The sequence below is a fragment of the Eretmochelys imbricata genome, chromosome 14 (genome assembly GCF_965152235.1).
Source record: "Eretmochelys imbricata isolate rEreImb1 chromosome 14, rEreImb1.hap1, whole genome shotgun sequence".
In the NCBI taxonomy this organism is placed as follows: domain Eukaryota; kingdom Metazoa; phylum Chordata; order Testudines; family Cheloniidae; genus Eretmochelys; species Eretmochelys imbricata.
The window spans coordinates 16,145,440-16,206,387 of NC_135585.1; the positions used below are offsets into that span (position 1 = coordinate 16,145,440).

Sequence of the window (60,948 nt, forward strand, 5' to 3'; positions counted from 1 at the left end):
TGCCATGAACAGGGAGCGGCACCCCTCCCTCGGCCTGAGCTGTTGCAGTAAGAGAGGGCTGAGGGAGCCCTCTCTCCCCACCGCAGCTCCAGGGCAGCCTGCACCCCAAACTCCTCATCCCCAGCCCCAGCCTAGAGCCTGCACCCCCAGCCGGATCCCTAACCACCCCACACCCCAACCCTCTGCCCCAGCCCTGAGACCCCTCCCACACTCCAACCCCCTTGACCCTACCCCCACCACACATCACCTCCATATTGGTGCACATAACAAAATTCATTCCACACATGGAGGTAAAAAATTAGCAGGAACACTGGTTGGCAGTGGCTGTGCATCATTCCAACTCACTGAAGGGTTCCCCTACTTCACCAACATGCTGCTCTGAGGCAGCTTTCAGACACAAGGGGGTAAAGCCCAGACATTGGAGCAAGTGTGTTCTCCCAAAGGGACACTGGGACAAAGTGTCACAGGCATTTAAGGGGCCTAATGATGAACCTTGCTTAGATACATTTAAAAATCCCAACAGTTAGGTGCCTAATTCCTCATGGAAGTGCTCTTGCTAGTCCAGGAGTTAGGCACCTGACTTGCTTAGGCACTTTTGGAAATCCCAATATGTGCCTAGAATCACCTAAGCACCTTTGGAAATTTTACCCTGTGCTGTCTTCAATAATGATGCTACTTCTACCTCTGCCTTTAGGAAGATAAGAAATGCCAGACTGGATCAAACACATGGACCATCTAGTCCAGTACCTGTCTCTGACAGCGGCAAGTACCAGATGTTGCAGAGAAAGTTCCAGGAATCCCTGCAATAGAGAATTATGGAGTAATTTACCCCTGGGGGAAGTTCCTTTCTGACTCCAGGCACGTAATGACTGACCTATGCCCTGAAGCATGAGGATTTAGATCATGTATGGCTTTTTAACCCTCTCCAGTATAACTGTGGATATTCTTATTCATGTAAATTTCCAGTTCTCTTTTGAATTCTGTTAAGCTTTTGGCCTCACTAATATATTGTGGCAGTGAGTGTCACAGGTTAATTAAGCACTGTGTAATGATTCCCTCCGATCAGTTTTAAATGCTTTTTCCCCCCCCAACTGTGTTCTGGGAAAGGTTATGCCGGAAACGCTCAGTGCCTACTACCACCACATTGTGCAAAGCCAATAGGCTGCAGAGGCCCTGTGTGGGTTCAAGCAATCAGGGAGTTAACCCCGGACTAGATTTCGCACAGGTACATGTGGCTGAATAGTGAGGCACTGAAAGGCCAGTCAGGCTCTCCGAGCCAATACAGGAGAGTACAAGCAGAGTGAGATGTGATTCAGGACCATGGACAGAGTGCACGGGGCAGAATGGCCTTTGCAGAATTGGGAGAGTCTGGAAAGTTGGACATGGCAGGAAGTCTCCTGCAAAGGCATTAGAAGAGGGGCTTGTGTTTGATGCTCACAGAACTCCCAGCTATGGCAGCTCTGACTGAAATGTCAAAGCAGTGCAGGAGATTCAGGCAGCCATGCGGCTAACTTGCCTGCCCTGTTTGACCGTCTCAGCCTTTGTGTTGTTACTGTGCTCTTCATCCTCACAGAGCCCTCCATTCCTTCATTGTCCCAGCCCCCTGGGAGGTAGTAAAGTAACATTATCCCCACCTCACCAATGGAACAAGCTGAGGACCGGTGAGGCTGTCCTTCTCAGACTAGGGTAACCTCAGGTTACGCACTGAAATAAAAATGTCCTGATTTGCTGGCCCATCAAACTCAGGCAGACCCTCAGGATTACTCTGAGCGATGAACCCCACCGCTCAGCCCTTCCATCGCATCTACCATCTGAGGATCTCAAAGCACTCTCAGAGGGGCCAGTCCTCAGAGGCAGTAGCCCTCAGCCACTATGGCCACAGCCTTTTCTCCAGACATGGGGCATTCAGACAATTGCAGATACTTTCTGGTACAACCTTCTCCGATGCTCGAATCCGCACCTCAGGAGCCTTGTGCTGAAGGAAGGGCAAACCCAGCGCAAGGACTAAGACATAGAGACCCAAATGTCAAATCCCCTTTTGAAGCCTAGTAAGCTTTTGGCCTCACTAGTAGATTGTGGCAGTGATTTCCATGAGTAAGTTAAGTTCCATTGGCAACTGAAGCAAACATCTGGCCTCGGAAAGCTATAGATTAGCTAAGCCTCCATGCCCCCCTAATGCCAGCAGCATCCCAGGTGACTGGGCACTGTCAACATGACGAGTATCACCTTGCTGTAAACATCCATAGCCGAGATGCAAAAACCCAGCGAGACAGAGGGTGACATGGTCTCTGGAGTAAAACAGGAATTGTGATGCAGCTTACTGATCCTCCATCAACATCTGGGAGCAGCATTTTTACTCACTTAACAGCAAATCAAAGAGAGGTGGGAGGCAAGCCGCCAAAACTCCATGCAAAATTACAGCGCTTTCCTCAGCGGTTTAGAGCTTAATACATGGCTCTCTCCCTCAAACACGGAACGGAGTAACACGATAAGCTGCTAATCAGTGGCCCATCTGCCACTCCGTTTCACCACTCATGTCTGAATCAGAATGTGCCAGGCAAAGCATTTGCCCTAATGCAATCCATGGGCAGCTGGCACGGGCTCCTCTTCCAATCCCCGTTTATCCTCCTCACTCCATGTCCCAGAACAACAGAGTTCAAAGCCATCAGGCCCTATCTCAGGTACTTACCTGGCCCTCAGCATGTAGCATCTGTGATGAGCCCAGTTTGAGAACTTAGAATGCAGTGGATTCCAGGCAGGGCCATGCTGCTTTACAGATGAGGCACAGAGTGGCTAAGTGACTTGCCCAAGATCACACAGGAAGCCTGTGTTGGAGCAGGGAAATTGAACCCAACTCCGAGCTTAGTGCCATAACCACTGGACTATCTGTCCTCTCCTGTTGTCAGGCCTTGGAGGATGTTTAGCTGCTGCTGACTGCCCCTGGGGTTACCAAGGCTGATACCATGCTGTCAGCGTCTGCCTCCCTGCCAGATATGGAGACAAACCAGTGTAAGTGTGAGACTAAACTAAAGGACCCAATGACCCTGCAATGCTCAACTCTGTGTTGGGACACATTTCCAGTGAGCACTCTTCATGCACACGGGACCAGGCCAGGAGTCCAGCTCAAGCCCCCTGGGAGCACAAGGGAAGTGGGTGTGCTCTTATGCAGTGGAGGACAGCGTGACCCCCAAAGGAGCATGGCCTGCCAGCTGGTGGGCACACCCAGTCTTCTCAGCTGGCTAGCAGATGTTAAGGTCTGCTGCATTTCCATAGCCCTGCTGCACAACGGGGCTCTTCACCCTGCTGTGATTGGCCTGTAATTCCCCAGCCGGGAAAGAGCTGCAAGAAAATTAGTGAAGAAACATGATTATTTTCTGCTGGGGTGGGAGGCCAATGATGTACATTCCCCTGGCTCCTGGCCCTCCACTCATTCATGGAGCTCTGGAGCTACAGCTGCTCTCCCATGAGGTCAGGGGCAGGGAGGGGACATGGTACAGAGGCAGCTTCCCCCTCCCTCATGTCAGAGTTGCCAGTTCAGACAGCAGTTCCCCTCTGTCTGGGAGTCACAAATGCCCTTCCCTTCGGTTCTTACTCAGCCAGACTGAAGTCAGCCTGGTAGTTATGCTGAATGATGCCATCAGGGTCAGGCCCAGGGCATTTCTGAAGTAGACAGTCCTGTGTGACGGGGGTTAAAACGGACCCGCTGCTCTAACCTGAGATGGAGCGGTCTTTGTGAGTGGTGCTGGAGTACACCCTGCTAATTCATAAGAAATTGCTACTGCCCTTTCTGTGGCTCGGACTAATGAGCTACCTTCTCCCACTCAAAGCCTCGGGAACATTCAGCCCATGTGCACTTATTGCCATTACGCTGGCTTTCCTGCCTGAGTTCCTCAGCTCGGAAAGATGATGCTTTCCCATTAATTTCACACAAAGAGCCAGCATTAAAATACATAGTCATAGGGAATTCAATTCCTGCAGGATAAAAGGCTCAGAGCAGCCCTACTGTTTGGAGCAATATCCAGGGTGTCTCTCTCCTTTGGCTACATGCCAAGCAGATTGCAGACCAGCTCCCATGTCCATGGTCAGGCTGTCTCAGCTGGACTAAGCCAGACTGGCACGGGGCACCATGCTGGGAACAAGGCTAAGAAGGGCATGCAAGCAGACCACAGGGGAAAACTGCCACATTCCAAACAAACCATTCATCTCCATGGAAAGGTGGGGATTTTTTTCTTAGTAATGGAAAATAAATTTGCAAAGCAGAGAAGAGGGAAAAGCTATGAATGATGGACTGAGAAAATTGCTAGGTTAAAAAAAGATTTTAGGGGAGGTCGTTTTTGTTTTCTTAAAATCAGGGAAGAGAGCTATCTCTTAACTCGAGGAGCAAAGCCACTAAAGGTCACTGGACAATGCCACAGGGATTGGCAGATGCATCAGGGTATGCATCTGGTGCCAGTCTAGAGGTTGCTACTGATTTCATACCAAGGCTACACTTAGCATCAGATATAGCATCTTTCCTAGCTGCAGTGCCTTTGTGCTCTGATAATCACCAGCTGTTTTGCCATTACCTGCTGGTGAAAGTTAGAGAAGCCCTGAGGTTGCTCTAACTTGTGCCAGTGACTGAACCAGACCCCTGCAGACCTGAGGCTCAGGAGAATTGCAAAAGCAGGTATGCAGCCATTTTTGCCCCTCTCCCTTGGGGCCAGAACCATCAACATCACAACTGGCTCCCTTATTGGCTGAATGTTCAAAGAGGCCAGACACTGAACATTTAGGCTGCAGAGTGAACTCCCCAGTCAGCCTCAGCAGCAGCCCCTCCAGTCTTCAAAGGTCTGAAGCACAATGGTTAGTTAAGTGTCTGCTAGCTGTCCTGGGGATAAGGAGAGTTTTGCTTGCCAGGGCTGCCAAGCTGGCATCAGCCCTGACAAAAGATGTTGGAAAACTGTTACCATAGAAGTTACAGCTGAACCGTAACAATCTCAGCAGGGTGATGCAATTATCATTGTTCAGTTGACACCACTCATATTCAAGCATCTATCTGCTGAAGTGCGGGAACGAAGCTTGAATTCAATCAATTCAAAAAGCTTTTTTAATGAGACCCACTGAATGTTCAATCACTGTTCAATGTGGAGTTAAATAAAAGCAGATTCAACTGGAAAGAGAAAATAAACAGAACAAATTAGACTTCCATCCGACTCCACGGAAGTTCAGTCTGAGAACCGTCATTACACTGGGACCTTTCTTTACTTAGATCCTTCTAAAGGACAGAGACTTCTTATCATTAGATTATATGGGCATTGTGTATTAATAGCACCAAATTCACTCCTTGATTTCATCACATGTTTATAGTCAAGGACATTTGGGAACTGGGATTCTGAGTTCTTCGCAATTAATTAAAATATTTAGAGATAAGTCAGAACTAGAAAGTAGAGCCCAGTGAGAAGGTGTCTGGATCTGAGAAGTATCACTGGATCAGAGTCTGCCTGAATAGACTGGCTCTTTGCCAGAGTTTAAAGAAGGGGGCTCATTTCCAGTCCTTTTTTGGATGTAGCAGAAGTCTCGCCAAACCAGCCCTCTGCATGAGCAAAAGACTCACAAGATTAACGAATCTCACAGCATTTCGGTCAGTGGAGGCCAAAGTCTGATGAGAACATCTTTACAGAGCTTGGTGCCAGCCACCAAATTCCACCTCCTCCCACCACCTTCCTGGGTTTTTTTTATTTACTTTAATAACAGCAACAAATATAAGTCTCAACCTAAACGTTCTCCTGAGCTTGACTATTCCTAGGGCTTTTCCCTGCAGCACTCCTCAGTTTGTGTCCCAAGTGCCCTCAAACCCTAAAATTCTTCTGTACTCTGGGACTGTTGGAAACAGGACCTGCCTAATCTGGCTGCCAGGGTGAGTCAGCAGAAGAGCTCTACAGTTCTCTGAAGTATCCTAGAACATGACACCCTCTTACATGGTAGATTTATGACATGGACACTTTTCAGCTACAAACTGGACAGGGATCCAGTTCATTTCATGCAGACCCCAGAACACTCAGCAGCTGGTAATAACTGCCAGTCACTACCAAAGTTCTGTCAACATATAAAACATTATTTGTGATTATATTTTACCCTGCAAAGTCAGGGGGTGGGGTGGAAGTGGAGCATATAGACCTATGAAAAGTTGAGGGGGGAAACAAGGTCTGGGATGGGCAACACCCCCCCTTTTCCCCATAGCAAATGGTGCCTCTGCTTCTCCCGTGGCCCATCCATTCCTCTTTAAGGTAGGGTAGGGAGAAGTTGGATTTAGATTTTGGCCCAGAAATATCCCAGTTATGAAGAGCAGAACAGGTTTGTTGTCCCATGGGGTTCACCAGTAAAAATGTAATGGGATGTTGTTTGTCCTTATAGGATTGTAATCTGATTAAACCCAAGGAAAAAGAAAAAGCTAGACAGGGAAAATAGGGAGGGAATAATGCATTTATTTACCATAAGTTTTGCCTGTATGAAGTCAAGAAAATCTCCATTCAGATTTCTGGTCCTGTCCGTCGTCCATTCCGTTTCTAGTGCATCTCTCTGTTCAATTGTTTCAGCTGGCAGGGTTCCAGCTGCCATATTTGTGTTGCTTCCAGCGCTACAGAACATACCAAGTGCAGACCACTTGGAAAAAAAGTCTTGTTTTGAAAAAGGTGGGATGGGTGTTTCCCTGCTCAGAGCCTGGATCTTTGTCAAAGCTGGAGTCAATGACCATTGTTAATTAACACGCCTTGCCATGTCCAAAAGACATTCCTTACCATAAAAGCCAAGGAACTTGTGATGCTCTTACCCTGAACGCTGTGCACTGTTTGATCAGCCCTGAGCAATCAGGGTCAATCTGCTGCAGCCTGGAACATGAGAGTCTCTCGCCTTTGTTCCAACCCCAAATAAAGACGGGGAGACGCGAAGGAAGAGGCGCTAGTGTTCCAAAAGCGGGCGTGGCACTATACCCACTTCTAGCTGTCAGGGGGTCCAAATCAGTTTACAGTACATTCTTCCTCTCACAGGATACACGTAATGAAGCTCAGTGAAATGGCGGCTTTTTACCAGACAACCGCCAGAGCAGGTTTTTAAAGTGACAGGGATTGAACAGAGGCTAATGTCTTCCCCCTTGTGACTGCAAACAGGGAACCCTGTTCCTGGCTGTCTTTTTAACGACCTTGGTTTCTAGAAGACAGTCCCTGTCATGCGATCAGCAACATGTGAGATCAACCACATTCCACCCATATTTCCAGGGCTTTACAATGCAGCCTGTGAGCACGGTCTCAGAGCACCTTCCATTAGGAGTCGGCACAAAAAACTCTCTGTGGGCAGGAACAAGCTTCAAGTTATTGACTTCTTTAGATGTAAATAACTAATGTGATCCCTAGCCCATGTCCTGACAAACCATTAACAATACAATTAAATATGATCGGCATTAAAATGATCAGCTCAACAGGAACTCTGCCGGCAAGCTTCAGAGACTCCTTTCCACCCTGGCGTTGACAGAGGAAGCAAACCTTCAAGGCCCCCTCCAAAAACCCTGATTGCTGAGTTGTTTTAAAGATATACAGTTAGAGTTTACCCATGTGGCTGATGGGGGAACTCCAGGAAAGCTGTGTCAAAGAGACAATATCTTCTCACCCCAGAGGAGAGTCCAGCTCACGCCCCCTGACTTCGGAGCTCTCTGCCTGTCCATCAGACCCTCAGGCTTAGTTAACATTGGCCAATGAAGATGACCTTTGCTGCCCATTTGCGTAAAGGAGAGAAAGACACAGAAGTTCACTATGTCAACACGTTTTGGTCTTGCCATGGCAGGCAGGGGCGAATGCAAGAACGAAGCCTGCAGTGTGCTGAATGCCTTCATCTTCACAGTAGTGAATAGGAGCAGGATTGGGCCATGCAAACTAACTTCAGAAGGGAGGCTAAGGGCACCTAACCTGATGCAACTTAGATGTGACCCCAACAGGCTTGCTAACACGTAGCCACATGGAACATGCCCCGTCGATGACACACCATCTTGGAATCTGGCCCATCCAGTCTACGGGGGTCTGAGCTGGTGTATCATGCATGCTGAGGGAGCAGGGGAGAGAAGGGAAGGCAGAAAAGCAGCTAACAAGGTACCTGTTAAAGCAGCACACGCACCCCACTTACAATAACTTGCACTTTCTTCTAGCTGCTCAGTGTGTCAGTTACACCAGCTGACTCCTTTGCGCTCAGCACATATTGGGGCAATTTACACAGCACCTTTGGTTCTAGCCTTTAGCAAAGCCTTGGCCACTGTCTGGAGTCCTGGAAATTGATTTCTCTACCTGGAACTGCACATCATTAGTCTCTAGGGAAAGAGCACCAAAGGGGCACAGCATTGTTTATCTGCAGCCACTCAAGGCAAACAGCAGCCACCCAACCCAGGCATCAACAAGGCACTTTGTACAGAGCCATTGCATACAATAGAACCTCTGAGAACAATACATTAGCCACAAGCACCATGCCTTGCAAAACAAAAAAGAGAAGCACTGAACAAATGAAAGCAGCAGCAGCCCAAGTGGGAGGGCTGGTGTACAATAATTGGCATAACAGCTCTGCTGTTTCCCTAATAGGGGATAAGAGAGAAAATTGAAGCAAGTTCCTCTTGAATCGAACATTATCAGGCTCTGAGCAACAGAAAACAAATCGTACCTCAAGAACAAGGTACAGGAGCAGCAGGGAGCCAGCAGGCCAGGGGAGATCTTGTACATATAAGTGTAGGAGCAGTTGAATCCTGAGCCACGTCCACAGACTTCACCTTCCTGGGCTGCTCTCATGGTCCCTCTTGCCCCGCCACTGAAGCCAATTAAGTTTGGGAGCCAGTGCCCTGAGCGCTGCTCCTGACTTGGGTCTAGCTCAGATGAGACAAGAACTCATTTGGGAGTCACTGATTTAGCCACTGTTTCTGCATGCTCCACAGCTAGCAAAAAGCCGTTCGGGTTCCTGTGAGCTAGCTAGCTGCACTCAGGTCTGATTAATAGTGCGGTTTTTGCCCTGGCTGTTCCTGCCTGCCTGCAAATGGCACAGAATATTCTGAACTCTAATCTCCCTAATAAGAGAAGGTCAGAGTGTCCCAGGCTTGACATGCAGGCCCTGTCCATGGTGTAACATCCCGGCCTTTCCCTGCCAGTCAGGCTGGGATAAAACACTCATCTTCTCTCTGCTATGTTCTACAGCTAACACCTCCATTGCCTCCTGGCGTGCTGAATGGCCCTTCTGATAGCAAAGGTGTAATAATCATATCCCTATCAATCACAAAGTCCACTGAGAAACACAACCATCAAGAGGCAGATCCGAGACACAATGACTGGGGGGCAGAGAGGGAGCTTGGGTAGAAAACATCCTTGGGTAACCCCAGTCCAAGTGTCGAACCATCCAAGGATGGCCCATTAAACCCGCCAGTTCAGATCCTCCAGCCAGACACGAACTGGCACCTTACCAGACTCTGCTGAGCCCCTCTCCATTGTGGAGCCCCAATTCCTCAACATTTGGAAATGCTGAGACTCCCCTGAGACTGAAGTCCACATGTGGCCTCTGCTGGACAGTGGCAGATGTCTGGGAACACTGCCAGGAATTAAAAACACAGCAGCCTCTTGACAAATGTGGCTCCAAGGGGTCCAATAGACAGAGTTTCCTGCAAATCCCCAAAGACCTCACTTGCTTTACCTGACGGCTTCACCCACCTCTTGTTCGTTCAGCGATCGGCAGACTGCACGGGGTGGCATTTCCCCAGCTCTGGAACACCCCAGAAGCATGAGGGAGTAACACACTGAGAAGGCAGCAGATTTCTTAAGGGAAAGATCTCCCTGTGGGGCACTACAGGGGCCAGAAACTCTTTTGGCTCAACCCCTGCCCCCCTAGAGAGTCCTTCACAAAGCAGGGTTCTGCCCTTCCCCTGGACAGCAACCCCACTCCCTCTTAAGTGGGGACAAAATGACAGCTCGGTTTCAGTAAGTCCATTGGCATCGCAAAGTCATGGTGTGAGTATGGTGCCTAGCCAGGGATTCTCAGTGGTGCAGGGGCCAGATGGGTTTGACACGGTGGGTGAAACCCTGCCCTCGGCAGCCTGGGTTCACTAGGAGAGAGTAGGCAGAGAGTGCAGGGACAGCCACACCCCCAAACCCTCCACCCCCTGTGAAACAACATGATTGGAACCTACTGCTTGAGAGCTTGGGCGACTAGCTAGCCCCCCAGGTAACACCCACCCCACTTTGTGTTGGCACATCTCCAGCAGAAGGGTTCCTAAGTTAATACCCCTCCAGTACCTTTTCCTTGGCCTCACACAGCTGCCAGGCCTCATCTCTTCAAGTTCCACTCCCCGGGAGCTGCTGACAGTGGCAACCCCATTGGCAGGCAGAGCAGGGGTTGGGTACCAGATCCAACAAAGCAAAGGGGCTTCTCTCTTATGTGGGCGCTCTGCCCAGAGAGGACCCCCGAGCATCTCCCCCTAGCACACAGCGGGTATCATCGAACAACACACTCACATCAATAGCGCACAAAGGTTCCATATACAAACACTATGAACAATCAGAAACTAGTAGCTGTAGGCACAGTGCTTAACAGCCCGTCCTGCACCATGAGGGCAAAGCAAGTTTCACCACAGCTCCAAGGACATGGGGCTATAAATCCTGATACAACATGCTCCGAAGGATCTGCCTGCTTAAAGACACGATCAGGTCATTAACACCCCTGCCCCTCCAGGAACCTCTGGCTAGTTTATTATTTTAACAGTGTGAATTGTGCATTTATGAATAGTCTCAAGGCTTTTCAAGCTGGTACCTGAGTCTCATACTCAGCTCCAGGATAGGCACAGCATGAGCAGTAGCAGGGCAAATCTTCTCCTGCCGATGGGCTTCCACCTTCCTCTGGAAGATCCAAAGGGTCGAAATGTCTCCATGCTCCTTTAGTCTGGGGCTGCTCTGGTTTGTCATGACTAGGAAAAGTGGTCAAGTCTAGGTTAAGTTTAGCTTAACATGTGCTAGCTAAGCCTGACCTAAACTTGACCTTTTCCCTAGCATGGATGCAGGGTACAAATCTAGGCTACAACTCAACCAGCTAAAGATTGAGCTAAAATTAAATTAACATTTTGAAATCTCAGCCTTAATGTATAGCTTCACAGACAGACTTGTGTGTGATGTACTGGGTACACGTCTGGTGAGACAAAAAAGATCCCATGGTACATTTCATAAGGGGAGTGTCCTGAAATTCTCTCCCCAGCTTTCCCTCCCCGCACGGCTGTGTGCTTGCTGGTCACACTAGAGATGGCTGCATTTCAACCGTGCTCTCTGAGCATAGGTTCTCATCTCGCATTCCTTGCGGATGCAGACATTCACTGAAGTCAGAGGGTAGCTTGCATGTGCAAGGTGGCACCTTTGCAAAGTGCTTTGGAATCCTTTGCTGCTTTAACAACATGGATTATCACCATCACCTCGAGCCATTTAAAATGGCTGCAGTGTTTAAACGTTTTCAAGGTCTAATTGCGCAGACCTGGCCCACCAGTTGGAATTGGCCTAAATAAACAAGTACTTGAAAGTTAGCAAGAGTTGAAGAGGATATTTGTACCCCAGTCAATATTTAACTCTTCTTTTTGTGTCCACTGAGGGGTTAATGATACTTTCAGAGAGTGAATAAAAAGACCAAAAAACAAAAACCAGAGGGAGAAAGCAGCATCTAAACAAACAAGAGTCTAGGCATGGGTCTGATCATAAACATGAGACACAGAGGAATGGAGATCACTGCACTGTACTGCAAAGGGAAACAACTGGTCCCCCATGCCACACTCACAGTGGGTATTGGTTACCCTTTGTGAGTGATTATTGAAAGGTACATGAAAGCCCAGGTACATGAAAGTCCAGGAAAGTACTCACTCAGGAACAGCTGTCAGACAAAGGAAGAGGCAGATGGTCCACCGAGAAAGACAGCTCTGTATTGTCAAATGGAGAGGACGAAAATGGGGAGAAGGGCTCTGGCACCATAACCAAGGCCAAGCAGATACCCCGATGATGGGGGCCCTATAAGAATGCAGACAGCTGGCTCCCTGAGCATTCCTCACACCACTTCATGTCTGGATCACCTGGTGGAGTCCTGCGGCCTGCACTGATGCAAAAGGGCACCTTACCCAGGTAAGACTGGCTCTTCGCTTACAGCTCACTGATTGCAGGCAATAGTGGCTGGTGCTGTAGCTGGGATTTCCTGTTTAAGCTGACGCCAGGGAACAATGCGGTGCAGCTGGCAGGAGCACAGACACGGGGGCCAGGGTTCTGGGCCCTGTTCTGCCGCTGACTCACTGGAGGACCTTAGGCAAGTCATTCAGAGACAAATTTTCTAAAGTGGCTTCTAATTCTGGGTCCTTTGGTTATCCTACCTTCAATACCTATGCGCTGATGTTGAGCACCCCAACTCCCACTGACTTCAGAACCTCTGAAAATCAGGCCCCAACACCAGCATTTTCAATGTGGGGTGTCTTATGTTAGGCCACTACATCCACACTTGGGCTCTGTGACATTCTATACCTTGGGGGAGCGTACCCCCATATTCCTCATTTCCACATAATCGTGATCTTACATATAAAGCACGCCTTATAAGGTAGCAGAGGACAGGTTACGATCTGCTGAAAGTCATTTCTCTATCCGTGTGTGTGTATCCGTAATGCATATGAAGTTATGAGAGTTGTGTTGTATGGTGGTCACTAAAACATGCTGTAAGTTGGGGAATCAGCCAGATATTAGCTACCCAGGGGCAACAGCAAAGAAAGTAACAACGCCCGGGTGGGGTGTCAAACAACCCACCAACAGTCATTGTCCAGCAAGGGAGCTACAATGCAATGACTCTCCTGCATGAGGCCACACCAGGGGAATTGCTTGACCTTGCTTGGAGAGACTCAGCAATGCCCCCAGACGTGCCTGGACTTGTGCTCCCCAAGCACATGGACTGAGGGTATAAAACAGACACAGTGGACGCATACTGGGCCCTTCTCCTGCCCTCACCTTCACTGTAAGCAACTAAGATACTGAGAAGACAAGACTCCAACAGAGGAGATTGGCCCAGGTTTAAGGAACAAACCTCTATATTAAGGACTGCACTATCCAGTGGAGTGAGAAAAACTGCTTCATCTAGATGTTGCCCAGTCTAATAGGGCTGAGAGTTTAGACTGCATGCTTATATTTTCTTTTCTTTTGGTAACCACTCTGACTTTTTGCCTATCATTTAAAATGTATCTTTGTAGTTAAAAAATCCGTTTGTTTATTCTACCTGAAGCAGTGTGTATCCAGACTGGTGATCTGCTAGGTCACTCCAATCCTTGACTCTGGGAGCCAGCCTCACCCGGCTCAGCCCCCACTCCTGGGCTGTTCGCGCACAGCCTCTGGCATGTAAGCCGCTCCTTGGATTGTGCAACCAAATGACATTAGCCAGTATCTCCGGTCCCAGACACAACCCTAGGAACCTCCATCTTGCAGTGTCCAGTTATGCCCGCTGGACGCTGCAAGCTTATATGAGTTTGTCAATTTAACAAAGAAATTGATATGCACCAGGCTTGTTATCCCAAGGGGAGTCTCTGACATGCTTCAAATCAAATGCACTGCTTCAGGTAGAATAAACAAACAAATTTATTAACTACAAAGATAGAGTTTAAGTGATTACAAGTGATAGGCTCAGATATGCCTGCCCAAGAAGGAGGAGTTGTCATGGTCCATTCAAGATGCAAACCAGGCCAGTGAGGGGTTGTGTCACTACCTGCCCTGTAACCTTGGGCGCCTCACAATGCTTTACCATTGTAGCTCCCAACCTGGGCTACTCACAACCAGCCTACCAGCATGTAGGTCACACCCTGAGACTGCCTGGGTTCAGCATCTCTGACCCCAGCTGCCTGTCTACCGCTCCCACCAGCCTGGTCTACAACTTGCAGGTGACCCCAACGCACTCCCAGACCCAAATTTTCCCAACACCCGTGTACTCTGTAATGTCCAGCCCTCTCCTAGCCAGGTCAGTGAAATAATATGGTTAATTTTTTCCTCTAAAGACACAAAAACACATGCCAGCTTATGAACTAAACTGGGGGTCAATAAGCCCTTCCCTTTAAACACTGCACTGCGTTGGTTTATGGTAAAAATGAAATAAATGTATTAACAAAATGTACATAGGATTAAGTGAGTTCAAGAATAAGGAATGAAGATAGTTACAACAAAACAAAACATGCTTCTAAAGGTCTAAAGCTTAATTTAGCAAGATACAGCCTTTGTTCCAGATGGTTTCTCTCACCAGCCATTTTTCTTCCCAGCCATGGCTGACTTTCCCTCAGTCAAGACCTTCCACCAAAGTCCAAGGTGCTGGCTCCCCTTGTCTTCTTAGGTGAACGATCTTTGCCTAAGCAGGTTTCTCACCTATCTTCACTTCCAGAGACTTCAAGCCCCCCATCCCTGAGGTTGAAGGACCTATCTTTCTCAGCTTGCCCCAGTTCTGGCCTCGTGTCTGTCTAGCGGTGATGCCAAAGATGGCTTCTGTCCTTGCTTATAGCTTTCTAAGTTCAATGACCTTGTTTCAAGAGACAAGGGGATTTCATGCTCTTCTTCCCTTCCTGTGGCCTTCCCATCCCCTATACGTAAATGGGGCTTCCATTTTTTTGATTCTATCATGCTTAATTTACACAGGAACCAGGTAAATAGCTACCCCTCCCCTCATCTGGGCGGGAACTATTCCTTATTTTGTTCAGCCACACTCTTTAAAACATACTATGAATGAGTATTCGTAATTCCTCCTATAGCATTCATACAGGCATTTTACAATATCACCCACCAGCGTATTAGAGGCATTCATAAAAGACCTCACATGGTGCACAAATATTGCATTCAATTGATTGATTCAATTGCTTATTATTTGAGGCTTAGCCTCCCTGTCTTTATAGCCCAGTAAACCTTTGAACTAGATTCTTCTGAAAGTGAAACCCAGACCAAGCCTCTCTCTCCTACTGGGTACAGTCATGCTGTCTCTTCCCCCGCTTGTTAGCTTTATCTGCCATGCCAACGTGCCTGGTCTAGACATGCTGACCCCCAACCATCTTGGAGCTTAATAATTCTGTTTACTGCACATGTAAATTGCAAGCCCATTGTATCTACTCAACCCTGTGTCATTTGTATTCAAGACCTGGGCGGACCTGTTTTCCAACTCCCTATGGCATGCCTACTTTAAACACACTTTAATCATAACTGCAGACTGTATTCATAACAATGGACGTCGTGTACTTCCATCACACAAGAATATTAACAATCAGCGAGTTATTTGTTTTCAAATGATACTTCACAAGGCATATTTTGTACCAAGATTATTCCAAAAGCATGTAGGGTGGGAATACAGGGGTGCTTAGCGTCACAGGAGTGGAGAAGAGGACACAAGCAGAGGTTACACGGTGGTTGTAAGAGCCCTTGTGTCCCACACCATAGTGCAGAATGCCTAGATGGCTTCCCTTAATCTTGGCCAGCTACAGGGTCAGGAAGGCTTGACTAACGCCCACTGGTGGAATGGACTCTGGCAGCCAGGGCACCCAAGAAAATCATAGAAGCCTCATCCAGCAGCCTCTTGGCCCTTGCCACTTACAAACTGATGTGGATTCCTCTGAATTCCTCAGTCGTGGTATGACCATCAGCTGTCGTGGGACAAGAACAATTTCACTAGCGGGTGCTTAGAAGAACCTCCCATCCCATCCCCTCCCCCACTCACTCACCAGTCGTTGCAGAACCTGGAAGAATAACAGCAAACGCAGCAGGGAGCACGTGCAGTGATCTGCATAACACCACACAGCCTGTGGTCCCTGCCCTGTCTCCCCATCAGCTGCTTGCAGCCAACATGCTGCAGGACCAGAAGATCTGGACTGGCCATCAGGCGAGCTGGGGATGAAGAACACTTGTTCCCCTTTCATCTTTCCAAAGCCTTCCAGCCACGCTCCCTCTTTCACGGTATGCAGTCACGTAGCCATGAAGCAGAAGTGAGACTCCAGGTCGTTGTCCCTCTGCTGAAGGTTAGATATGGCGTGGAAAATTAAATCCCCCCATGTGACACTCCAAAGCAATGGGGAAGTGCATTTTTATGTCCCTCTGTGCACTGACAGTAACTGAAACTACGATCTCTTTTACTAACCTTGCGATGTCACCAGCTGTCATCTGAGCTTCATCTCTATGAGCAACACAGGTGGGTGAGTGCGAGCTGCCGAGCCCAGCTCCTGCATAGACAATACCCTCTAGAGTCAAGCCACCGAGAATCTCCTGGAAGTCAAGGCTCAGACTCACTAATCTCACATGAGGCAGATTTGCATTCACCTCTACAAAAGGCAGAGCCAAGGGGTCTCGGCAAATGACATTTTAATTAAAAAAAAAAAAAAGACATGAAAGTGCAAGTGAAGGGTGCTGGATTGAAGACTGACTTCATTATGCATGGGACATGGCAGCGTTCACGGCCACATGTGTTGCAACTAGGACGGGCAGGAACCACTCAGACTGGAGAAAATTGTTCCGTCTACATGGCCTAGACAAGGCCTTGGGCTCTCTGCAAAGATTGCCAAAAAGGAGGGTGGCTGAGGGGGCGACTAAGATGTGGCTGCTTAAAATCACCAACTCATTTCACAGAAGGCGCCAAAAAACTGCCAAGACAATAATGGCTTCTGGGTACTTGTATTGAGCCCAAATGGGTCAGTTCCAGAACCTGCCATATTAGCAGATGCATAGCCCCCGCACTTGAGTTACATTCCAGCTGTCGTGAGAGCAAGTGGAAGATCTTCTGTCTTGTAGGTATATATGAAGCCGGATAAGAGAGAATCTATAAGGTTTATCATATATAATTGGGGGCCTGGTTTTCTCAGGCCCCTTTGAAAAGCCCAGCCTAAGTTCTCAGAGGTTGACACACACACCGTAGCTCACTGCAAAGCTCTTACACAATGGGAAGGCCCAGGGTTTATTTCTATTTCGCTCTGATTCTGTGGACTAGGCTCCAGGCTACACTACTTATTGCCATGCGGACGCAGCAGGAGTGCAATCTCACACCAGCACACCACAAACAATACAAGGCAGGGACCATCTCTAACAGCCCCCCATGCACTCCTTTCACATCAGATGCAATCAGACATTTCTTAAAACAATGCCGGTGCTGGTTCCACTGGACCAGGGGCTTGGGGCAAGTCCAGAAGTCAGAGGCCTCAGAAGCTCAACCACTGCACAGTAAATTGGGCTGGTTCATCCCCAGCCCACTCACCATGGCTTATTCAGTAAAGACCTAGCTCTACACAATACGTGAAACCACAAGGAAAGGAGCTAAGCCAGGAACTCTCCGGTTACAGAGGATGAACAGGGCACTGTAGCTTTCTGCACAGCCTCCTGTTTATACAACTGGCCTTTCTAAAGGGAGGGCCTGAAGGGGGAGTTGTGTTAATCTTGTCATCAAAGAACAACCAAACATGACACAGGCGATCCCGTTTATTGGAGTAATGAAAATAAATAAGGGTTGGATGGCTCAGAACCTGGATGGCCCAATTCTAATCTAGCCCTGGTCAGCCAAAACTGAAATTTGTTGCAAGCTGATGGCTATTGGGTGACCTATGAAAGGAGAGCCTGGTTGCTGTCACTGTCCAGTTGCCTGATCTTTAAATCAGACTACTAACAAAGCTGACAATCTCGGCAGGAACAAGGACAAAACGGGCAGAGAGACTTCCTAGTAGGAAAAATATTCCAGGTCCAGGTGGGCTGAGGAGTGGGTTTGTGGGGATCAGCTCAGTCCCTACTGTAACCGTTCGGTAAACTGAGGATTTCAATCCAGTATCTTTTGGCAATACCACTGTAAATTAATTTACACATGCAGATTAAAGCCCACTAAGCCTTTTTCACCCTGAACTGAATCTTTCCATTTCAAATAGCTATGTCACAGACTTCTAGAAAGAGACTCAAAATATACAGCAGAAGTTTGCAATTTTTTCCACTATAGAACAAACGCCATTATAATATCCAAACGCCCTATAATCCTTATCCTATAGCACAAGGCTCTCCACTCACTTAGCAGGGACTGGCTTACCAATGAAAGAGAAACACTGCTGGGCTCTAAAAAGAACATTCTACAATCGTCAGTGACTAATATATGTTTGCAACTTATGGACTTTAGTGCAGTGATGGGAAAATCCTTAGAGATCTAAAAGAATCCCTCAGGGGGAACTGAGATACCAGAACACTTCTCTTAGCACATCAAAGTTGCAAAGAAACCCATATATTCTCCACCAGGACCAAGGATTTCACCCTGAGGAGATAAGTATTTACAGAGCTCACACATCTTGCCTCTCCACTAAGAACTTCTCCATCTGGAGACACATGAACATAACAAAAACCACTCTGGAGTATTTCATCTGTCATCTAAAAGCTTCCTCCGTGATCCACTTTAAAAAGGCAAAGGCAGACAGGATGGAGTGTTTTCACATGTTTATAAATCCAATAAATACAAGTATAACACCCACCCACCAGAATGGGGCAGGGAAGGAGGCCCAGAGGTGACCAGGAAAACACTGACTACCATATAAGTCAGCGGTTCATGCTGATGTGTCGAACAGCTTCTCAATCATCTCGCCCACCTGGTCAACTCTATACTTGATGTACTTCTCAAGGTTCTTGGTGAAGGGCACATTGCCATACCTGCCGAGGGCAAGCAAAACAACCCCAGTGTGACACACAGCGGACACTGCACAAAGCCACAGCACCTGGGACTTCCCTTTTCACTACCATCCAGTGCTGCTCTGCTTCTGCCCCCCTCCCAGAGAAGCAATATTCCAGCTCCCACATCTTCTGTTTGAGAGGGTGACAGACACTTGGGTAGAGCTCTTCATGGGAAGAATACCTTCTAGCAGGGTTGGTTCAAATGGGTATTCCTGGGTTTCCATTAATATCAAGAGATTTCTCAATGGAGCCCAGCTTTCCACTAGTTAGAACATGGCCACCAGTTGTCTTGCAATTAGAAGCCATTCACGAATGCCGCAATCTAACTGAGAACAATCATATCAGCCAACCTCAGCTTGCAGAATCTCAAGGGCATATTATACAGAGCTGAGGATAGCTTTGGAAAGCCAGAGTGCAGCAAACTGCCTCACTTTTGGTCTGCTCTGGGCCCAGGAGAACTCAGCATATCCCCAGAAGAACCAGGACAGAGGACACTGCTCCTGGAGAAGAGTGGTCACCTGTGTAAGAAGGCACGGTAGGTCTCTTTCACAATGGTTTTCTGGGCCTTGCGGATTTTGTCCCTCTGCTCCATGTCAGGGATGGCCCAGGCCTTCTGGATTTTACACAACTCCTCCAGGCCGTCATTGAAACCCTTGCCATTAAAACAGGAGAAAACGGTTGGACACAGATGTGTCTAAGTTTCATATGGCGCACTGTGCCAGGCAAGCACAGCTCAGGGTTAGCACTGATCCAGGGAAAGTTCTCTGACCCCACAAAGGCTTCTTACCTTAAAACGCTCCTTTATCATCTGCCTCTCCTTATCCTTGAGCTGTGAGGAGAGAAGAAGAGATGTTATTTCCCCCTCCCAGTATAAATGTCCTCACTGCTGCTCACTCTCTGAATTCATGTTTATCTCCACCTGGACTGACCAGCCTTCAGGAGAAAAAGCCAAAGGCTTTATTCCTCAAGAGCCTCCGAAAGGCTTTTAGAATCCCACCACCCACATGGTGCCATCTTTATTATCATTCACTGGGTCCCACTCCCCACACCAACTCTCTCCTGGAAGTTTGTCTTACATGCTTTAGCTAGGACTCAGGAATGGGAACATGTTGGGGAGGAGAGAATCCCACTTTCAACGAATGTCACTCATCTAAAGATTATTTAAATAGGGAAATTTGGGGCGAGGACAGGTATTACTGTGCATGTAGAGCAGTTGTGCTAGGCTCTCAGGAGTTTTACAAGTAGCATCATCTGCCCTAGTTTCAGAGAGAGGCGCCGAGCGGTGAAGGGATTTGACCACGGTCACACAGTAAATCTGTGACAGGAGAAAATAGACCCCAAGCCTGATTCCTAATGCACTCTCCACAATGTAACTCTGCCTTCCAGTAGTATTACTGCTTTCCAGAGACATTTGCCCTGGATTTTAAAAATATATATCTATATATAGCAGAGAAAATGCTTTGGCAGATTTCCATTGTCTGAAATTCATCCTTATCTATCACCTCACCTTGACTCCTGATTGAAAGACAGGCAAGTTTCTCTCCGAGATGTATTCTGTTACTTTTAACCAGCTGCAATTGACACGAGAGGGGATGCATTACAGACATAAGAACAGACACTCTGGGTCAAACCAATGGTCCATCTAACCCACTATCCTGTGTTCCAACAGTGGCCAATGCCAGGTGCCTCAGAGAGAGAATGAGCAGGCAATCACTGAGTGATCTATCCCGTCGTCCACTCCCAGCTGCTGGCAAACAGAGGCTAGGGACACCCAGAGCATGGGGTTGCAACCCTGACTATGCTGGCTAATAGCCATTGACGGATCTATCCTCCATGAATTTATCTAGTTCTTTTTTGAGCCCTGTTATAGTTTTGGCCTTCATAACATCTCCTAGCAATGAGTTCCACAGGTTGACTGTGCATCATGTGAAGAAGTACTTCCTTTTGTTTTAAACTTTCTGCTGATTCATTTCTTTGGGCGACCCCTGGTTCTTGTGTTATGAGAACGAGTAAATAACACTTCCTTATTCGCTTTCTCCACATCAGTTAAGATTTTATAGACCTGTATCGTATTCCATCTTAGTTCTCTCTTTTCCAAGCTGCAAAGTCCCAGTCTTTTTAATCTCTCCTCACGTGGAAGCTGTTCCACACCCCTAATAATTTTGTTGCCCATCTCTGTACTTTTCCAATTCTAAGATATCTTTTTTGAGATGAGGTAATCAGAACTGCATGCAGTATTCAAAATGTGAGCATACCATGGATTTATATAGAGGCATGATGATATTTTCTGTCTTATTAGCTATCCCTTTTTATCTATAGACAGTGAGTTATCCAGCAAGGAATCTCACAGGAAGCTAGTACATACTCTCCTTAGGGCTAGAAAGTGGGCAGTTTCCACATCACATGTCCAGATGTCTTTCCATGATGAACACTTCCCATACTATGTTAAACTCTTTCAAATCATATTGTTTGTGGTTCCCTTTTATACTGTTCTCTCCCACCACTCAGTTAGAGCTGGACATTAAGGTCTATGCAGAGAGTTGACGGTCTCTCAAGCCATAATGAGGGCTAAGGAAAGAGAAAAGACAATCCCTCCTGACCTGCGCTGGTAGGTTTGGATCTGCTGCTCAATGTGCTCCTTGTAAGACCTCTCTGCTGTTTTCTGAGTCACAGCCACCAACTGGATTAGCTCAGACCTGGTAGAAGGAGAGAAGAGCTTATCGAACACCCACAAACCAGCTCATCTCCTGCCAACCCACTGTTGCTAATTGGGTGGTGGGGTTTCAAACCTTCATTAGCAAGGCCCCTTGGCCCTTTTTAAATTAACAATCCCCCATTTTGGAGTGACAACATTCAGAACGTACAAGCCAGGACACAGAAATTGCTCCAAGCTGGATGCTTTCCAGTGCTGGATTCTTACTGCTGAGAAGATGAAAGAATCTGATGCACTCAGAGGCCTGTCTTTCCCTCCCTCTTGTGCAATGTAAGAAAGACTTCAAAGGGCAGTTTCAAAGGGGGAAAAAATACCAGAGAAGATAAACCAGTGAGGAAATGCATTCAACATATTGGAGTTAAAAAAGGGGGAAAAAAAACAACAACAAAAAAACGCCCACAACACTCAACCTAAAGCCCCCACAGCAGTGAAATTCAGTTTGTTTGGAATACATGGGGATTTGTCGAGAGATGCACTTACTTTTCAAGGGATTTAAGGATGTAATTGTAGTTGTTGTGCAGGAAGATGGCACTCAAAGCTGGGTCCTCATAAACCTTGGATTTACTGAGAAGGTTTAGTTGCAAGTTGCCCAATACTTTGCCTTAATGAGAAAAAACACATTAATAGAGGACAAAGGATTTTTAATCAAGACTGCGGAAGATGATGGCCCACAATGCCTTATTATTACAGAAGATAACATACAGGGCTCAATCTTCAAAATCTTTAGGCGCACAACTGAGCATACATCTACTGCATGCAAATCTGCTCAATAATTTGTAGACAATCATAACCGTGGACATGAATTAGGCGTGCAAAATGCACACAATTGTACATCTACCTTGTCTGAAGTTTCCGCACACAATTCCTAGTACTCATGCAACCATTTCCTTCAAGGAGCAGCTGAGAGCTCCACAAGAGCTCGTACCCCTGCTGCACCATTTCCTACAGTGGCATCTCCATGTATTGCATGCCATCATGGATTCCATTAGCAGCAGAGGACCAAATTTGGCCCTCATATCAGCAGCCACTGCTCCCATTGAAATCAATGAGTATTCCATCTGCTCGTGCCAGGGCTAAATTTGGCCCAGGACCACTCTTCTGACATCAACCAAGTTTAATGCTGACATGCCCCATCCAAGTGGCTGCTGCATGCTGAATTCAGTAATAGCCTGGCACTTCGGTCCCAGGCCAGAATTACCAGTCAAATAACTTTAACGGCAACTACAACAGCCTCAGCTGTGCCACCCATGTGAACAGTCCAAACACTGCACCAGAGAACATGCCTTGCGGGGCACAAGCAGAGGTGTGGAGAAAGCAATTGAGGGAGAGCTGTGCATGATACTCACAGATGTAGGTGCTGAGCAGACGTCTGCTAAATTCAGAACTGTAGCTGCTAGCTGAAGAGCTGGTCTCTGTAAGGAAAAGAACCTTAAACCAGTTAACATGCCACCCACGGGGCCTGGTTTGGTTAGTCTGCCTCTACTCAAACAAGTCATTTTATTGTTGCTATGGAATTATAATGCCACTCAAGTTGTCAATGAAAATTACTCTCCCTCCTCACCCCAGATACGCATCAGATTATTTAGAACAAGAAAGGACAGACTGCACTCAGTTTGACCCCAGTATTTGCACCAACTGCTAGAAAGCCATGCTACGGGACAGACCTATTCCTTCTTTACTATCGTTTTAAGATTAAGAGAATAGGAACTGAGATATAGAAGACACCCTATTAATCAGAAATCAAGCAATTGAATGTAATAAAAGGTCTTTTTTTAGCACTAGATGTTCTCAACCAAGAAACAGAGAAGTTATTTTTGTTAATAGCAAGCACTTATTGTACCGTACCTGCAACATTAATCCAAACAAGCAGCACCACTCTGGAAAGTTTCAGCTAACACCACCCTTGCTGATAGCAGCCTGCCCAGGCTCTGCACAAGCACTGTTCAAGTACCATATCCCATCCACACAGGTGATGGGCTTGGCTTGTGTAAATTCTATTGCCTGCATGTGCAAATGTTTTAAAAGTGCACACACACAAATATTCTTCTGCAGGCCACATGGTCAGGAAACAGTGCGTGAGCAGAGTCCAACAAAGGCCACTGTCGGAAAACTTGGCCCATAGAATTCCGCATGGCTGTAAGCCAGACCAAGTTTGCTTGAAGGATTGGGAGCCTTTTGAGTTTGTAACAAAATCCCAAACTGCTTCTGGAGCTGGGTCTGGTGGCAGCCACCAATGAAGCGAAGAGGGTCTTTCCTGCTGTAAGAAGTCTGGACAGTTGTCAAAAAAAGAGCTGGGTCTGCAAAGGACAGTATGACAGAACAATTGGGCCAACTCCCCCTGAAAAAGCCTGTCCCCATCAGAATAACAGAGAGAATTCAGTGCAATGATACAGACTTTATCCCATTTTAACTAACATCCTCCCTACAAATTAGCAGCCACATCCACATGTTCACTGTAATACAACACTGACTCCCCTCTCCCACTGAGTCAGGGAGCTTCTGGGTTATTCATTTTTTAAAAAAGACAACTGGTTTTTAATCATTAGATATTGGTTTAAGAATCAACAGAAATATGCAACTATAGTCAAAGGTGATATAACATGTCGAGTGGGTAACACACACACTCTGCTTACCTCTGGGATCTAAAGGAATATTGTATGTGTCCCCAAGAACTACAAAGTTTAAGGCAGAGCGGAGAGAAAAGGGGAGGGAGGAGAGAGAAAGAAATGCAAAGTGCAAAAAGACAGGTTAGAGACCACCATCCCGTCAAGAAGAACAAAGCAGATATTAACACAGAGCAGCCACAGAGCTGATGGCAGAGCAGGCAGGATTCGCTCCTTCAAGACCACAGAAATGGTGCTGGTGATTAAGGAGGAAATGTATATTTTGTACTAGCGCAAGGCAGGATGTAATGTAACACTGTCATCACTCAGAGGATAAAAAGTATCACCAAGGGCCTGACCAAACTCCTGTTAAAGTCAATTATTTCAGTGGGATTGGTCCCCCAAGCAAACTGGGTACTGCTGAATAGAACTGAGTGGCTCTGGCCCCCTCCCTTAATGCGAGCTACATACCCTTTCTAGGATATAAGTGGTATGTCTGGATGAGACAGAGTGCCTGGGTATTGTTCAATGCAGGCAGAGAGCTGGTATTGGTGTTCACCACACTTACTTGTCCTCAGGTGAAAACTCATGTTCGAGTGAAACGTTTCACCAGAGCAAAACACCAGCCAATTGCTTCAGACAGAATTAAGAAAGTGGCCACAGCAATAGAAAACTTTACTGAGATGAACAACTCTGCACCGGCAGGGTTAGGTACCCTGTGCTGGGCTAGGCTACCAATGGCAGTGGGGCTAATTTCTTTGATTCAATGATACAATTCCCTCGTGTTGTTGGTGCTGCATGAGAACACTATTGGCAAAGACAGACGAGTGCTTCTGACACTGGGGATCCTGGAGGAGAGAGACAGGCTATAATACTTTGGTCACGATTCAGCTCACTGCCAGTTCTGAGGCACCAGATGCCAAGCTGAGTTATCAGCTCTGGAAGCCTGCAAAGATCTAATTATTCTGACCTATCATTTTACTGAGTAAACTCACTGAAGCAGCGTTTTCTCCTGCTGACTTCCACCACCATCTTTCTACACCTGATGGGACAGTATGTTATATTTAAAAATTGAATGAGCTTCAGTCTGATGGTTTCCCAGGCATTTCAGGATATGAACCACACTAAAGGCCATTGTAAACTTTTTGTATGGTCTCCTATGACAATTGTCTTCCCTATGACACAGCTGCAACTTTCCCTCCCTTTAGTAAATAAGGTGAGCCTCATCTTTCAGGAAACAAACAAGAAAATTGAATTTGCACCATCTGTTTGGTCAATGAAAGAGTTAACTCCACAGATGTCTTTTGCCATGAACATAGTTTATCAGGGAAAGAGAGCAGGTGTTAGAGTGGAGGAGGAAATGATGGTATGCTGAGGAGATAGTCGCTGAGATGGGTTAGCCACTGATATGAATATTCTGACTGCTGTTAATGAGAGATGACTGCATGAGGGGGCATAGTGTTAACATGACAGGTAAAATGCAATTCCTCATTAGTCAAACCTCACTACCAGGAACTCAGCTGGAACAACTATTATTCTATAATTCACTCTAGAGATTAGATCTGCACTGATCTGCCTTGCCTATTCTTTATAGGACAGGCCATTTGTTAGCCATCTTGCTCTACCTCACTTCATAGCTAGAGAGTAAAGGTTACCCAGCTGTGCACGATGGCAGCACATCTAGAAGGCGAAAAGGGAACCAACTGCAGATCCCCTTGAGCTCTCCAGGAATCAGGTCATGGCAGATCAACTGATAAGACAATCTACTGGCAGAGGAGAAGCTGGCATGCTAATGAGAGTTCTTGTTAAAGAGGTTTAACCTTCAGGAAAATGGCTCAAACATTGTGGGAAAGTCACCCCTGCAGCCAGGGAGTCCCATGCATGTACCTTGGGATGCCAGCATGGCACCTGCTGTCTCCTGGAAATCCAGCAACTGCTGCAGGAAGAGAATGGCCTTCAAGAGAGGGGGAAATAGAGAGGAAAAGTCAAACGGAATTCACATTGGGTTTCTTATTCTCCCTTATTAAACACAATGAAGATGCCCTCACCCACATAAAGTCAGCCACAAACCTGCAAGAAACAACAGTACACTCATTTAAAATGGCCTTTAATAAAATCTTGTCAGCTTTCAAAGCACTTTATAAACCTACACAGGTACCAACTGTACAAAGGTCACCTGAAATGCAGTCATCTCCAGGGTGGAAGACAGCACCTCTTTAACTGTACACAGCTACACTACAGTTTAGGACTAGAAGTGAAGAGGAAGAACGTATTTAATAGTAAGTAAAGGGGGAATTTTGGCAGAAGGATGTAGCTACAGCTGGAGTTTGGCCAAGCCACTGAAGTTGGCCTCCCTTTCCAAGAATTACCATTTGATAATTAACATGTAAAAGAGGTCAGGGAATTGGTTTCACGGCATCTCCAGCAGCAGCACAGAGCCACGCTGGGACACCACGCTGGGACACTGGTTCTGTAAAGACCGCCAGGGAAGAGCGCTATGTACTGAATCACCAACACTATATCCTGCAATTCTGTTTTTCCTGGAAGTCTCCCATCCACATACTGACAGTTACCATTCCGCTTAGCAATAAAAACAGGCATTTTCCAGGCTGTTGGCTAAGTATATGTTATATCTGTGCAGTGTCCAAGCACTGCATCTTATCTTCAGATCTCCCAGGTTTGGTGGGACACATAGAAACCTTTAATTGCAGCCCCAGCCTCCTGCATCCCACATACTACCCTAATGCCTTGGGCAAGAAATCAGTGCAGGAATCTAGAAACCATGAAACCTAATCTCTTAATGGAAGCCAAATAATTCCTCTACTGATATCAAAGACAGCCTAATTTAAACACATGCAATTTCCCTGTTGCTCCTGTTGAAACAGAGATACTGGTCTCTGGGGGACTGATGTAAGCAGGAAGAGAGGAGTGGATTTTACAAAGGGACGTTTCAGATCATTGCCACATACATTGCTGGTGAGTTCGTGAACTGTCCCATCTTTCGGCATGTTATACTCCTTGTCTGGATCATTCTTACAAGGGAGGAGAGAAAGATACAGATAAAATAGTTAATGAAAGTAAAAAAAAAAAAAAAAAATCAAACATTGCTTTTCAGGCAAGTTTATTGACAAGGTTGTTTTTCCAAGCTTCCTCAATATTGTCCTCACCCTAATGCTCACAACCCCATCTACTGGTGACCAGAGGCTACAACTTCAAAGCAGTCCATAGCAAAGGCGGAAAAAGACAGCTAAAGGCAAAACCTGCTTGCTCCAAAACGTATGGATTCATTAAAGACTATCTTACGGTCATCATAAGTTCGGTTCACCAATGTTAATGGATTGATTTAGCGAGAACTCTCCCTTTAGCTGGAGACTGTTTCAAAATTTGGGGCAGGTAAATTTAACTCAAATATTTTCTTATTTTTAAAAAAAAAAAGATCTCAGGTCATTTTCAAAACGTATGTGCAGTCTTGGCTTTCCCTGTAAAATGATTTGCAGTACTGTGCATTAGGGACATTAAACAGAGAACTGCATTACAATGCAGGTTTAATTATAAATACATTTTAAAACAAGGGTTAGCAAAGTCTATTCCTCCTTACCCTAACAAGTCAGCACTCTGCATTTCTTTTGCAACTGATACCTAAGGCAATGAAGGGAATGCAGCTCTTGAATTACTTAAGTTGTTGGTAAGGTTGCCATCTCGCAGAAGAAACAGGAAGCTGAACTCAGGTCATCGTTCATTAATATAATATCGCCACAGTTCAGCCTGGTGATTGATTCTCTTAGGTTACTGAAGAAGAGACCAGTGGAGCGGCAGTTACCTTAATGTTGTCTGCAAAGTCCTCCAGTGCTTTTGCACCTGTGGTTTCCATGGAGGTGATCAGCCCTGGAAGCTTGTTCTTTGTGCTGGCTGCAGTGCCCTGGAATGGCCCAGTGCAGGGCATAAGATGTCTCAGTGAAGATGGCTGTCACTACCTCCCCTTTCACCCACCATCCAACCTTCCCATCATCCCTCAGGGCATCTCTCAGTCTCAATTCCCTTAGTGGTGGGACTTTGCTGGAAGAATATTTACAGTCTAGTAAACCATAGATTCTCATCAGAAATGTCACTGATTGGTTCAGCTGGCAGCAGAAGGGAAGTCCCAAATGAGCCTGGAGCTGAATCCCCATTTTATAATTTATTGATTTCCCCTCTTAAAACACTTGCAGCCACGAGGCTGCACATTGTGGCCACCAATCTCCAACCATGCGGGGGGGGGGGGGGGTGTCCTTTGGAAAAAAGAGTGACTCTTTGCTCAAACTGACCAGTGAGGGGGAGGAGGCAATTTAACAGCTGAACCCAATGCAATGATAAGGAGCCTCACCAAAGCTGGACATAGTGCCTGGCCCCTGGAGAGTATTTTTGCAGCTGAGTGGCACATTGTAGTTTTAAGCCCATTTACAGCTGTTACAAATGAGCTTAATCCACCAATCTCTGACCTAAAAGAACCTCTATTTAACACCATCATCTGCTAGGCCCCTCCTCAGAACAACTAGCCTTTCAGATGATATGAGAAGACTTCCTTAAGAGCACATTCTTAACTAGATTCAATGGTATTGAAGATTAATGACCACAGGCGTGGTCAGAGGTGTGGTACAAGAACCTAGACATAGCCCGTCACCTGGTATCTGAGCTCCAAATTACTACTTAAACTGGAGAGAACTGTTACTAACTGATGCACAATTCTCCTTTCTCCAGGGATAGAGCAAACTGCCTCTGCATCATTCCCAGTCCTTGATGGCTCAGGGAACGAGAAACTGGGACTCCAAGCTGGGTCTACCGCATGTTAGTGAGTGGCACAACCATATTGCTGGTTGGGTTCTGTTCTAAGGTTTTTAATATTTTTGGCTATCGTAAAAGTCACTTAAGAACCACTACAGACAAAGCTGCAGGACTTTCTCCAGTCACCACCTACCTGTAAGACTTGATCAAACTCTGGCTTTGTCTGCTTCAGGTGTCTGAGGATGGGGAAGATGGTGAGCACAGCTGAATAGTCATGCCGAATGATGGCCTTCCGGGCTGCTGAGACAATGTTATCCCCCTCTATCATCAGGTTATCCAGAGACTCCTACAAGACAACCACCAGAAACAGGGAGATGTGTCTTCCACTCAGGAAGCACCAGGTGAACAGAGGGAAGTAGGCAGGGAATGGTTCTGCAAACCAAACAATACAAATCAAACCAAGATGATGAGCTTAAGGGACCTGAATGAGGGAGTCAAAGGTCTTCTTCTGGTGGTGCTCTGGGATGATTTCTGTCAGGAGCTGGTACTCACTCTGGGCCAGTTTCACAAAGGCGCTAACACAGTGAATGTACGCATCAATCTCGATGTCCAACATGTCATCCCTCCCTGTGGGAACAGCACAAATATATGAGAGCCAGGCCCGTACTGATCCCTCCAGGGTCGCATTGACCCCACCAATGACATTTCTCATTCCAAGACCCCGGTTTACATACAGCTCTCTGGGTTCCCTCTGGAGCAGACAGTTCAGATATTTCACTTTAAAGTCATGTGCAGATGTGACCAGTCTGAGCACAGATCCCAAGACTGTGCCACAGATCCTGCCCCATAAGATTTGCTCCTGAAAGTTGCACACACCCAGTAATGAGTGTGCATGGAGGTTTCAAGCTATGGAAAAAGGGACGCAGGAGTGCCATTTGCTCTCTCTAGCATCACAACAAAGCTTGTATTGGAGATGTTTGCTACCAGGACTGCAGGGTTGTGACTACATTTATTAGGGGTAGGAACAAGCTGTTCTAAGATTGGGAAGGGATGAGAGGACTGCAGTGAATTGTTCAACACCTTTTCTGGTTTTATTTTTAGTGAGTCTAAATGGTTTCCACCCCTCACGCTGATGAACTACTGCCATTGTGAATAGGCATTTCTGGGAATGCAATGCTTCCCTGGAAGACATCTGCTCCCCACGGAGAGCAGCTCAGTACTAGAGTGCAGGAGAACATTTAAATCCTATGCTCCTGGAATGTCAGAACGGTTATGCATGAGATTTGCCACATGGGGCTGGATGTGCACACAGGACAGCCAGGAACTCTTAAATCATCTGCTATTTGAAGAGTCTACCTGTATCTGCTACACAGCGAGAAAACCGGGGAGGGGCTGGCTTCTCCCAGACACTATACACAGTTCCTTTCCAACCCAATATCTGCGGCATGTGATGGAAATAGAGTCACTCATCATACCGATGGAAGTCCTTTAGGTCAGCCTGTAACAGGGATGCTCAAAGTCTGGCACAAACATGACACACAATTCTAAAATTGTGGTCTACAGACTAGAAAGGACCAAAATGGAGTATTGCATGCTGGGACCTGTAGTCTTTTGGCTCCTTCTCAGTACTGAGGAAGCCAGTAGCTGCAATCTGTTCCATTTTCTGAGACAGGAACAGCCCTCCAGATAGAGGATAATCTTTGGTTGGGCAAAGTTTGGTCCCCCCTGCTTTAGAGAGTAGGGCATGCCTGCCTAGTAGGAACAAGTTCTCTTGAACAGACAAGAGTAAAAGCTTTATAACCAGAGATGGCCCCTGCCACATGACTGCCCACATGGAAGGAAAGTCACTGGCTAAGAGACTCCGCAAAACATGCTGAAAAGAAGGGACATTAGCCAGCTTGTTATTACGACGCGGTACTTACCAGCAGCTGGCCCATGCTTGTCGTTCAGGGTATCGGAAAGGTGTTTAACTCGTAAATCATGCTCATGACCTAGTGAGATGTCAGCCGGCACAAACAGAAGGCTCAGTTTATCCAGGGTGGGTACAGCATGGATGCTCACGCAGGCCGGAAGCCACTTCAAGCTTTGGTTATTCAGTCTGTCAGAAACCTACACACACATGCTGTCCTGGAAAGCCCACCCATGTCCCCTCTCTGGGCACCATAGCAGGAGTAGCCCTTTGAAGCCTGAGGGGAAGTGTGAACCAGACATACCATTTGCCAAGCCCAAGATGCCCTTCACACCTCTTGGCACAAGCTCTACCTGAGATAGTGGGCATGGGGAATCCAATTTGCACATTGGCTGTTAAGAGCCAGAACTCAGACAGTCACCTCTGCCACTCAGTATTTGGGAAGTGTTTTTGAAAGGGTAATTGTAGCTCCTGAGGTCCCTTTTACAGTTGTGTGAACTAAAATATAGGTGAAAATATCTATATGCAGATGAAGTTGCAATCATTTCCTTCAAGCTGATCTCTTTATCGTTACAGGAATAGAAAGAGCCTGAAGATATTTTAAAGCAAGTGATCTCTCTGCTTGCCCATCTTGTTCAAGTCCCCAGGCAGACAGCAGAGCCAGGGACGACGTTTGGGATGCAGGGGCAAACTTGCTTGTTGCTGCCTTTTGTGCATACCTCTGAGGAGGAGGACAGCAAATTGGATCTTGGGCCGGTGCTGGTCTGACACATTCTTATCAGGGTTGGAAGGGCCACTACCAATCTGAAGCCTTCTTAAAGTTCAGGCAAAGTGAAACAGAGACGGAAACACCAAGGGGGATGTCACTAAGGCAGAGCAGAGCTTCCCTTAGCCAGCCAACTGTATAATGGATTGACTTTTCCAAGATCAGTTGGCCCATGACCTTACAGAGCCAGCTGAAGAATGGCTTGCTACCCTGGTTTTAATGTTCCATTCCTTTATCTTCTATCATGTTTTGAGTCCTACACAAATTAACACTTTTCAATCAGTGTAGCTCCTTTGTCAAGTTACCCTACGATCCCCATAGGATAAAGGTTAACACTACCCACACAGTGGGGCTGTGGGCTAATGGAAGCCCTGCCTGGGGAAGTAGATCTGATATATAGTAAAGATCCAAGGGTGAAGAGTGAGAGATGTGATTACCTTCCATAGGAATGAGGTTAGAGGCCCCCTTTTTCCCATCTAGACCATGCTGAGAATACTGTTTCAGAAGGTTCTGAGCCTTCCGGATCGTGCCTGTCACCAGAGCCACAAAGAGAAGAGACAAGAAGACCTAGGAAATGAGTGAGAAAAAAACACCAGCAGCCCTCCACCAGTGCTAGTCATTGCAACCCAGTGAGATTATAATGGGCAACAGTGAGCATGCTCAGTACACACACACGAACCCCAAACTGGGTACCAGATGTGCCAACACAATGGCCTATCCAAATCTGTGGCTTCCTTCTTACTTGAGAAGGCAGAACTCAAACCAAGCATTGCGGAATCAGCTTCAACATGCTTCGGAGGTACTGGGGATGGGGGAAAAAGGTCAAATCCGCTGAGAAAGGAGGCCAGGAAGCATCCCTCCAGGGACACTGTGATTGAACTTGGGCACAAAATGCTTAAGACGACAATTCCCTGCTGTGTGAAAGCAGGTACTCACGATCAGTCCAAACCTTCATATTATCCACCAACAGTCCCCCACAAACCAAGGGCATCCAGTGACCTTTACTACACACCAAGAAACCTGACCAGGCAATTAACACTACAGAAAGATATGCCCACCCTGGGAGGTGTTTTATGAGCATGCTCAGTGTGGATCAACGAGGATTCTAACAGCGGAGGTGAAGGAGAATCTCTTGCAGTACAGGGCTAACAACAACAGCATCAGGCACCAGTAGCCAAAGAGTGATTAGGGCACAGAATCTTCTCATCCCCCTTCCCTAGTTCTAGAGTAAAAGGGGGCATGGTGAAGCCAATCACCAGGACACTATACTTTTGAGGAACTGCAAATCAATTAAGCCACAGAAAAAGACAATATTAAAAAATACAACAGACAGCATTAAACAATAGCTGGTGCTGGACCCCCTGGCTAGGAAGCGCTGCAAGCACAAAACAGAAAGCATTAAAGTGTCAAGTGTAAACTAAGCACTGCTTACATATGGAAAGGTTAGTTTTAGCTCATGGTATGAACATTAACAGAAAACCCCACAGACACATACACACACGGACACCCCAAGGCAGATACTGCTGTCACATTGCTGCATGAATGTGGAACTGAAAACTTTGGAAAGGTATAAGCTGCTCTCTGGAGGGTTAACATGAAATGCAAATAAATTAACAAAAAAATCAAAACATAGCCAAAATACAAAGCAAAACTTGCACTTTTTATTTTAAAAAATCATAACATGCACCAACGCCCAACTTCCAGCAGCAACTCTGGCTGCCACATCACAGGTGCTATTAGCTAGTCTGGAGATCAGTGTTAAGAGAACTGGTTTACACTGTCTGAAAAGTGAGAAGTCTTATCCTAACCTCCTGCCAAAGTTTAAACTATAGGACAGGGCGTAGGGGTGCTAGCTGTCCCACCAAAGGACAATGGTGGCTTCCCTCTCCCCTTACCCAGGTGCTCAAGGGAAGATTTATACATGTGTGGATAACTGGGAGACACAGGAGGTAGAATGTCTTTGGGAAGATCAGGCTCCCAAATTGGGTAGGATGGGAGTGGGTTGAAGACCCCAAGTGTGTTAAGTTCACTTCCCAATTCTAAAACATTAACCCTTGAGTAAAACACCTCACTTGCAACATTTTCTTTTTCTGATTCATCCCACCAATTTACAAAATGGTCTTAACCACTTATTGAAAAAATCTCAATAGAACAAATTCACACGGTGGTAATTTTCTTAATTCCACACATTCCAAAGGCTTGGGAAGAGTCACGTCCACTTCCTATATTGATATCACTTACTCCACAGGCCTCTGCAGTATTTGTTTTTATGTAATCTTCTACCCAGATCCTAACTGATTCATCTGGGGCAGTTTTAAAACACATGAGTTCTTTTCATACCAACACCTCCAATTTGTTACAGGCACTTTCAGAAATCTTACTTACAACAGAACTTATTTTATTGTTTCCAATGGCCTAAAATGTGTATGAATCCTGGAAACATTTCTGGTGGTCTCTGGTTTTATAAGCATTCGTGCAACCCCTCTCCCCACATATATTATAAATTGGAGTCAAATGTAAATTGCAGATATCACTCCTGCTGATCTGTCATGTTGTCAGTAAGAATGCATTTAGCATGCATGCAGCACACATCAGTAGGAATAGCTAGTCCTAGTGGCATGGCCCACAACCTCTTGACATGCTTGTCTCAGATAAGAGCTACGCTGTCAGTTGTGCATTTTCTCATTTGCACACAAACAATCAGATGCATTCACATTCAGACATAGCAAGTGTTTGTGTGATTATTTCAATGCTGCTGCATCCCTGATACTTTGTATCACAATTAGGCCTTAATGGATTCTATTGAAGCCAAATGCCTTTGTTCTATGATTATTTCCTCTGATTAGACAGCTTTCAAATCAAATGGGATAGTGCAGCAGTTACTAATGAAGGCATCAAATTCAAGACCTGAGTAGGGATCTAACTGGGGACACAGAAACAGGCTATTCATCCTGCTGCTCAAAGATTATATTGCCTTCCGCATGGTACCACCTCCCCAACCGCTAGGTAAACTGGAACAGAAAGAAATTAACTGATATGAGCATAAGCTGATGCTTATGGAAAAAGGCCAATACACTCCTGGAGAACAGTCAAGGTCACCTCCAGAAAATTAATGAGCCTTTCCCTCCCACTAGGGTCAAATATAAGGTGCAAATTCTCAGACTGCTCTGCTGTCGTTTCCAATATGGCAGTTTCCCATCCTCTGAGCAGTTTTCTAATGCAACAGAAAGTAGCTGTGCTCCCTATTTCCTTGTGAATTGACAGCAGGGTGTCTGTAGGAGAGTGGGTGAAATTCAATGGCCTTTGTACGGAGAGGGTCAGACATGATGATCATAATGGTCTTTTCTGGACTTACAAGTCTATGAACACCCAACAGTTCTGGAAAGAGGTTTCTTTAGTTAGCGCCTCCTACTGGCTCTAGAACAGCAGTTAACACAGTGGGGTTTGGTGTACCACACAAAAATGGCAGCTTTTTAAAAGCTTCTTGCCAGCAGAGTGGCAGATGTTTTAAGAATGATATTTAGAACAGGGGGATTTTTCTCGCTGTGCTGTAGCAATTTTAGGGCAAGTACCCCTTTGGAGCCCCAACTACTCTTGCTCTCTTTGATGCAGAGCTAAAATTTAGGAGTGGGAAGTGATCAGTGTTTTAAAAGGGCTGTAAAGCATTATGCCTCCAATGAAACATGTGACAAGTTCCACTCATTTGCCAGCAGATGCCTTCATTTTAGGTTAGCTTTAAGAGCGTCTCCGTCTCACGATGAAGGATGTTGGAATGCATTTCAATGAATCGCTGAAATTTCATTCCAAAACTTTAGAAACCTTGTTCATTTTATCTAGCCCACAGCTGTGAAAAGGATCATTTTGGAGAACTATGAAGGCCTTACAAGTATGTGATGTGACCTCAGGAGGGTGCTGAAGTAGTATGTGTTACAACTGCAAAAGAAACGGTGATGGTGATACAAGACTGCATTGACACAACGAACAGGTATTGATAAAAAGCTCCTCAGAACCCAGCTTAATCCTGGTGGGTTCTCTGGCTTGCAGCCCTGCCCTCATACCTTGCCATCATTTTCACAGAAACTAGCACCCTTGGACTTTGCTTAGCATGTGAAAGGGCTGTAGCACAGATTTATTTAGTGATTTATTCTTTGCAACAGATTAAAGTGTGGGTCAGGGTCTGTGCTGGGATATTGTTCCATTAGGACTGGGGAGCTCTTAACCTATATGCTTGAACTACCAGATACCCTCCTTTTAATGCTGCCTGAGATTTGATCTGGAGTTAGCTTTGATCACTGAATCAATGGCATAGAAAACATAGCAATTTCCTTGCCCAAACTTCAGAACTATGAAGATTAAAATAAGGGGCAATTAAACCCCAGTAGAAGAATTTTGTTATGGAGTGCCACCGTTCTGATTTGGAGATTGGTTAGATCATCTCCAGAGCCGTCCCTGAAAGCTGATGAGTCTGTGGGAAATAAGATGGGCCAATGCCAGGAGGTGAAATAGGAAAGGCTAGGAAAAGATCTCATTTCTGGGTAACTATGCAGTTACAACACATGGCAGATGTATTTGGAGATGGACAAGCCACTAAGAACTTGAGCCTGGTTCAGAGAGAGACTCTGTCCTTGTCTGAGAATATGGAAGACACGAATTAGCTACTATTATTTCTTGAGACTCACAATACCCTAGATGATCACTTTATTGGATCTCTATTTGACACATGTAATGTCATCTCCATTTGCTCATCTTCTGATTTGTTTCTGTAACCCAGAAACACAAATACAAACACAGCCACTGCTTGGCTTATCCTACAAACTCTCTGGCTAAACACAGATCTAGGCCAAAATTTCCAAAGTGACTAGTGGTATTGGGTGCTCAAATGGAGACCTTTTGAGCCTGGTTTTCCTGTATAGTTTCAAAGTCAGATGGTATTGAAGATTGGGGAGCAGATCCTAAATGTAAATCAGCGCAACTAGACTGACTTCAATGAAGGTAAACCGCTTTACGCCTACTGAGGCTCCAGTCCTAAGCCTTTTTTGCCTGTCTGGCTGCAGCTGTCTAGCACAGAAGTGCTAAATAACCAGAAAAAAAAAGTCTTAACATCTGCTTTCCTTATTGTAATTATTTGATAGAGCAGGTGTTCCCATCAGGGATGCAGAACACAGAATCAAGTATTATTATGCTTAAGAATTTGGGCTGGATTAAATATGGAAAAACACTGACTCCCCTTAGCAAAAATATCTACACCCACAGCCATTATCTTTCTGGACAGAGGTTTACATGATCTACTCCATCCTGCAAAACTCAGCAGTAACGCCAATGGCAAGAATGGAAATTCACACCTCTCCAGGTGGCTCTCTGGAGACAGGAAGAGAGCTGTCAAACTCAGGTTCACTGTAGCTGGTTATACAAGTCGTGCCAAAACCTTCCATGTCTTTCATAGCTCTCTGAACTGTCAGCTTTCAGGAACAGCTCTGATGCATGGTACTGAATGTGGGGGTGCACGTTTTAATATCTAGTTATGTGGTCACCAGTTTTAAAGGTCTTCACTAGCAGATTTTCCCTTTAAATATCCCAGGCACACCCTTTGCTATTAGCAGGAAGAGGACTGACTAGGAGGTAAAGAGGGACCTGGCAAGCTGCAGAGGAGACACACACAAAAACAAAGTTTACCTGGAATGAAGACTGTCATTCACATAAGGATTATAAAAATAAAGACAACACAATTAAAATGCATACTTTCCTTCCTCCTCTCTGGGCCCTCCACCAATTGCCACTCCCTCCTCTCCAATTTTTTTTGCATATAGGAAGAGCAATAATCTGGGATCCATACTAGAAATAGCTACATTTGAAATGATTTCTTCTGCACAAGCAAACAAATTGCATATTAAGTAGATTGGACCAGATGTGCCAGAACCTTGTGAGTGCTATGTTGAAAGTAGATCCTAACAGAGGATCTGATATTCATTCTGAATTTGTAGGTGATTCTTTTTTAGTGCTACTGAAAGTGTTAGACAGACAGCCCTGGAGAGTAAAGTCCTTACTCCACAAAACAGGGACAGTGGCGGGGGAAGCCTTCCCCACAGATATGCCATAACCATGACCTGGAGAGTCCATCTCTGGGGGGAGTGGGCAGTTCAGTTTCCATAGCTTGCTAAATCTTTGGTCTCTTTGCTCAGACACAGTTTTAGGATCACAGGACTTCCCAGACTGGATCAGGCCTACTGTCCATCTAGTCCAACATCCCATCTGACAGTGGCCAGAACCAGATGTTTCAAAGAAAGGTGTAAGAACACCGCAGTAGGCAGATATGAGTTAATCTACCATCCACACGGGTCTCTCCTCAGTGTCTAATAGTTAAAGATTGGCTTAGGCACAGAACCACAAAGTTTCCAAAACTGTTATTAATTATGACAACTCTCGATAGTTACAATATCAATATACATGTCCAATCCCTTTGAGACCAAAAATTTAGCAAAATTCAAAATGACTTCCTGTGGCGGTGAGCTCCACAGTTTAATTACATGTGGTGTTAAACAGTATTTCATTTTGCCTGTTTTGAATTTCCCACCTTATAACTTCATAGAATATCCCTTTTCTCTCACGTTATGAGACAGAGAGAACAGAAGTTCTCTATCTGCCTTCTCTACATCATTCACTACTTTACTGACTTATGTTCCCTCCTATCTGTCTCCTTTCTAAGGTAAGCAATCCCAATCTTTGCAATCTCTCTTCATACAGGAGTGTTTTTTTAAAATGTCCCCTGAAATATGGACTGGATGAGTCAACAAAATAAGAGATGAAAGAGGGTCTATAATCTAGGAGCTTGACCCAATGTGAAAGTCCCTTATAAGCAAAAAGGTATTTGCCATTCAACTCCCACCCACCCTGCTGCCTTCAGAACAACTTTTATGACTAGATGCTACCGCATGAGATGGAGAGGCACAAAGGAAAACTCAGGTCAGTGAGAGAGACACCCATCACAAACAAGTGGAACAACATGCTTGGTGGATGTTCTTTCGCATTAGGGCAGGAAACTGATCCTTAAATTCTGGAACTAACCTGGTCTCTTGATAGGCTTTTTGGTCGGTGTGTCCTTCCTCTTGTTCTGAATGGCGGGGGAGTACGGGATGCCTGTGGAGGAGCTGTTCTTACGGAAATGCTCCTTCAGACCTTTGATGGAGCGGTCGAGCTGGCTAGAGCGGATTTGGTAATAAACATTCATGAAGTCTAAGGAGACAAGACAAAGGTATGACCGGTAACCAAACTCAAGGCATTCTTTGTACAATGAGGATGCTGTTGCTGGATCTTTCCTGAAAACAGACTGCACAAAAGAGACTGACCTGCTTTGACTGGGGTCCCACATTCAAGTTCTTACCTATAGATCTGTCCTAGGGATCTTTTGCTTTAAAGAAATTGATCCTACATCGTACACTCTTTGGGGAAGGGAGTAAATTTGCTATTCTCTCTATTTAACAGAGGGGGAAACTGAGCACAGAAGGGTTAAACGACTTCCAAAAGATTATTATAAGCACTACGGAGAAATAGGATTTAAAAAGAATGATAAAATGGGTTGATACAAGGAATCTGATTTACACTACTCACCTAGAAATGCCTTTAAAAGACAGTCAGACGCTTTGCTACCATTCTTTGTCAGTTTCCAAATGCAATGTGATCTCTTGGCTCCTTAGCTGCAGAACTACCCTGAAAACAGACCTGACTGCTGAGAGGAGAGATAGCTTACTGGCCGAGTTCCACAGTGACACAGACAGCCCTCAGCAGACAGGTTTTGCTCTCAGCAACGTGCAATAACATGGTTGATGGAGACCACTGGAGTGATCAAGATAAACATATCATGTATCACATATCTGCTTGTCTCAGAGATTGGCTCACTTAGGGATTCGTTTTAGTTTACCTTGGTTTCTTCCATACTCCACCAGCCAAAGGGAGATACGGACAATGTCTTGCAAGACACTCTCAGGGAGGTGTTCCAAAATCATATCTTCCTGCGTATCAATCTCATCATCCCCACTGATCAGATCCAGGATGAGGATCGGAGGAACTGGCTTGGTGTGTCGCGTCATCAGACTGCGGAATTCTGATTCCAGAGATTCCTTCCCCCTCTCAAACAGGGATTTCTGGAGGAGAGAGAGCAGAGACAAGAGAAACAAAAAAGTGTTTCTGCAACCTCTCCCAAAATCTTTAAACATCACCTAATCTCGTTCCTAAATACTGTGTACCACTGACATCTGCTACCAAATGCAATGTAGCCTATTGTCAAGAGAGTTTTAAAAAGTAAGGAGTTGGGAAAAACAAAGTCAAGGAATTACTCTGCAGCTGAGCAGCACAAAACTTCATCCCCTGCAACCTCTCTAGCTGTTAAGGAAAAGGCAATAGATATTCAAAGGGAGTTCTAAGCATTTGCAATGATCTGGAAAGATGGGGTCACATTCTGCTCTCAGTTACACTGCTGCAAATCCATCGAATTCAATGCAATTACTCCAGGTTTCCACTGGGGTAACAGCAGATCTGGCCAATAGTATTTATAATAGGAGGTCTTGAAAGAGAGGAGGAAAGCGATCAATGGTCCAGCATTAGTGCTTGGAATAATTGGTTCTGAAAGTACTGCCTCACCAAAGTGTCCATAGCCCAGGTAGCTTAACAGAAGCTAAGTTTAGAAAGAAAAAAAAATAAAAAAGTAAGATCTTACGAATTGTTCTGATTCCTTTCTTGTTTCCCCCACAATGCTTCAGTTGGGACAGTTTTAGCAGCTGAGATCTCAAAATGTTAGTTAGCAATTAATGCTTCATACCATGTGAAAGCTGGAATTTCAAGCTGCTTTCAGATAGTAAAGCCTTCTAGCTCTAACTGTTCTTGTGACAGCAGCTGTTAAAATAATGCCAGAATTTAAGTTGTGGCACAGAGCGGAGAAGGGATCACAGGTGGTGGTGAAAGAATTCAAGATAGCGATGAGCATATGGGATTAATTTAAGTGTTGATACAGTATTTGATCTATTTTAGGTACTTATATGACCTCCATTAGTGCAGTATATGAATGCTTCATAATCTCATGTATTTATCCTCACAACTCACTGTGAGGCAGGGCAGTATGGAGTCTGTGGTGGAGCAGGGAACTGAACCCGAGTCTCCCAAATCCCAGCCTAACCACTGGCCTATCCCTCCTCTCATATCACCAGAGCTAGAGACTAATCTGTCATAGCCAGGATTTCTAGAAACCTAAGGGAGTTAGGCATCCAAATCCCATTAAATTCAAAGCACCTAACTCCCTTGGGCACCTTTGCAAACCCCAACCTATACTAGTTAGCAAAGCTCAGTTTCTCTGTTTTCGAAGTGCATGAACATTTGTTTCTTATCCTGGGGATCCATGGGCTACATTACCTCACACTACCAGTGTTTCATAATGATCCAGGAAATGAGCGTAGCAAACCCTGGATGGCGGATTAAAGATATTTTCTATCTTTGCTAGGAGTAAGAAATAATTTAGGTGCATGCAAGGTACATGCTTTCAGCTATTGTAGATCTTATTGGTACAGAATACTAGGAAAGCTAACAGTCAGGAGGTAAAGCATTATCCTTGCTAACAAATCTAATCGGGATCCTAAGAGAATGCTCCTACAAACAAACCTCACTTTGCCACTACTTGCCAATATGCTGCAGATGTCAGAGAAGCAGATGCCCACACAATGCCCCTGGCTTTCAAGCACATTACATACCACCCGGTTCAGTTCTGGGCTGTCAGGATTGTTGTCCTGGAAATATTCTACAGCCTTCTGGATTCTGGCCATGCAGCCCAAATACTCCTCTAGTCTCCCCGTAGGGCTGAAATTGAAATAGTGCACGCATGAGAAAGACACCAAAAACCTCAACAACGGTTGGAACAAAACCAGTGAAGACCTCAACTCCACTTTCTTCAGTCAGAGATTAAAGGGAATTTTACAACTGCCTCCACTCACCGCCACCTCCCCCCACCACCCCAAATCACTAGGCGACTTAGAAAGATTTGCTTTAAAAAGACCTGATTCAAGCAAAAATGGCAGCCCACACAGCAGCCCATGATCAGTGTACCACAGTGCTATGAGACTGGGTTCAATCTGCAGGATCTCACTTCCCAAGCCAGCAATTGCTTTCCTCGTTATTCCCACCAACACACTAAGCTCCTGGTGGGATGGGAGCATTTCATACAGCACCACAGTAACCCCTCTGGGCAACCCAAGTGCAAGCATCACTAGCTCCGTAAAAGGACACCCATCCAGTCCACGTTGGCTGGAAAGATGGAGGCAACTACAAGAAAGCAAAGTGCCACTGTAGAAAAATTTGGAGAATGGGAAGAAAGGAATGAATACAATGGATGGGAGCTCCACACAGGGATCAGGTGCAGAATATGTAAGAGGACCCCAGTGTGGATGTGAGAGCAGGATTTTACCCTTAGAGGTTTTGCTAAAAGTTCACGCTGAGTTTCCTCTGGGGTAGGCACATAGGTATATAAAAATACAAAGAACAATAACAAGATTTTTGTAGAGACCTGCCCAATCAACTGCCCCTATTCAAAACAGAGATGGGAGAAAGATCCGGCAGAGGAAAGTAGGGGCCTGCTACTTGACTTACCCTTCCTTTATGATCTTCTCTGTGTCCTTAGCCACATGGTAATAACTAATGACATGATCCAGACAGGACAGGGTCTTCTCAACATTCTCCTGCAGACGTTGTAGATTCTCTGTCTGCTTATGCACAGGGATGATAGAGTTCTCCAGCTTCATCAAACGGCTCTCAAAGGAGGAGAGGATGGAAACCTAAACCCCCAAAAAGGATCAAACAGCATAGAGTATTTCCTTCCACATAAAACACAACTGTATTGTGGGCTAGGAGTTAGAACAGGGTACTAGGAATCCTGACTCCCAGCTTCTATTCCTGGCTCTGCCACTGGCTTGCTTGTCTCCTTGGGCAGGTCACTTAACCTCCCTATGCTTCAGCTTTCCAATGCGTATATGGAAGTAATATTTACCCACCACATAAGCATATGGTGATGTTTAATTAGCATATGTATAGCACTCAAATCATCACACAAATTATTTGACAGCCTGGGAAACCTATCCAAAAGGAGACAAACTGTAGGTGCCTCAGGTCAAGGGAAAGGCTGAAGCAGAACCTACCGAATACTTTGCTCAATTGCACTGAGTACATTTGAATGAATCTTACAATGAAGAAGCCATTTGACTGATGTTCACAGCTCTCCTCTGCCATGGCTATTTGGCTGTCAAGAAACTCCAAGTTTGCAACCTACTGAATTGGCGGGCAGGTGGCCTCAGGAAAAGAGGATGTTATGGAGGAACAAAGTTTGTCAAAGTCCTTCCTGCTTTTCGCCAAGATCACCTCTGTCTTGTCTTGGTTCAGCACAATCTCTCAGCTTTCCCAATACCTAGCTGAGTTCAGGTCCTGGACAAAGAGCAGCTGAAGCCAAAACTTAGCAAGAAAGAGGGGATACTGGCATGAAAAGTATGTTAAGAACTCACCTCCTTTATATCACCCCTTCTGTCAGAGGTTCCTGCCATCAGATCATGACAGAGGTTTACAATGTTAGGGTTATTTTGGACATCTTGCAACAGCAAACAAAAATACAATCCATCCGTATTCCATCCAGTCAGACTCAGATCTCGCTACAGCAATCCAGACTCAATTACTGACATTCAAAAGTAGGAATAAGGAGTGGTGGTGGGGATTCATTAGGCACAGAATGCAGCAACCCACCTGTTAAGCAACACATGTGCCCATGAGCACATCAACAGTTTCTCCCTGTGCATGGGCTCCCTAATTCATACCAAATCCAATTCTGGGCCTCTGTTCTGATGCGATAGATAACCAGTCACCTCTCCCTCCACAACCAAGATTAGTAACATCAGCTACATTCCACTGACACTACAAAACTGTCAACCAACATGGGAAGGCTTATGAGCTTAGGAGACAGATCTTTCAGAGAGGAACTGGACCTAGGCTCCAGAACTCACTACCAGATGAGTTCAGAAAGATCTCTAAGTACATTGTATTTTTAGAAATAAGTGCAAAACTCATCTCTTCAACTTAGCTTTCCAATAGCTCTTCACCCCTGAGCCCTGACTCACAGAACATTAGCTGTTTTCCCTGCTAGCTGGAGAGAGTTTATTTCTATTGACATAGACTTGCGAGGTACTAAAATACTGAGATGAGGAGAGCCATATAGGAACCTAGATAGGTTAGATCAGATCAGATTGAAGGATCATTTGGACCCAAGTTTCCAGAACTGACAAGCTTGTGCCCCAACACACACTGTAACCTTTCCTCAAGATGTCTAATCTAAAGAAAGTACCTGTTGAACCCACAAGTTCCGCAAAGCCTATCTGACCCTTTTAACTTAATTTACGGGACTCTACTTACCATGTTTTTGGTGAGCTGATCACTCTTTTCAAGACTCTCTCTTATAAAGGACAGCGTTTCTTCTTCCTGTCATTGGAATGAAGTAGGATTCAATAGTTCTGCATGATAGGTGAATTTCAAACCTTAGACAAAAGGGTCAAAGAATAAATACTTCTGTGCATTTCTAACTCCTGATAAAGAAAATGGCAAGTAATTTCGGTTGAGTTTAAAAACACATGCCTTTAATTAGAACAGAAAACTTAACATGATATAACTATTTTTTTAAATTTCACTAAAGAGGTATCCTGGATTTAGACATTTGTCTCTGGTGTTACAAACTTAAACACAACAAAATAGTGCTAGTGGGTGAGAATCAACTGATAATCTACATACAGAGTAGCACCAGTTAGACCTGGGGTCTCAAACACGCAGCCCACGGAGTTATTTGTTGCAGCCCGCCAAGCTCCCCGTGCTCCCCCCCGCCCCGAGTTATTTCCTGCAGCCATCAAACTCCCCTCCCTCCCAGCGAGCCGCATCCCCACTCCTCTGCCTACTTCCAGGTGCTTCCCACCACCAAACAGCTGTTTGGTGGCGCTTAGTGCTTTCCAAGAGGGAAGGGGGAGGAACGGGGAGCTGCACGCTCAGGGGAGGAGGCAGAGAAGAGGCGGAGCAGGGGCGGGAATTTAGGGAAGGGGTTGGAATGGGGGCAGGGAAGGGGTGGGGCCTCATGGAAGGGGTGGAGTGGGGGCAGGGGCAGCGGGGGTGTCAATGAAGCAGCCCTCGGGCCAATGTACTAGTCCTCATGTGGCCTCGTGGTGATCCGAGTTTCAGATCCCTGAGTTAGACTATAGGTTTTAATTTGTTTAAAAATCAATTAACCCAGTGTAGCAAACCCTTTTAATTCAATTTAAACCTGTCTTACGCCTGGTCTACACTACAAATTTAGGCCAATGTGAGTCACCTTGTATCGACCTCGTTGTGCATGTGACTACATTCAAATTTGTCTCCCACCAATGGAAGCGCCCCATTACGACAAAGCAATAAACACCACCTCCCTGAACGGCACTGAGCCATGGTCAATGTACTGTGGTTGACAGTGCAAGCGTAGACACCACATGACCTATATTGATCCTAACAGTCCTCCAGCAGCTTCCCACAATGCTCGACATCGACTGCTCTAGTCACAATTGTGAACGTCACTGCACAGGGGGCATAGAGACCCGGAATCCCCGCTTTAAAACCCCCACGTATTTTCAAAATGCCTTTCCCCGAACTCTCAGCTTGGCAAGCACACCTAGCAGCTCTCCCTTGTTGTGTGCAACTGCCCAAGTGAACATGCCAGCTACACGCTGCTGACACACTCCGGCCTGGAGCAGATAGGATGTCCTGATCTTCTGGGATTGTGGGGAGAAGAGGCTGTAAAGGCACAACTATGGAGCAGCTGTAGAACCGTGGACATTGGGCATGCCGGCAAACGGACATGACAGGGATCAGCAGCAGTTCTGCATGAAAGCAAAGGAACTGAGACAGGCATACAGAGTGGCCAACAGTTGATCTGGTGCCAAGCTGTATACCTGCCGCTTTTAAAATGAGCTGCAGCCATACTTGGCAGAGACCCACCAGCACCTTGCAGAGCATCGTGGATACCTCAGTGGAGCATGAGGCACAAACCCCTACCATGACCGGCAAAGGAGGAGGAGGAAGAGGATGGGGGACGGGTGACCTGGTGGTCCAGCGATACTGCAAGCCAGGATTCATTCAAGACTTCACTGCAGACTAGTCAGTCCTGGCAGCCAAGCATGGGCAAGCCCTATGCACAGGAAGAAACCTCAGGTGTGTAAATGTATTTCCCATTACCATCTTTTAATGAACAGATGGTGCCTGACCCCAGTGTAGCAGGACACAGGTCGTGACTTTTCATTAATTTACTCGTACTAGAAGAGGTAGTGGTACAATAGAGGTCAAGTTGTAATTTGCTGTTCATTCCCCTCTAGGGTTGGGAGCAGTGGGCCTGAGAAGCAGTTTGTTCATGTACACAGGGATGTCCCTTGAATCCTGCTGAGTGATCTCGATGAAACTTCCATGGAGGTTCTCTGAAATCCTCTTCCTAATGTTTCTAGGGATGGCAGCCATCTTTCTTCCTCTGCGGTAGGGCGCTTTCCCACGCTCGTCCGCAGTGACTTCGGCAGGCGCCATTGCAGTACACAGGCTAGTGGCATGTGGGCCTGGGCAGCTTCGGGACAGCTGTGCTCTCTGTGCCTTTGCTACGCTCAGGAGCAAAATAGCAGCTAAAATCACCGCCGCCAGTGGAAAACAGTGCCAGTGCTCAGTGCCATTGCCCTGCACTCGTACCCAGGGAAACAGGCTGAGATTTTAGTGCTTCGGGTAGCCAAACAATTTCCTCCTTGTTTCCCCCTCCCCACGGCTGGGACCACACAGCAGTTCTGGGTGGGGACGCTCCAAAGCTGAAGTGTCAATAAGCATGTCTTGATTAAAACATTTGGAGAGCAAGGGGAGGGAGTTCTCAGTCTTAAGTTCCACTTTCCGTTGTGATTATACAAACAAATGACACCTCTGTGTGCTTTATGTGTAGCTGCTCCCTTTGTGGCCTTGAGGGGTCCCCACTCAACACTTGGGAACACCCGACCATGATAAGGAGGAGAAAGAAGAGGACACGGAAGGACATGTTCAGCGAGATCCTGCAAGCCAGGATTGCACTGGATCGTGAACAGAGAGTGTGGAGGGTGATTATTGCACACAGTACAGGAGAGGGAAAGAGCAGACAGGAGAAAGGTGCAGGAATCAGAAAGGCAGGTACACCAGGAATAATGGGACTTCTCTGGCAGCAAACACAAATGCTGCAGACTCTTGTGGACCTACAGGTTCAAAAGTCAGGATCTTGCCTCCTTTTGCAACCAATGGGGAACTCAATTTTAACACCTCCCAACACGCCCCTCAACATTCAACTTCAGGGGCCTTATCCCTACCCCCACATCTCCATACCGGGGGACAGTAAGGAGAACTATAGCTTCACCTACACAGAGCTGAGAGAGCCATGGTTGCTGTATGTGTAGCCAAAATGGACACAAATATTCTTTTCCACTTGTTAAATTCTGTTCCATTAATTTATTTCAGAAGTATTTATTGTACTTGTTTTTTATTGCATATTGTTTTTCTGCAGTGGTTTTGGTATGCAAAAAAAATCTGTTCACAACATATGCTACAGAATGCCTAGCCTGAATGAAAACACCCACAACTTCTTACACTACAGAGTGACAGAACTCACAGATTCACTGACAAAAACTGTGTAATCATTATAAATGTACAGCAAGCACCACAAAATTAACAGGTGCATTAACAGATAGTGTTATAATAGATGTACACCAAATATCACACAATTCCTACTAGTGGGGGCCTTCCTGGCCCCCCAAATTAGCACAGGGCATCACACCTCATTACTGTTGCTGACTGGTAAAGTGCTCTTACAAGGCCTACCTCACCCACATAGCTCTGCATTGAGCTTTTCTAACTGCAGTTATGTCTAGCTACTCAGAACAGCGGCCTGCAGAGTTTATCTCCACCCCAGTGGCAACATTTCCCTCTTTGCTACACACAACAGGAGACAAACAAGCAGATACAACCATTGGGATATTTTTCTCACTGAGATCCAATCTGGTCAGTAAACAACATCAGCATCCCTTCAATCTACCAAAAGCACATTCAACTGTCATTCTAGACCTGCTGTGCCAATAGCTGAATCTTTTGCTGGTGTATGGCTCCAGGAGCCAGGGGAGCAAGGAGAAGGCTGCGTCCCTCAAGATCACTATTGGCATTTCAACATTGCCAATGGTAATCTGCCAGTCAGGAAAGAATGTCCCTGCCTGCAGCTTTCTGAACAGCCCTGGGTTCTTAAAGATACGAGCATCAAGCACCTTCCCTGACCTGCCAACACTGATGTTGGTGAAGTGTCCCTCATGATCCACCAGTGCTTGCATAATGCTTTTGTTGAGTTACTCTGTGGCAAGACGAGCTGGTGCCAAAATAGGGAAATGCATGCTGTCCATTGCCCACTGTTGTTCAGGAACCCCATTGCTGAAAATCCATCTATGTCCTGCACACTGAGTAGCAGGAGACGATTAATGGCGGTGCACACTTGCATGACAACAGCCACTACTGTGGATTTTTTCAAATCCAAAACAATTTCCCACTGACTGGTAGCAATCTGTCATTGCAAGCTTCTGCAGAGCAATCAACACCCACTTCTCCACTGTCACGGTAGCTCTCATTCAGACGTCCCTGCGCTGGTGAGCAGTGGCAAGCTCAGCGCACAGATCCAGAAATGTGGTCTTTTGGATCCGAAAGTCCTGCAGCCACTGCTCATCATCCCAAATCTGCATTACGATGAAATCCCACCAGTCAGTGCTCGTTTCTTAGGCTCAGAAGCGGTGCTCCACTGTCTGCAGCTGCTTCGTGACCACCATTGCCAACTTCGAATTAATGTTCAATATGTTCCACATCAATTTGTCCTCCACCAAACTGTCATATTCCCCCATCGCTGTGGTTCTTCCTGAAGCTCTGCAAATTTTGGAAGATCGTTCATCCTGGGTTTGCAATGCTCATGACAACAGCACAGAGCTGTATGGGCTCCATGCCTCTGTCAGAGATGATGGACTGTGAGAAGTGCCGCACGGGGTTGTGGGATTTTTTAAAAGCATGAAAATTATGGGATAAGGATGGCATTATGGGATGGAGAAAGTTGCTTTATGGAAACTTGACCCCTTGCTCCTGGCCACCACTGCATGATTCATTTCTGCCTCACCATGTACTGCCACAATTTCACAAAAGACAGCAAGCTGGATGATGGTAACTTGCATACTGGGACACCTGTCCAAGGTGCACCACACTGTGCATTGACCCAAGCACTCTTGGGTGAGTATGTGCAGTGATGACACAGGAACCAAGTATGCATGTACACGAAAGCTATACTAACTGTGGTGGCTTTAGGCTGACGTAACTTGCGTCAACCAAAGTTTGCAGTGTAGACATGGCTTATCAAGTTAGTTTATGCCTGTAAATTTAGGCAACAGACACAAGCTAAACCATTCTTAAAGTGATAAAATTCTGCCCACACAGGGGGTTGCACCAGTTTAACTAAACTGGTTTAACTGAGGCTATTGGCATTTCAATTGTTTTTTCTCAAAGTCCAAATTTCTTGGTCAAGGTATAGTCCAGGTCCAGACTCCAGAGAAAAACAATAATAATGATAATAAAAAGAAAAGGAGTACTTGTGGCACCTTAGAGACTAACCAATCCTTTCCAAATGCAAACAGATGGACATCATACCAAAAGGACTGAAGGTAAAAATTGGTTAGTCTCTAAGGTGCCACAAGTACTCCTTTTCTTTTTGCGAATACAGACTAACATGGCTGCTACTCTGAAACCAATGATAATAAAGTAAATAAAAAATGTTTGTGGTTCGTTCAAAAGCATCTGGCAGTCCGGAATTGGCCCCAGGCCCACCTATTGATTATCCCTGGTTTAAATTATCTTAATTAAACCACTGCAAGTTGTGTGTGCAAACACGGCTGGGGATCAAGAGAGAAACTGAACGGTCAGTTGTCATTGTCCAGGATCAGAGAAATGCAAGAAGTCACAAGAAATGAGTCTTCTCTTTGCAAGAGAAGCATCCCCGGACCCTGTGGAGTGCTGTAATCACACCAGGGGTGGTGTCTATAGGTTAGTCTCCACCTGGGGAAAGGACAATTCTCATGGGTGGCATCCAAGGCCCAAAGTGGGGGAGGGTCTCTCTGGAGGTAGGGGGCATCACAGGAGTAGTGCTGTCTAGTCTGGCTCTGTGGGAGCAAGGAGGTCTCAATTCCAGGGAGGTCTATCTGGCAGGCTCGGCTCCAGAGAAGCAGAGCAGTCCAGGGAGGAATCTGGCTCCAAGGAGGGTCCCCTGAGCCCCACAACGGGGGAAAGTTCTGGGGTGGGTCTCTTAGAGGGGCCAATTCCAGGAGAAATGAAGCTGTTTAGGGAGGGAGGATCTCAGACGGCAAGGTAGGAAAAACAACGTGGAGACTAACAGATGTATGGGGGAGGTGGGGTTGTTGGAACTGCCCGGCGGGGGCTATTCCGGGGGTGTCTCTCGGGGGTTGGAGCAGTCCAGGGCCGAGGAGTTTTGGGGGGGTGGAGGATCGGGGGAGGGTATGTCAGGAGGAGTCTCGGGGTGGGGCTGTCCCGGGGCGGGGGGCTGTGTGGTGGCCCACAGACAGCCGAGCCCCTGCGGGCTTCCCGGGGAGCGAGGTGGGGGTGCCTGGGACTCCCCGGGCCGGGCCGGGCCCAGCGCCCCCCTCTACCTGCTTGAGCTTGTCCTCTATCTCCCTCCTGCGGGCCGAGGCCTCCTCCGGAGGGATCATCCTGCCCCGCCCTGGCGCGGGGGCTGCCGCGGGACCGCTGGGAACAGCCAAGGGGCACCGGCCTGCCAAGCACCCCCAACACTGCCGCGCCCGGCGCTGTCAGCCTTCCCGCCCCCACTTCCGCCTCACGCCCACCGCCGTCAGCGCCAAACCGCCATGTTGAGGGTGGCAGACGGTGATGCACCAGCGTCCGTCCACAGGCAGCCATCTTGAGTGTGGTGGGAATCAGTACGCATGCGCACCTGGACGACCCGACGGGAGCGCCTCCGCCCTGGCAGTAATGCGCATGAGCGCCTCCAATAGGAGCCATATTAAGAGTGGCAGGCAGGGAATGACTGTTCAAATACCACCATGTTGGGAGTGGCACTGGGTCTCCCTTGGCATATTTAGTGCTGGGCTGGGCGTATCATTAATGACTGGGGAAGGAATTAGGAGGCACATATTAAATACAAAAAGGAAAGGAGTACTTGTGGCACCTTAGAGACTAACAAATTTATTTGAGCATAAGCTTTCGTGAGCTACAGCTCAAATACAGCACACTTGTTATTACACCCCCTGGACCATACAGCTCCCCCTCCTGCTAATAGCATGATGGGGTGTGATAGATCAGTGTCCTGCACATATATTCTCCACTCCATTAAACCAGTTTAACTACTCCAGTGCAGTTTCCCCACAGTAATGGAGTGGGGGGACCAGGCTCAAAAGATCCTTCACAGATCGCAAAAGCCAGTGTCCATTTTTAAAAGATTGTGTCCACATCTGTTACACAATTAACATTCTCTTCAGTTCAGGGGGGCAGTTATGTGACTATTAAGACATTTTAGGATTAGACAACCTTTCCTTTTAAAATACCAGTTGAAAGTAAGGAGGGGAAATGTTGGCTCGTGATTATAGCGGGGATCTGGGAGTTAGGGCTCCTGGTTTCTTTTTCTAGTTCTGCTACTGATTTGGGGGCAGTCACTTGATCTGCTTTTGGCTCTGTTTACCCAATCTCTCGCTTTGTTCTTCAGTTTACTCTACTGCAAAGTGGGTATAATACCACCCTCACAGACATGTCACAAAGATACATTAATACTCTTTAATTCTCTGAAAAACATGGATGGAAAGCGCCATCAATGTGCAAAGCTGTATTATTAATATCACCGTGTGTGAGGTGTCTGTGGTACTGCAGCTACAAAATGGGCAGTTAGAGGCCAGGGGTCAGGATTTCCCCCTCAGTGCTTTGCTACTGCCACAGAGGCACACAATGCCAATTTATGGGGGCTACACACTGTACTCCCTCCACATGGAGATGAGGGCAAGTCCCTAGACATTCTCTCTCATTTTGGGAGCTCACATCACACTCACCTTCTCTTGATAATTCTGCTCCCCGAGTGGCTTGCCCAATACAGAGATGCTCAGAAGATAGTGAGGAGCAGTGTAAAACAACCTAGTGAAAGTACACATATAAGGACAGCTAGAGAACATCTCACGGCCTCTAGCAGCAGATCTTGATTCCTTTTGAGCCTTCCAAACTGAAAGCCACACAAGAAACACACATCAAATACTGTTGCTGAGATGAGAAGAGCAATTTCAGTGGGACCAAAGATCAGCAACATGCAATGAATTCCCAGAACCATTAAAGTCTGAGAATTACGTGTAAAATGCAGCACATCCACCAGATGTCCCCAAGCACCAGCTTTCCTTCTTTTGCTACTTAGTAGGGGAGAAAAGGGGGGAGTCATACAGTAGAGCATCCGATGAAGTGAGCTGTAGCTCACGAAAGCTTATGCTCAAATAAATTTGTTAATGTCTAAGGTGCCACAAGTACTCATTTCCTTTTCTTTTTGCGGATACAGACTAACACAGCTGCTACTCTGAAAAAAGTTCTCAAACTGTGGCTCGGGACCCCAAAGTGGGTCGCGACCCTGTTTTAATGGAGTTGCCAAGGCTTGTATTAGACTTGCTGTGGCCAGGGTCAAAACCCTAGCCCCAGCTTCACCACCTGAGGCCAAAGTCTGAGCGCTTCAGCCCTGGGTGGCGGGGCTCAGGTTACAGGCCCATGCCTGGGGCTGAAGCCTTGGGCTTCGGCTTTGCCCCCACTCCCTTGGGGCAGCGGGGCTCAGGCTTTGGCCCCCCGCTCCTGGGGTCATGTAGTAATTTTTGTTGCCAGAAGGGGGTCACGGTGCAATGAAGTTTGTGAACCCCTGCAGTAGAGTCTCTAGGGCTAGCCAGGAACCAAAGAAATACAAGAGAGGACTTTCCAACTATTAACCAGAGCAGCCATAGGAGGGAAATTGTTTTAGGCAACTCGTCCAATCCAATCCAATCCTCCAACACCCTTCACCCCTCACGTGCAACATGTGCCAACTGTAATTTATTTGAGACATTCCTTTGGGGGTGGAGGGAAAGGTCTTAATGCCACAGATCAAGGTAAATATTATGTCGTAAGCTATTTAGCAAACAATAATGCTAATACACAGGGAAGTGGGAACTATGTTACCTGGCTGGGAAGCCATTAACAGCTAGAAACACAGCATAAAGAGGGGAATTTCCCCACCTTGGTCCCCGATAAATGAATCGGCACATCATGGACTACGCAGTTTCCCTGAATCCATTACTGGGGAAGGGAGCTGTATTTTAATGATTAGAAGGAAGTCTGAAGTGTTGTCTGTTATTAAATCAGAATAACAGCTCTTTGGAGCAGGGACTGTAATTTACTATTTGTTTATACAGCATCTAGCACAATGGGACTATGACTTAGGGGAGGCTTCTAGACAATACAAAATTGTAATAAAATAAAAAGTTTATATTTTGCCCTTCACAGCATCTCAAAATGCTTTACAAATAAATCACAGAGTATCACAGGTCCCCTGAGGGTAGGAATTATTATCCCCATTTTACTGAAGGAAAAACTGAGCGAGAGAAAGATTAAGTGACTTGCCCAAAGTCACATAACAAGTCAGTTGCAGAGATGAGGATGGAACCTGACTTCCATTTAACTCCTCCCAGCTCCACCCATTAAAAAGCATTACCTCCCAAGCAGAAAGGGCACCTTGCCCCTATCAGCATCCGTCTTCTCTGCTCCACAGGGAGCTGGGTAGAGTAGTTAGATTTATTTGCACAGATGATGCCACACTGTTGGCACCAGACTCACTTGCTGCCCTCACACTGCTCCCAGCAACCAAGAATGTTGCCGTTTATGGGGCGTTGCCCTTTCATCGGGACACCATCCAGTCATTTTGGGTTGCTTGCTTTTTTATTTTATTTGCAGCTAGTAAAACCCTCTTAGAATCTTGAGGGAGAAGGGAAACGTCCCCTTGCCTTTTTCCTTCAGTTGGCAAACATTGATTCCCCCACCCTGGTGTTTTGGATGGAGCTGAAAGTAACCAGGGGCTGTCTTTGTTCAGCGACAACTTCAGCATGTATTACAGAGCACCTTATCTTGCTGCAGACAGCTGTGTTTGTGCGCCAGCTTCATTGAATGGGGTGTGCACAACAGTGTGTTTCGCCTGTGAAATTACCTGGCTGTGACCATGTGTGCAGGCTCAGCTGAGGTTCCTAGTTTGGAGACTTTGGTCCTACGTGTGTAGGGAGAAGAACCTCTCTCCAGACCCCCCTGCGTTGGTTCGGTGCCCGCGTTTCAGATGCCTCATATTGCTTCTGCAACAAGCTTTATCCTACAGATATTTGAGATATTAATGGGAACACAAAGATGTCAGATCAGTTCCTTCCCCCCCAAATGGCTGCCGTCAATAACAGCCCTTCTGCTGCTCTGGCTGCATAAACAGCATCCTTTACGTCAAAGCTTGCAGTCTCATTCAAAGGAAAGTGCAAGCTGAAAGGGCTACTGATGAGAGCTTTCAAAGTTCCATCCTTTTTCTTCACCATGCAATGATCTTACTGTATGTTTGCTCCCCTCCCACTGTCCCACCGCCTCCCCCCTGCCCTCCACTAAGGGACTTGGATGCCAGAGGTGCTGGCTAGACTGTGGCCCCCTTGACATCAGCCTGTTGTTTGAGGATCTTCTGAACAGAGCTTTATGTCTGTCCTGAAAGGCCAGTGAAAAGGCTCTGCTCAATCCCTATGGAATTACTCGGCCCATTAAGGGAAAGAGGTGAAGCTGGGGTCAGATGCCAGAGAGAGCGACACAGGCCATTTCTCAGAAGCTGACCCTGCCCCCTGCTCATGGCCTCCTTACCAGGCAAGCTTGCTGTTTTCACCGTAGGAAGGAATTGAATTTGTGTTGGCAAGTTTGGGATGGAGGGTTTGGAGCTTCTGAGCTGATCTTGTTTTCAAAAAGCCCCTATGAAGCACCTGCCAATAATAAATTGGGCACATAATCAGGCAAGCGTAATCAAAAAACGTACAATAACCAGATAATCACAAATCACCAATAAATCATCAGCCCAAACACAAATCACAGATATAGCGCCACATCAAAGATAAGACTTCAGATCAAACACAGAGTGTTGGTAAAACATACTGTCATTCAAGAGGGGACAGCTAAGGAGTTAGTAAAAACACCAGTTATTTTTAAAAAATTTGAAATAAAAATATGAAGACCGGGACACTGGGTGGCTTGGGGGATTTTATCTCCAGGCCTCCAGATTCAATCCGTCCCACACTGATAATGACTGAAAGCTGTCACCTTCGATGGCTGTTCTGTGGCCTATGTGAAATTAGTCTCAGTCCTGTTCCCTGGTGCAGGGGTGACCCCCCCACAAAACAAACTACTGTCAATTGTTGTCTGACTCAGCCTCAGGGAGAGCAAGGATTGCAGGGCCCGTGAGGACTGAACCCCCTGGGATTTAAGGGCAACACATGTTGATGTGATTGGGTGAGGCAGCCTAAACTATGCAAGAAATTCCAAGAAAAAGATTAAGGGGTTAAATATAAGGGTCCCAGCAAAGCAACAATAACCCCTGTTGCACCCAGAAAATACAGGCAGATTAAGTGCTGTGTCTGGATTTAGAGCTGGTGAATGGGGCCAGCCAGATAGACCTGCAGAAGGAACTCTTCTCTCCACAAAACAGGCCAGGCAGGGCAGCAGCAGTGCAAGCTTTTAGATGAGGAATGGGAGCTGTACTCCCACTGCACCCCCTTTCTTTAACACCTGCGCATTCCTGACCCTGTGGGACCCCCTGGTCTGAGAGGGGTGTTCAGTCTCCAGGCCCCATTGAGTATTTGGCTTCTGCTGTTCTCCAGTCAGTGGCAGGGCTGAGTCCGACTGGCAGGCAAGGATTCCAAAAGGCAGAAGAGCAAAGGCCGCCTGTTTCAGTGGCCTGTCCCCTTTTCTCTGCCTCTCTTTAGCTTTGTTCTCCAAACGCTTGCGTGGACCAACCTGCCAAACCACCCAAGAGAGGGAAACTTCTTGACCACAAGCTTCTACCTGCTTGGCCAAAGGGAGGGAGGTGGAAGGCCAGGAGCACAGTTATGAGTGACTATGCCTGTTTTGGATCCATTGTCTCCAGAGGAGAGACATGCAGGGCGGTAACTCTGGGGAAATGGGAGGGGAGGGGTGAGCAAGGCCTGCATGTTTCCTGAATCTTAAAGGAGGAGGAAACACTAAAAAGGCCAAATTCTTGCTGGTGCCCCAGCAACGAAACTGCAGTTGCTTGTAGGAATGGGAGGTCAGGGGTGGAGAGTCAGCGGAAATTGTGTGCCCCCATGCTGGCCCCTCTAAGAGTCATGGAGAAGCCACAGATCTTCCGTAACCAGAGGGACATTGCAGGATGTGCCCTAGAGTGGTCTAGAGGTCAAGGGGCTTGATCCAAATATCAGTGTGTGGCAATGAGCCAGCAATGGCCTTTCTGCACAGCCTGTGTCCACTTAGAGACCTGAGGGGATTGGCAGCCTCTTCTACTGGAGCTGGTAGCTGTTTTGGGGCTGAACGTGCGGTCCCTGTACGAGCAGTACCCTACATGACCACCCAGGTATCCTAGGCCGCCAATGGGAAGCAGGAAGTACCAAATGCCTGCTCTGGAAAGATTTCCAGTCCCTCTGTGGGTCAAACAGCCATGGCATTCTAGTTTGGGAACATCCTTAGAACCCACTCCCATCTTCAGTGCAAGATGCATCCTAATGACGTTTTCCACCAAGGATTTTCTCAATAACAAGCTGCAGTATTTAGATTACTTGTGTCTCCATGAAAACTGTCCTGCAGTTTTGCAGGGGGCAGGACTCCCCCAGGCATCTCTTCCAGTCCGGTACAGCAACTGATACTGACTTGAGAGGAACTTTTCTGCAGAGTGAATGAAAGTAGGAGAGACGTTGATTCAGCACTGGCCAGGGGATGTCAGCAAGGGGGCTTCAGCAGAATGACAAGTCACCAGTTCCATTCTGGGTGCGGGAAGCCTCCTTAGCACCAGGCAGCATGAGGGGGAGAGAGAAAGAGCAGCCCTCCTTGTTATTGCAGGAGTTGGGGCAGACTAGTCCAATTAAGCTGAATAATAATACTGTGGGGCCTCTGTGGTTGCTTGATTGAGGTGCAGGGAGCAGAGCTTTCCAGTGTCACTTTCAGAGCAGCAAGACAGGTGACCGTGCGCACGCACAGCCAAAGCAGCAGCGTTGGGAAACAGGAGGAAGTAAACAGAGAAAATGGCTCTGAATGAGAATCTGTTCCTTGGTATTGTTTGGCCAGGGGCACCCGTTGTGCAAGAGTAACGATTTTGTTTGCAGGGTGTGTTGAACAAAGATAGAATTGATATGCCGAAAACGTCACTACCTGGGATGCTGCGATCAGATCAGGGCTCGGTAGCTCGGATCATGCTGTCTGGTTCAAAACAGTCACCACTGTCAGGCTACTTAAAGGGCCCCGTAGCTTAGATACAACTTTTAAAGGTAGGTTACAATAGCAAATGTCATAGGCACAGGGAGGCAGGTCAAAATTGTCATATTTTGCATGACTCTAGCATTTTCCATCCAAGGATCTGATGGCACTTTGCAGACATTTATGAATTCCACCTCACTGGAAAGTTTAGCTAGCCCAGTTTACAGACAGAGAAACTGAGGCATGGAGCAATGAAGTGATTTGCCTAGAGCCACACAGTAACTCGGTGGGAGAGCTGGGAACGGAAGCCAGATTTCCAGTGCTCCCTCTCACGTTCCGAAGGACTACTACGCGAAGGATATAACTTTGATCAGAATCTGGCAAAACAAACCAATTATTCGTAGCTCCAGAAGTGAATGGTTTCCTATGGTTAAATGTCTTACTGAAAAATTAAATATTCTACAAAAAGTGATGCAGTTCCTGTAGGTCCTATACACAAAGCAATGTAAGCATGCTATGACTGCAGAGGAGCACGTGTGGATAAATATAGAGGTATATGTGAAATTTGACAATGCCCTTTTGAGTGCTGAGATTCCAGGTTTCCCAGTATGTTACAATGAGGAAAGATTACAGCAGCGAGAAGTCTACAAAAGGCTTTTGCATTTGCTGTGGGAGAGGAGAGACAGAACAGAGTGCAGAGCAGCCAGGATTAACATAAAATTACAAAACCTTCATTATCGCTTGAAGGGACGTCCCACACTGGGAGCACTCCCCCACCTCAGATTCCTCCTCCCCTTCCTACGTGACCTCCTGATGCCCTAGAATGATAGAACGCGTGGGAACAACCTCCCCAATGCCACCAACCACCACCTCCCCATGCTCCCGCCCCCCCCCCCCCCGCCCCGTCTTACCCACAGACACAGAGTCTATTATCCGTTTCATTGGGTCATCCAGATTTCACTTGCAGACAGGGTTAAAATAAGTGTGTGTGTGTGTGTGTGTGTGTGAGAGAGAGAGAGAGAGCATACAGGTGTGTGTCTGGGAGCGAGAGAGTGCATGCAGGGGTGTGTCCATGAATTTGCAGGTGCAAATGTTAGAAGGGAACCATCCTTCCTGTTAAGTACCTTCTGGGATTGTTGTTTATAACATCTCACGGGAAGCTTGAAGCTATATTCAGGCAAGGCCAGGCACCTACAACCTCCTCAAGGTGCTGAGCCCCACACATGGGAGTTGCAGGTGCTCAGCACTTCAGGGTTCAGACCTGTCTCAGTGAGGGCATGTCTACCCTGTAGCTGGAGGTGTAATTTCCAGCTCGAAGAGACATACCTGCGCTAGCTCTGTTCAAGCCACTGTGTTATAAATAGAAGTGTAGCTGTGGTGGAGTGAGAGGCGAGAGGGGCTAGTGCCCGGAGTACGATCCCATGCAAGAAACTAGGTATGTATTCAGGATGCCAGCCTGTCCTGCTGCTTGTGCCGCAGCAGCTACACTCTACTTGTAGTGTGCTGGTGCGATCAGAGCTAGCGCAGGTATATCTGCTCGAGCTGGAAATTACACCTTCCTGCTCCAGCGTAGACGGACCCATGGGTTCTAAGGGCCTGGTCCAAAGCAGACAGAAGACAAAGGATAAAGGACCAAGAGATGGCCAAGTCCACTTCTCCTCCACTCCCTGCTCCAAATACCATAGCTAGGATCAAGCGTCCCCTCCCCACCGGCCCCCATTGACAAGAATTAGGGACAGAAGCAGCAAGAGACGTCAGGCCCAGGACAGAGCAGATGTAAGGGAGGAGCAGAATTACAAAAGACAGGTACAGAGGCCGTGTCCCAAGGCAGCACCGTGATGGGACAATGAGAGAGCAGCCTTAGCCTGGGAACAACTGCAAAGTCCAGGAGCTCAATATGTAATGGCTGCTGGCTCACCTGCTAAATAGTTTCCCCCAGGCTTAGGCTCTGTACAGACTTTCTCTTCAGTCTCGCGTGCAGCATATAAATAAATTGAGTGCTGGTGAGATTTGCTAGGTAGGCAGCCCTGGAGAATGTGATGCACAGAGCAGCATAGGCATCCGTGCAAGCTTCCCACTGAACTCTGGGCGAGAGGGTGGTGCAGCTGCCACATCAATGTCATCTTGTGCTTCAGTCCTGTGGTGATGGTGATGGACCTTCCTCTCCTGGGAAAATAACTGAGACCACAAACTCATTGACACGGGAACCCAAATAGGACTGAGAAGGTAGTGGGTTTTGGTCACTACTGACCTGGATTTAAACTGATGACAAGTAAGCTGCTGAGAGAGGCCATGGGCAGTGATCAGAGAACTTGCAAGGAATTCACTTTCCTTCTCTTTAAAATTTGGCTGGGACCTTTCTTTCCAGTGTGGTTCAGACTGAAGACCCTCAGTGCTCCCTAAGTGTGGGATTTGCGATAGCTATTAGTCTCCCATATGTGCAAGGGTAGAATAGAGAGCAGAGTTTGGCACACTGGCTCCAGACAGTTAAATTCTACAATTTATTGGTGTAACAATTCCCTCACCATGGGCATCCAGTGGAGATAGAAACCTAGACCTTCAGCTGAAATGCACAGGTCACCATTACAGAGATAGAGGAGTGACTTCTTGGCAGTAGTAGGAGGTTATCCTCTTTGTGGATCAGCCACTAGAGGGAAACACAACCTATTTAGCCAGAGTGTTACCATCAGTACTGTGGGTTCTGAGTGACTGGTTAGCAATGGGATCCCTCAGGAAAAGTTGAAAATCCATCATCCAAGGCCCTGCTCCTGTGCTCATTAAAGTCAATGGCAAAACTCCAGCAGTGGCAGGATGAGGCTCTGTATGTGGATTAGCTCCCTATGACAAAATACTCTTGGCTGGCCCCTGAGGAAGACCCCAGGCTGAAATCCCAGAATGAACCCCCATTAGTGCATTACAGGAACAAGCTGTGGTCTCCCTCCCCTGGGCTTTATTTGCGCAGGGAATTATGGTCCTGCTGGGAAAGCCTTCCTTCTGCACTGATAGCTGCCTGCCTTGTGGTCCCTAAATGGCTATTTGTAAATGAATTATCAGGATTAACTAGTCTACGCTTTACAATGTTTACTTAGTGTTCGGCCCCCTGCAACTCTGAATCCTCCAGCTATGCTGTCCAAGGTCCAGGGGCACAGGCAGATCCCATCAGCAGGCAGAGATGAAGAGATCTGGGAGGCTAGAAATAACCCCTCCCCCACTCGCCTTTCTCCTTAGAGCCGGGTTTCTGCCAGGGTTCCTGGGACCACCAAGAAGCCAACCTATACAAGAGAAGAATGAGATGCTAATAACTGCCCCAAATCCCATGTGCACAAAGCAAGAAAGGTCTGTAGGTCTCTGATCCAAAATGCCATGGAAGGAAATTCCCAACCAGACTCGGAAGAGAGAGTCTGATATCACTGGTTGCATGAGTGTGAGTGAGGGCAGGATCTGATCCCACATGTAGGTCCCACGTGGTGCTGCCTGGATTTTATGTCAGGTGAGATGCTGAATCACGTCTGTCACTGTGCAGATCTATGCCCCATCCTGCAGTGACCCAGAGCGCAGGAAAGGTAGCCCAGGATGATCTTTCCAACCCTGATAGCTATAGATCAAGCAAACTTTGGCACCACAGTCAGGGAAATCAAAAATCAGACAGCCATAGAGATGGGTATTTATTTTCCTAGTGTCTGCAGTTTTAAAATAAAGTGCTCTGCAAAGTGGGGTCCAAACCGCCAGCTCCTCTCATTCCTCAGCTTCACCATAACCACTGACTTGTGTGCCATGTCCCCTGTCCTGTCGCTGGTGAACACATCTCATTTCATTGACGAGGCAACAGGCGCTAGTAGATATAGAACTAGAGGGGGAACCAGGAGTCCTAGGTTCTATTCCGGTCAACGCCACTGACTTATTGTATGATCCTGGGC

At 46.6% G+C, this 60,948-nt stretch overlaps 1 protein-coding gene and 1 long non-coding RNA gene across 4 annotated transcripts; both read right to left on the reverse strand.

The window, feature by feature from the left end:
- Positions 1 to 13,960: 13,960 nt before the first annotated feature.
- On the reverse strand, positions 13,961 to 17,205 carry LOC144274477 (uncharacterized). The gene is made up of 3 exons (XR_013347884.1): positions 16,156 to 17,205; positions 15,743 to 16,030; positions 13,961 to 15,664 (listed from the first exon to the last, which is right to left on the reverse strand). It is a non-coding gene; the product is annotated as an uncharacterized LOC144274477 (long non-coding RNA).
- A 1,253-nt stretch (positions 17,206 to 18,458) lies between these two features.
- On the reverse strand, positions 18,459 to 50,408 carry EXOC7 (exocyst complex component 7). Of its 3 annotated transcripts, XM_077834256.1 has the most exons (21): positions 50,221 to 50,408; positions 43,886 to 43,951; positions 42,083 to 42,267; positions 41,191 to 41,296; positions 39,372 to 39,594; positions 38,519 to 38,686; positions 37,130 to 37,141; positions 31,894 to 31,986; positions 30,704 to 30,772; positions 29,263 to 29,408; positions 28,975 to 29,127; positions 27,841 to 27,939; positions 26,990 to 27,052; positions 25,908 to 25,974; positions 22,764 to 22,829; positions 21,898 to 22,018; positions 21,305 to 21,400; positions 20,212 to 20,275; positions 19,492 to 19,533; positions 19,223 to 19,356; positions 18,459 to 18,683 (listed from the first exon to the last, which is right to left on the reverse strand). In XM_077834256.1, exons 1-21 carry the CDS (start codon positions 50,278 to 50,280, stop codon positions 18,581 to 18,583), a joined length of 2,136 nt encoding a protein of 711 aa, XP_077690382.1. In that variant the 5' UTR covers positions 50,281 to 50,408; the 3' UTR covers positions 18,459 to 18,580. The 3 variants fall into 3 exon arrangements, with proteins under 3 accessions (XP_077690382.1, XP_077690384.1, XP_077690383.1); XM_077834258.1 differs by lacking the exon at positions 30,704 to 30,772; XM_077834257.1 differs by lacking the exon at positions 26,990 to 27,052.
- Positions 50,409 to 60,948: the final 10,540 nt, after the last annotated feature.

Bases quoted from the DNA above. Each gene is read 5' to 3' on its own strand.
- EXOC7 (XM_077834256.1), bottom strand. From the start codon at position 50,280: ATGATCCCTCCGGAGGAGGCCTCGGCCCGCAGGAGGGAGATAGAGGAC. The intron at 43,952-50,220 runs GTAGAGGGGGGC...TTCCAATGACAG, and splicing joins TAGAGGACAAGCTCAAGCAG to GAAGAAGAAACGCTGTCCTT. The intron at 27,053-27,840 runs GTAACTGCCGCT...CTCCCTTGTAAG, and splicing joins ACTTTGCAGACAACATTAAG to AATGATCCAGACAAGGAGTA.